At 49.4% G+C, this 58,458-nt stretch overlaps 1 protein-coding gene across 17 annotated transcripts; it reads left to right on the forward strand.

The window, feature by feature from the left end:
- Positions 1-11,047: 11,047 nt before the first annotated feature.
- On the forward strand, positions 11,048-57,870 carry Tnk2 (tyrosine kinase non receptor 2). 17 transcript variants are annotated; one of them, XM_070029966.1, is made up of 17 exons: positions 11,048-12,067; positions 27,734-27,866; positions 36,533-36,713; positions 37,888-37,958; positions 39,964-40,185; positions 41,213-41,365; positions 41,967-42,244; positions 44,134-44,260; positions 44,642-44,788; positions 44,886-44,980; positions 49,693-49,887; positions 52,344-52,435; positions 53,039-53,083; positions 53,801-55,149; positions 55,242-55,337; positions 55,464-55,591; positions 57,102-57,870. In XM_070029966.1, the coding sequence occupies exons 3-17, from the start codon at positions 36,551-36,553 to the stop codon at positions 57,106-57,108; spliced, it is 3,168 nt and encodes a 1,055-aa protein (XP_069886067.1). In that variant the 5' UTR covers positions 11,048-12,067; positions 27,734-27,866; positions 36,533-36,550; the 3' UTR covers positions 57,109-57,870. The 17 variants fall into 17 exon arrangements, with proteins under 17 accessions (XP_069886067.1, XP_069886065.1, XP_069886059.1 ...); XM_070029964.1 differs by lacking the exon at positions 27,734-27,866 and having other exon boundaries at positions 11,049-12,067; XM_070029958.1 differs by lacking the exons at positions 11,048-12,067; positions 27,734-27,866 and adding an exon at positions 29,655-29,737.
- Positions 57,871-58,458: the final 588 nt, after the last annotated feature.

The raw sequence follows: 58,458 nt of genomic DNA on the forward strand, positions 1-58,458 counted from the left end.
TCCAATAAACCACTAGAAAACCAAAAGTGGTGCTATGGCTCAAGTCATTGAGAGCTAGACTTGAGCTAAGGGGCAGGGCCCAGGCCCAGAGTTCAAGCCCTATGACCCACCCCCCAAAAAAAGTTAAAACCAGTAAGAGACTACATATTCCTGTTAAGACAGAATGATCCATGAAGAGAAAATGACAACATAACTGCAGCAAATAAGTGTTCCCACATTCATTAGACAAACACTTGTGGACTTAAAGCACTGATAGAGCCAGCACAATAATAGTAAGAAACTTCAATACCTCATCCTAGCCAGTTAAACATGTCATCTAAAGAAAAGAAATCTTTTTTTTAATTTTTATTTTTTGTGAACATACTGTACCAGAGGGGTTACAATTACATGGGCAAGATAATGCATACATTTCTTATCAAGCATTGCAGCCTCCTCCTTTGTTTACCCTTCACATCCCTTCCCAGCCTCCCCTCCCCCCCCGCCCCGTACCATATACCAAATGGAAATACCATACACACCCATTCCCCAAAAGCCTTTCTCTTAAGAACATATTTCCTCCTTCAAACCCAGATTCAACCTGTTTTATGTTGGTTTTTTGTTTTTGTTTTTTTGGTCCAGTCGTGGGCATGAACTCTGGGCCTGGGTGCTGTCCCTTAGCTCTTCAGCTCAAGGCTAGCCCTCTACCACTTGAGCCACAGCACCACTTCCGGCTTTTTTTTTTCTGCTTATGTGGTGCTGAGGAATCGAACCCAGGGCCTCAGGCATGCAGGGCAAGTGCTCTACCACTGAGCCACCTTCCCAGCCCTCAACCTGTTTTAAAGGGACCTTTATAATCCTTTCTTTTGCATCCCACTAACATGGAGAGGCTGCTGATAAGACATAGTCTGTGTTTACCTGGCAGACATGAGTAGTGCCCAGTTCTTGGTCTAATGACCTCCTTTGAAGATGATACTGAGGGAATTTCTTAGGTTCCAGAATCTTGCATTTTTATTAGGGACAAACCCATTTTCACAGAAACTAGAGGTTAACATCCCTGCTGATAATGTCATCTGTTTCCTCTTCTACCAACTTTCTACCTCCCAAACACCTTCAAGAAAAAATTTGAGCCCACGTAAGTCTATTTTTTACCTCTATTTATAGATTTTTGGCTCTTCTGAACCTAATTTCCTACTCTTGTTTCTAGATGAATCAACCCTTTATGGGATTGCTGTGATTTGCAGAACACCTAGGGAGAACTTGAGAGCAGTAAGATCTTGAGTAAGGGAATGATGTGATGAAATACGTGTTTTAGAAGATTAACAAGGATTTAATAAGGCACAGAGTCAACAAGGCCATCTAAACTCTTACAGTGATGACTTCTCTGATGCATGCATTTTGTCTAGTCTAGTCCCTAAAATCTCCCACCAAGCCAAAGTGGTAAAGGAGAGAAGACTATATTTTAGTTTTTTTTCATCATCATGGCAGTCAGCTGACATTGGAACCCAGGACAGCCACCGGGACAGGAAGATCTATCCATGTGAACCTAATTACCTCAGAAGTAAGGGGGGGTGGGGTTTGCAGTGAGTGGGAATGAGCTGACCAGGCTGGAGATGGTGGTCCAAAAAGAAACAGGAATAGGCTTGCCTGGGATGGATATCATTGGAACAAAAGTTCAGGCATGTAGGGATTATACAGTGTCTATACTATAAACTGGAAAGGTTGAATCAAGAAGGAAAGGGGCTCTTGCCTCTAATCCTAGTTATTCAGGAGGCTGAGATCTGAGGATTATGGATCAAAACCAGCCCGGGCAGGAAAGTCCATGAGATTTTTTTTTTTTTTGGGTCCAGTCGTGGGGCCTGAACTCTGGGCCTGGGCGCTGTCCCTCAGCTCTTCAGCTCAAGGCTAGTGCTCTTACCACTTGAGCCACAGCACCACTTCCCGCTTTTTTCTTTTTGCTTATGTGGTGCTGAGGAATCGAATCCAGGGCCTCAGGTATGCAAGGCAAGCGCTCTAGACCACTGAGCCAACCAACTTCCTAGCCCGTCCATGAGATTCTTATCTCCAGTTAACCACCAGAAAACCGGAAGTGGCACTGTGGCTCAAGAGTGCTTACCTTGAGCTGAAGAGCTCAGGGATAGAGCCCCACAACCGACCAAAAAAACAAAACAAAAAAAAAAGGAAAGAGGGAAAAGTAATGAGAGTGAAACATTACCTTACCACTTAGAGATAAGCCCTGACTACGCCTTATTTCTACAGAGAAAAAGGACTAAGTGAAGAATAAAAGAAGCCAGTTGCTTTAAGTCAAGAAATCATGGGACTGGGAATGTGGCTTAGTGATAGAGAGTGCTGTCTAGCATGCATGAAGCCCTGGACTCCATTCCTCAGTATCACATAAACAAAAGCTGGAAGTGGCACTGTGGCTCAAGTAGTAGAGTGCTAGCTTTGAGCAAAAGAAGTTCAGTAACAGGGCTGGGAAGGTGGCTCAGTGGTAGAGCGCTTCTCTTGCATGCATGAGGCCCTGGGTTCGATTCCTCAGCACCACATAAGCAAAAAGAAAAACGCCAGAAGTGGCGCTGTGGCTCAAGTGGTAGAGTGCTAGCCTTGAGCTGAAGGACAGTGCCCAGGCCCAGAGTTCAGGCCCCACGACCTCCCCGCCCCCCCAAAAGGAAGTTCAGTAACAGTACTCAGGCCCTGAGGCCCTGATTTGAAGCCTCAGGACTGGCCAAAAAAAAAAAAAGAAGTAAAAAGAAATCTCAATTTTCTTCCTTAAAGATTTTGTTTGGTGTGTGTGTGTGTGTGTGTGTGTGTGTGTGTGTGTGTGTGTGTGTGTGTGTGTGTGTGTGTGTGTGTGTGTGTGTGTGTGTGTGTGTGTGTGTGTCCCTGTGTGTGTGTGTGTGTGTGTGTGTGTGTGTGTGTGTGTGTGTGTGTGTGTGTGTGTGTCCCAGTACAGCTTGTTGTTTGGGGTGTGTGTGTGTGTCCCAGTACAGCTTGTTGTTTGGTGTGGGGGGGGGGTGTGGGTGTGTGTGGGTGTGTGTGTCCCAGTACAGCTTGATGCAGGGCATAGGCATTGTCCCTTAATGTTTTTTTTCTTAAAGCTGGTACTCTACCACTTGAACCACAGCTCTAGTTCTGGCTTTTTGCCAGTTAATTGAACATAAGAATCTCACAACTTTCCTTCCCCAGGCTGGCTTTGAACAGTGATCCATAGATCTCAGCCTCCAGAGTAGCTAGGATTACAGGAGTGCCACTGGCACCTAGCTTGAAGTTTCTTGATTATGTGGATTGAGTTATATCTTAGAAGACCATACCCAGAAGTAATACCCAGAAAATCCTGAGTCTGTACCCTCTGGTTCATTTGTTGGTTACCAACCCTAACTCTTAAGTATCCACCAGAGGGCGCCAAAACCCAAGACACCGTAACCCTTGGCTTCCAGACAAGCCCTTGGTGACCTCAGAGTTTGTAAGCTCTTGGCTTATTTGGCTCTTAACTACTCCAGTTGGGCAGAATGGGCAGGCATGTGGGAGCAATTGGCAACACACAGCTCCTCCCATGCCCTAGTAAGGTTTTGAAAACTGAATTGCCTGGAGGCAGGAAGTGGCCAGCTTAGCAGCTGGAGGCGGGGGACCTCTGACAAGTTAGGGTGAGGGCACAGTCTGTTCTTGGCCCTGGGGAGGGCATGGCCTGGTTTGGCACCTAAGGATTCCTTCAGAAATCCTTCCCTTCACCTCCACTAAGAGGCTAATAACTCTTTCCTGACCAATGGTTTGCCTTTGTCCAATTGGATCACTGGCTCCAATACCAGTCCTGAACCCTCACCTCACTTTCCCAGGACCTCAGCTCAGGCACTGAGAGTACACTAGGGAACAACGACCAAAATATCTGGACTCTCCCCCTCCAGGCCCAAGTCTACATTTAGACAAGATTATCCATTTCTGGCTGCATGCAGGAATTTCCTGGGGAGCTTTTAAAAAGCCATAGACACTGAATCCTATCCCAGAGGTTCCAAATTAGTTACAATGTTGGGACCCAGACATTAGTACAGCATTATTCAAAGCTTTCTATATAATTCTGAGCAGCAGTATTGAGAATTTCTGAGTCTAAGGCCTTATTATTTAAAAGAGTGGTTATAGACCAGAATGTAGAAGTTTGCTAGAATGCCAGACCGGAGAATCCTTACACTAGTTAGTAGATGGCTCTTCACTTGCATTCACCTCTCCTGCCTTATTTGTAGCTTGCATGACTTTCTTCCTCCTCCTCTTCCTCTTCCTCCTCCTAGTCCTCCTCTTCCTCCTCCTCCTTCTCTTCTTCTTTGGGTTTGGGGGGGGGATGTTAGTACTGGGGATTGAACTCAGGGTCTTATGCCCTTACTTGGCTTTTTCACTCAAGGCTAGCCCTTTTATCACTTGAGCCATAGCTCCGTTTCTGCCTGTATGCAGGTTAGTTGGAGATAATGACAGATTTTTCTGCCAAGGCTGGCTTTGAACTGTGATACTCAGATCTCAACCTCCTGAGTAGCTAGGATTATAGGCTAGAGTCACCAGCATGAAAAGGTCATATGACTTTTCATATTGTTACATTGGCTTTCCTACATTTTTTTTTAACTAGAAAACTTTTACAGGAAGAGATCTTACATAAAGACATAGACCACATATATGTATATGTAATGTAACAAAAATGCCATAAAACAATACCTTTAGTGCCTGCAATGCACTCTTTCATTCCACAGATATTCTTGGCATCTGCTTTGTGCTGGGCATTGTTCCAGTTGCCTGTGCCTAGAACAAATTTTGGTGTTATGAACTTTTATATTGGGAGTGGGAGGGGGAAGGAAAGGTATAAGAATGTTAAAAAAAATAGGCAATGAATCTGAAAGGCATGCTAGAAGATTAATAACATTTCTTTTATTCATCTTGAGGGTTGGTTATATTCTGGATCCTGATATGGGAGCTGAATGTATTCATTTCGTAGAGTTGAAAGCCCTTTTTTTCTCTGGATATATTTTTGTATTTCAGTAACAAGTGAAAAGGGAAGGGAGGAAGGAAACAAGGGAAGGAGGGAAGGAAGGAAAAAGGAAGGGAGGGAGGAAGGGAGGAAGGAAGGAAGGAAGGAATGAAGGAAGGAAGAATGGATAGTGGCTCAAGCTATTTGAGAGATGGAGATTGAGGGATCATGATTCAAAACCAGCCTGAGGAGGGAATAAAGATGTTGGCAAGACTCCATCTCAACCAATGGCTGTGTACTATGGGATATGAGCCTATTATCCCAGCTACAAGGGAAATGAAATGGCTGGGTGCTATGGCATATGATTGTTGTCCCTTGTAACACAGGGAAAAGTAGGAGGATGACAGACCAGGCCACCCTGGAATAAAGTGAGACCCTACCTCAAAAGTAACCAATGCTAATGTAAGAAGGGGCTGGTAGTGAAGCTCAAGTAAGTAGAATCCTTGCCTAGAAAGTGCCAGGCCTTTAAATTCAATCTCTTAATACTTTTTTTTAAAAGTCTATTCTAGTATTTTATTCTATTGTCTTCTTTTCATGAGGATTGTGGTAGTGGTAATAAGAGCCATCAAAAACCCATTAGAAGCCAGGTGCTGGTGGCTCATGCCTGTAATCATAGCTACTCAGGATGCTTAGATCTGAGGGTCATGGTTTAAAGCCAGCCCAGGCAGATAAATCTGTAAGACTCTTATCTCCAATTAGCCAAAAAAAAGTCAGAACTTTTATCAGGTGTGACTCAAATGGAAGAGCAACAGCTTTGAGCAGAAAATGCCAAGTGAGACTATGATGCATGGGTATTTAACCCTTAGTACCGGCACCAAAACAAATAAACAAAAATCTATTTAGATCCAACTCACCTCCACCAATCAATTGCAACAGTAGTTTAAAAAGTATTTTGCTCTATTTAAAAAGATAAAGCAGGAAGAAGAAAAAAAATTCTTCAGCTCAATCCTTCCATAGTATCCTCTGTTTCCTGGCTAAGCATCTGCTCAATGATGTGAGCCAGGTTACCCATCACGCAAGCAGTACCTGCCTTGCCTTCTTGCTTACCTAGCAGGGCAATCATCTTTCCATGGAGCTTCTTCACCAAAGCCTCTCTCTTTGCTTAGAACTAGGATTAACAAGTCCTCTTATTTGTTTTTGTTCCAGATTGGACTTGAACTTGCTATCTGAGCTTTTTGGCAGGCACCCTATTCACCTGAGCCATGCTGCCAACCCCTGAGGGTTGTTTTGGGTTCTGGGTTTTTGTTTTCTGTTCTTTTTTTCCACAAGTCCTCTTTTGTAGCCTGTCTTCTGTGGCAGCTCTCCTAAAGGTCCAGATCCCAGAAGAGGAACATTACTGGGTTAGCCATTATAGCCACTTCTGAAATCTGGAGCCTCCTGCTTCTGTCTGAGGCTCATTTTCCCCATGACGCAAAGCAATCTCTCTTGGTGTCAGTACATAACAATGTGGAGATAGAGACAGCCTAGAGACATCAGCTGGTGCAGCCCCAGTGTGCGATAATACCATGGAGCTGGTGAAAGAAAGGGCAGGATGGAGGAAGAGAAAGGAAAAGGACCTCCCACTTCTCTTGAGTCTGAAGCTCCTGATAACCTTGCATCTCAGGTTTGTAAATGGAATGGATCTGATTGTTGTGGGAGACAAGGAGAAGGAAGACATGGGGGGCAGGGTAGGGATAGAAGACTAGGCTCCTCTAAGACAGAATCATCTAGCAGGACTTTCTGGGATGGAGCTGTTTTTGGCCCCTTGCTTTGTTTGATTTGATATTTGCTCTCAATCAATTGTTTGCATCTCCTGACCATTAACATCTAGTCGGTCCTGATGCTTCCTGTAGCAGAGCTCCTAGGTTGGCCTTGTTTCATTTGCATTTAGTGTTTCAGGAGACAGACTATGAAGTCAGAAAATTGAATTCTATTTCTAGCTTTACTGCCTGTGGGATCCTGACAGAGTTATTAAATCATCTGGCAAGAATGGAGAAAGTTTTTTTTAAAGGGTCATTTAGTTAAGGGGGCATACAAAATGATCAATACAGGTAGACAGCTGTGGGCAGCCAAGCATGTGCATCGCAGCATAGGTATTTTCTGTCCTATCAAGTACCAAGTGATTTTGAGAGCCTTATAATGGCTGAGAGGCAGATGTTCTCAAACCCTGATCCTAACTTGAGGACCTTCTACAAATAGCTAGTGGACCAGATGCCCCCATTCCTGACCAGAGACTCAGTTCTATCTCCATCAGACGGGATGGTAATATGCACCTCATTGCTCTGCAGGCTGGATAAGAATATATGTAGCCGGGCGCTGGTGGCTCACGCCTGTAATCCTAGCTACTCAGGAGGCTGAGATCTGAGGATCGCAGTTCAAAGCCAGCCCGGGCAGGAGAGACCGTGAGACTCCTATCTCCAATAAACCACCAGAAAACCGGAAGTGGCGCTGTAGCTCAAGTGGTAGAGCGCTCGCCTTGAGCTGAAGAGCTGAGGGACAGCGCCCAGGCCCAGAGTTCAAGCCCCACGGCCGACAAAAAAAAAAAAAAAAAAAAGAATATATGTAATGTTCATGGACAGTAGTCAAGGGATGAGGCTCTGTCATTTTAGCAATTATCATTATTGAGGTTCACAAAGTAAGGGAGGTTGGGGAGAGACTTCCTAATTCCTTCCCCTAAACCTGATGAACTCCTACTTTCTTCTTTTTTTTTTTTTTTTGTCAGCCGTGGGGTTTGAACTCTGGGCCTGGGCGCTGTCCCTCAGCTCTTCAGCTCAAGGCGAGCGCTCTACCACTTGAGCTACAGCGCCACTTCTGGTTTTCTGGTGGTTTATTGGAGATAGGAGTCTCACGGTCTCTCCTGCCCGGGCTGGCTTTGAACCACGATCCTCAGATCTCAGCCTCCTGAGTAGCTAGGATTACAGGCGTGAGCCACCACCGCCCGGCTCTTCTTTTTGTTTTTTGTTTTTGTTTTTGCTTTGGTAGGTCATGGGGCTTGAACTCTGGGCTTGGCGCTATATCCCTCAGCTCTTCAGCTCAAGGCAAGCACTCTAACGCTTGAGCCACAGCGCCACTTCTGGTTTTCTAGTGGTTTAATGGAAATAAGAGTCTCACGGACTTTCCTTGCCCGGGCTGGCTTTGAACCATGATCCTCAGATCTCAGCCTCCTGAGTAGGATTACAGGTGTGAGCTACCTGCACCCAGCTGAACTCCTACTTTCTTTTGTGAGGCTCAGGAACAAGAGGGAAGAACCTCACTGAGGTAGGATGTCTTCTTATCCTTGGGCCCTCAGGGAAAGCTACCACATTTAGTATTATCAAATGATTCAGTAGCAAGCTGCCCTGCTCACCTCACAGGAAAGGCAACATGACCCAATTCACCCAGACTAGGTACTGGGAACTCATCTCCTATTTGTCTCACTGCCCTTTGGCCTTGGCCTGTAGTCTTCGTGCTGGACAATGGAAGTGCAGAGCTATCTGGAGCCATAGTATTTACACAAAAAGTTACCGGTCCAAAGTCTGTCTGCTCCTAGATTGAAAGTCAGTATTCAGGAGACAAGGTGGGAAAGAAAATCAAGTTTATTCAAGGACTAACACTTTCAAAAGATAAAGGGAGTTATTATTCCCTTAAAAAAGGTCAATGTGGGGAATTCAAGTATGCAAAGTGTTTGTGGGGGGGGGGGCGGGCGCTTGAACTTAGCTTTTCCCCCTCAAGGCTGATGATGCTATACCTTCACTTTCAGGAGTTTTGTTTTGTTTTGTTTTTTCCTGGTAAATTGGAGATAAGAGGCAAGGATTTTTCTGCCCAAGCTGGCTTTGAACAGCAAGCCTCAGATTTCAGCCTCCTGAAAAGCTAGGCATGAGTCACCAGTGTTTGGTTTCAAAAGGGCTTCTGTGAGGAGGGAAAGACAGTACAATGGGGAAGCAGGCAAGAAGACATATTGCTTTTTTCTCTCTGGCTACAATACCTGAATGAAACTGACTTTGAGTACCTAGGGCTAGTTCCTCTAATTCTTTTCTTTTTTTTCCCCTTTTCTCAACTGAAATTGGAACTCAGGGCCTGGAGTTTGGTTAGTTTTCTGGGCCTGGTTGCTCTGCTGGTGCTCTTCTGCTTGAGGGTGCATTTTGCTGGTAATTTTGGCGATAGAATCTTTGCAGACTTTTTTTGCATGGGTTGGCTTTGAACTAACTACTCCCCTGGGTAGTTAGGATTATAGGCAAGAGTTTCCAGCACCAGGCTTCATTCCTCTCATTATTTAGATAAACATTACTTTTTTGCAAGTTAAAAACCTCACAGCAGCATACAAGTTTTGTGGTAGTCATCAAACAGGACTAGAATAAAAAGGAGCTGTATACATTCTGAGGCTGAGAGTTATGAGATTGTTTTTGTGGGGTCTGTGTATGTATACATACATGCATGTGTTTGTGCCAGTCCTGGGGTTTGAACTCTCAGGGCCTGAGCACTGTTCCTGAGCTTATTTGTTTCAGGATAGTGCTCTACTACTTGAGGCACAGCTCCACTTCTGGCTCTTCAGGCAGTTAATTGGAAATAAGAGTATCATTGATGGCCAGGCGCTGGTGGCTCATGCCTATAATCCTAGCTACTCAGGAGGTTGAGATCTGAGGATTGTGGTTCAAAGCCAGCCCAGCAGGAAAGACCATGAGACTCTGGTCTCCAATAAACCACTCAGAAAACCGGAAATAGTGCTGTGGCTCCAGTGGTAGAGTGCTAGCCTTGAGCTGAAGAGCTGAGGGACAGCATCCGGGCCCAGAGTTCAAGCCCCACGATCGACAAAAACAAAAAACAAAACAAAACAAGTATCATTGATTTTCCCTCCTGGACAAGCTAACTGCCATCCTCAGAACTCAGCCTGCCTCCTGAATAACTAAGATTATGCTTGCCCCACTGCCTGGGCTTTCTGTGTGTGTGTGTGTGTGTGTGTGTGTGTGTGTGTGTGTGTGCGCGCGCGCGTGCATGTGTGTGTATGTGTATGTTTAATCTAAAGATAACATCTAAAAGCCAGCAGGACAAGAAAGTCCGTGAGATTCTTAACTTCGGATTAACCAGCAAAAAACCACAAGTGGAGTTGTGTTTCAAGTGATAATCGTCTCAATCTTGAGTGGCCCAGTATGGCTCTAAGCCCTATTGCCCAGACTGCTGCCCCTTGAGCTAGGAACTGCATGCTGCACTGTCACCAGGATTCCCAGCTCTTCAGTTTTCTCCTCCATGTCTGTTCAAGAAGGAGAAAGACTCACTATGCTTGGGGCGGTTTCTGCCTAAGTCCCCAGTGAAAAGTGTGGCAAGCTAGACAAACTCCCTTGTTTGGGAACTCTCCCTTCGCTCAAGGGAAAAAGTGCTGATGGAGGCATGGGTTCCTAGGCTTCGGACTGCAATGGGGATTACATATAGAGTTCCCAGGGAAACTCACTGGATAACATACTGGAAATCTTCTATTTACTTTCCTCATTTTAGAGCAGAAGCAACCGAAGCTAGCTGGAAGTGTTTTTTGTTTTGTTTTGTTTTTTAATTCTCAGCAATCGAATTGCTACTTAGAACGGAAGACTCATTTCCAACGCTCCCCATTGCTCCCGTCATTTCGGATGAACCGCTGCTCAACTTTCTGGTTCATTTCTGCGGCTTTTGCCTGAGGGGCGGGGCCCAGGGCGGTGGGCAGCCCCTGGAGAGCTTTCATGGGCTCGGGCCCTTTAAGAGGGCGGGGCGACGCAGCAGAGCCACACCCCCTTGGGCGGCGCAGGCGCGCGCGGGTTCGGGGAATCCGGCAGAGAGGGCGGGCGCTCGCGGGCTGGCGGCCGGCGCGCGGGGCCGCAGCACCTGCGGGGGCCGGCGCGGCGGAGCGCCCGGCGGCCGACGTCGGCGGCCGGAGGCGAGGGAAGCGGAGGGGGCCCGGGGGGGAGGGGGGGAGGCGGGGACCCCACGCCCCCTTCCCCTGGGGCGGAGGCGGAAGGAGCCGGGCGGGGGCCGGTGTGAGCGGGCGCCGCGGACAGCACCATCTGGAGGGGCGGGAGTGCGCGGCCTCTGGGGGGCGGGCGAGGGCGCTGGGCCGTGGGCGCGGGGGGCCCCCGGCGGGGGACGCGGGAGGAGCGCGGCGGGCTGAGCCCCGCGCTGCCGGAGCAGCAGCCGCAGCGCGTCGGGGTTCTCAGCTGGGGCCCGCAGCAGCTTCGCGGGCTGAAGCTCGGCGTGGAGGAGCAGGGCGGCGTGGGCCCGGCCGTGCAGGAGGAGGGCGGCGTGGGTCTGGGGGTGGAGGAGCGCGGCGGCCGCGGCCACGAGGCCAGCCTGGGGGTGGTGTGGGGGCCGCCGGACGGCGCGGACTGGAGGAGCCCGCCGCGGTGGACGGGCTCGGCCGGGTGGCCCGTGGCGCAGGAGGAGGGGCTGGGGCCCCGCGGGCAGCACCAGGAGAAGGGGGGAGGCAGCCCCGCAGTGCAGGAGCGGGGCGAGGCCCGCGCCGGGGTGCAGGAGCGGGGGGAGGAGGGGACTCCTCCGCGCGGGCTGCTGCGGCATCCCGAGCCGCTGCCGGAGTCCCGAGACGGCTCGTGCGCGCGCGGGGAGGGGCTCGAAAGTTCCGGGGAGCGGAGTTGGGAGAGTTGCGGCCACCCGGGACGGGAGGCGGTGGTCCTGGGAGCGCCCCCGGCGCGGCGAAACCGGCTCGAGCTGGTGGGGAGGGCTCGGCCCGTGGGGCCCCAGGGGCCTGACGGGGAGGGACGCCTGGGGGTGCAGGAAGCAAATTGGCTGCCTGGAGTGCAGGAAGGACAAGTGGTGCGGGCTGTCCAGGAAACGTTCCTGAACGCCAAGGGGTCTCCCGGGATCGAGGGACCCCCCGAGAGGCCCAGGACCATCAGGCGCCGGCGGAGGAGGAGGTGGTAACCCACCAGCTGCGGGCCTGCGCCCCCCTCCCCCCCCAGGATCCCTCCTGGGTTAGGGTGACACAGGATGTAGGGGCTGGTGGTATGGGGAGCCGTGGCGCGCTGCGAATCTGACAGCTTCGGAAAGCCGCTGCCGGAGGGCTGGCAGTGCCCTGCAGGATCCTCTTCTAGCACCGTTTGGGTGCCACCGAAGCTGTGTCTTGTCTGCCAGGGGCTGCTGAAGCGACAGGTAAGGAAGCTCAGTTTTAGCATTGATCTAGACTCGGTGTGTCTTCAAGTACGGGGGAGATGATGGGCTCTGAGCGGCCCCTGAGCTCTTCCAGGTTGACCAACTCGTGGCGCAGGACGCCTCCCTGCCGCCGCAGTATTGCATGTGGCGGCTGAGTGATGGAGAATTGTCTCCTTCAAGTCTAGACTGGAGTGAGACCGTCTGGGTGGCTGCCAGGGCTGAGCAGAGGGAAGAGAGGGGCAGCCCCAGGGCTGAAGTTGCTGGGGAAGTAGTCAGCCCCCCATCTGCCTACTGGTAGAGACAGCAGTGGCTCCACACCACAACTGGCAATGAACACTATTGCCTCAAGTTCACCAAAGGGAAGTGTTGCATTATCTGGGCCTTATCTTGTAACCCTTTTGGTCACATGAGCCAAGATGTGAGTGTGGCTGCCAGTGGCTTGGGCACGAGCCCGACCTGCTCCTGCCACGAGGTTTTGTCACGGTTGATTTATCTGAGGGCTCAGAGCCAAGGATGGGCAGAGGAGCAGAAAGCAGCCGGTAAGGCCTTTGGTTTCTTTAAGTAGGGACTTTGAGACCCCCAACCTGCACTGCTGCATCCTGGATGGCCTCTGTGGCCTCACTGTGGAGGTTGGCAAAGGGGCAGCTGTGTATATTAGGAGTTCTGTACCCAACAAGCTTTCTGGCCTAGCCTCTGGGTGGGACTTAAAAGGGGCTTTGTCGTGAACTCTCTTCAGACTGGGTACTAAACTTCTCTACCTGGCCCAGGGGGCTTGGTTGACAGTTTACAGGCTTCATCTTCCCAGGGTTGTTCATCTCTGTCTGGCACTGTCAGTACTCTTGCTGCTCTAGCCTTCTTCTGATAGGGATGGATGGATACAGAGTGGCCATCTGTATCCATCTTTATCTGTAGCCTTAGCTGGGACTTATCTCTGAATTGGGTCAGATAGTCCCTATACCCCTGCCCTGAACCACACTGGGTGGAGATAGCACTCTCCTGTGGGGGCAGAGGGAGTGGCTGTGGTGGCTGGGACTGCTGGAGGAGCCGGTTAGCCTGCTCTGTAGTGCAAACCTAACTTAAACCCGTCTGTCAGCTTCATCTCGTGCCTGATACCTGCCTCCCAAACACTCTAGTGTACCGGAAGTTCAGTTGCTGTGTCCGCGGTGCCTGACTTTGTTGGTATGACCAGAAGAGCTTTTTGTTCTGGCTGTGACTTCATTTGAGAGGATTGCTTGTTCAAAAGCATAACTCTCAAGCACCCATCTTCACCAACTAAATTTGTTTTGCCTTTTGTTTTTGGTATGTTTTACTCAGGAATAATGACATGGTAGGTTGAGGATGCTTAAAATATACAGTTTAATGACTTTAACATACAAGTGTGTGTGTATGTGTGAAACCACCAGTTCTGATAGGAAACATACTCTTTCCAAATCTCTCTGTCTGTCTGTCTGTCTGTCTGTCTGTCTGTCTGTCTGTCTGTCTGTCTGTCTGTCTGTCTGTCTGTCTCTCTGCCAGTCCTGGAGCTTAAAATCAGGGCCTTGACGTTGGGCACTATCCCTGATTTTTTTTTTGCTCAAGACTAGCACTCTGGGGCTGGGAAGGTGGCTCAGTGGTAGAGCGCTTGCCTTGCATGCATGAGGCCCTGGGTTTGATTCCTCAGCACCACATAAGCAAAAAGAAAAAAGCCGGAAGTGGTGCTGTGGCTCAAGTGGTATAGCACTAGCCTTGAGCTAAAGAGCTGAGGGATAGCACCCAGGCCCAGAGTTCAGGCCCCACAACCACCCCCCCCCAAAAAAAAAAAAAAACTAGCACTCTACCACTTGAGCCACAGCTCTACTTCTGACTTTTTTGATGCTTAATTGGACATAAGAGTCTCATGGACTTGTGCCTAGGCTAGCTTCAAGATACATTCTCAGCCGGGCGCTGGTGGCTCACGCCTGTAATCCTAGCTACTCAGGAGGCTGAGATCTGAGGATCACGGTTCAAAGCCAGCCCCGGCAGGAGAGACCGTGAGACTCCTATCTCCAATAAACCACCAGAAAACCGGAAGTGGCGCTGTAGCTCAAGTGGTAGAGCGCTCGCCTTGAGCTGAAGAGCTGAGGGACAGCGCCCAGGCCCAGAGTTCAAGCCCCACGACCGACCAAAAAAAAAAAAAAAAAGATACATTCTTAGATCTTAGCCATCTAAGCAGGTAGGATTACAGGAGTGAGACACTAGCACCTGGTTTCCAAAAGTTTTCTTGTACTTTTTAGGAATTTCCTTCATTGCTCCCACTATACCCTTCCTCAGGTAACAGGCAGTGTTGCTTTCTGTCACTATATCTGTGTTGGCAGTACCTACCATTTTGTATAACTGAAAATCAAAGCTGGGCAACAGATGGTTATTGCTGTAATCGTAGCTACTCAGGAGGCTTAAGTCTGGGAATTGAGGTTTCAATCCAGCACAGGAAAGAAAGTCTTGAGATTCTTATTTCCAGTTATCCACGTTAAAAAAAAAAAAAGCCAGAAATGGAGCTGTGACTCAAATGGTAGAGCCTAGCCTTGAGCAAAAGAGCTAAAGGGCAGTGCACAGATCCTGAGTTCAAGCCCCAGGACCAGCACAAGAAAAATGAAAAGAAAGAAGGAAAATAATATGCCATTTTGGAGTCTGGCTTCTTTCATTTAGTTCACTTATTTTGGGGTTCATCCTTGTTGCATTTGCTTAGTCTTTTTTTTTTTTTTTTGGTCAGTCATGGGGCTTGAACTCTGGGCCTGGGCGCTGTCCCTCAGCTCTTCAGCTCAAGGCGAGCGCTCTACCACTTGAGCTACAGCGCCACTTCTGGTTTTCTGGTGGTTTATTAGAGATAGGAGTCTCCCGGTCTCTCCTGCCCAGGCCGGCTTTGAACCGAGATCCTCAGATCTCAGCCTCCTGAGTAGCTAGGATTACAGGCGTGAGCCACTAGCGCCCGGCTCTGCCTTAGTCTTTATACCCATTTTCTTCTACCCATTTTCTTTTTGATGGATTTTGTTGTTGTTTGTTTGCAGTCTGGGCTTGAACTCAAGGCCTGAACACTGTCCCTGAGCTTCTTTTGCCTAAGGCTAGCATTCTACCACTTGAGCCACAGTGCCACTTCTGGCTTTTTCTGCTTCTTTTCTTTTCTTTTTTTTTATTTTGATCGATCATGGGGCCTGAACTCTGGGCCTGGGTGCTGTCCCTCAGCTCTTCAGCTCAAGGCTAGCACTCTACCACTTGAGCCACAGCGCCAGTTCTGACTTTTTCTGGTTATGTGGTACTGAGGAATCGAACCCAGGGCCTCATGTGTGCAAGGCAAGCACTCTACCACTGAGCCACCTTCCCAGCCCTGGCTTTTTCTGTTTCTGTGGTACTGAGGAATCAGCATGCAAGCATTCTCCACTAAGACACATTCCCAACCTTGATGGATTATTCTAAGGTTATTGGTTTTTTTTCTATGCTGGGAATAGCAGTATAGGGCCTTATGCTTGCTAGGCAAACAGAACATTTAACTTTTAAGAACCTTTCAGAGCCAGGCATAGCAGTGTCACATTTGGTAATCCCATCTACCTACGAGGTAGAGATAGGGAAATCAAGGTCTTAGGCTGGCCAACCAAAATTTTGAAACCCTATCTGAAAGACAAACTGTAAGCAAAAGGATTGGAAGTGTGACTCAAGTATTAAAGCCCTTGACTAACAAGTTCAATCCTCAGTAAGTACTGAAAACCAAAGAAACTTCAAGTCTGACTACATCTTTTCCCATTAATAGATATAATTTTTATGCTTTTTTTTTTTTTTTTGGTTGGTTGTGGGGCTTGAACTCTGGGCTTGGGCGCTGTCCCTGCACTCTTCAGCTCAAGGCGAGTGCTCTACCACTTGAGCCACAGTGCCATTTCCAGTTTTCTAGTGGTTTATTGGAGATAAGAGTCTCATGGACTTTCCTGCCCAGGCTGGCTTTGAACCGTGATCCTCAGATCTCAGCCTCCTGAGTAGCTAGCATTACAGGAGTGAGCCACTGGCGCCCGGCTTTTATGCTTTTTTTGAGCCAAGCAAATATAAATTTAATTTAAAAACTTAAAAAATACGAAGAGCTAGGGCACTTGTGTGGCATACACCTGCTACCTAGAGGCTGGGAACAGGAAGATCACAGATTAGCCAGGGAAGAAGAAGAGCTTGTGAGACCCGAACCTGTAGCTGGATACAGTGGTGTGTACTGTCACTCCAAGCTATGTGGAGGCTGAGAATTGGGAGGATTGCCATTCCAGGCCAGCCTGGAGTTGGAGACTTTGTCTCCTTGGAGGGAAGCTGGATGAGATAGCTGCCCCCGGGAAAGGCAAGAAGCATAAACAAATTGTAGTCTAAGCTATCCAAGGTAAGAAAACAGGCCCTGCTTGAAAATAATGAAAAATAGATCAATCTGGGAGGTATGGCTCAAGTGGTATATCTCCTGCCTGGCTAGCACAAGGATCTGAGTTCAAACCTTAGTACTGTCAAAAAGAAGCAAGAAAGAAAAAAGAAACAAAGAAAGAAAGAGAAAAAAAAGAAAGGGGAAAAAAGAAGCCAAATATGGTGGCAGTTGCCTTATAATCTAGCTGCTTAGGAGTCTGAGACATGATTGCTCAGCTCAAGCCGAAGAGCTGGAAGCCAACCTGTATAACATAGTAAGTTAAGAAAAAGGAAAACAAGAAAGGAAGAAGAAAAGAAAACTGCCAGACTATTTTTCAAAGAGGTAGGACAATTTTATGTACCTACTAACACTCTGTGTAGGTAGTCTCTAAAATTTTAGCTATTCTAGTATGTCTGTGGTGGCATCTGATTATAGTTTTAATTTGCATTCCCTTAATGATGTTGTTGTAACAACTAACGTTGTTGAGCATCTTTTCATGTGCTTATTTGCCATCTGTGCATCTTTGATGATATATTTACTCATGTTGTTTGCCCATTTCTAATTGTGTGGGGATTTTTCATGTTGGCTTCATGAGGTCTTTACATGTTGAATAGATGTTCTTTATCAATATAGGATTGTTAAATCATTTGTCCCATTCTGTGACATGCATTTTAATACTCTCCCTCCATCTTCCTCCTCTCCTTCTCCCCTCCTCCCTTTTGGTGATCCTGTGTTTTGAGCTCCAGGTCTCCCCCTTGCTTGGCAGGCACTCTGCCATCTGGGCTGTTTTCAATCCTTTTGGCTTTTGGTTATTTTTCAGATGAGGTCTCTTTTTTGCCCACAGCTGGCCTCTAGCCTCAACCTTCTGTTTCACAGGAACCATGGGCAGGCATCCTCTAATCTGACTTGCTTTTTGTTGAGCTGGGATCTTGTCTACTTTTTGTCCTGGATAGCTTTGAACTGTAGTCCTCTTCATCTCCACCTTCCTAATTTATTTTCTTTTTTGCTGGTCCTAGGGCTTGAACTCTGGGCCTAGGTGTTGTCCTGAGCTTTTTCTCAAAGCTAGTGCTCTATACTTGAGCCACAACACCACTTCCAGCCTTTTCTGAGTAGTTTATTGGAGATAAGAGTCTCAGGGACTTTTCCTACCCAGGCTGGCTTCCAACTGCAATCCTCAGATCCCAGCCTCCTGAATAGCTAGGATTATAGGTATGATTATAGGTACCTGGCCCTAGTTTTTCATGCTCTCTGTCTAAATAAATAAATTGTGGCTATTTATTATTATTATTATTATTATTTTCAGTCGTGGGCCTTGAACTCTAGACTTGGGAGCTGTCCTTCAGCTCTTAAACATAAGGCGAGTGCTCTACTTCCTACTATTTTATTTACTTGTGTTAGGGGTCGAACCTGGGGCTTGCACATGCTAGTAAAATACTCTACAATTGATCTACATCCTTACCTTTCTGGTGTATTTGAGGACAGTTTTAAAAGTATTGTTCTCCAGCTTATTAATTTGTTTTTATGGATTGTGTTTTCAGTGTTCTGTCTGAAAAGTCTTTGCCTAGTCCAAGCTTACAGTGTTTTTCTGTTTTCTTATAGCAGTTTTATAGTTTTAGATTTTGCATTTAAATGTCAGATTCATTTGGGGATAGCTTTTGTATGTGTGCAGGGTATGAGTCTACATTGTGTGTCTCCACATGGAGCTGTTAATGGTCCTAGAATGATTTGTTGAAAAGGCTTGTCTCTATTGAATTGCTTTTAAGTCTTTCAAAAATCAGTTTTCTAACTGGGAGAGAGTGAGGGAAGGGGCAACATTGTTCCAAAAGAAATGTACTCTTTACCTGACATATAACTATAACCTCTCTGTACATATAATAACAATAAAAATTAATTGTCTATGTATGGACCCAATTCTAGATTTTTTCATTTTATTGATCAGTTTGTATCCCCAAATCACTATCTTCATTCCTCTGGGTTTATAGTAAAACCCATAGGGTTTGTGAAATCAGAGTAAGATAGCTTTGTTTTTCTTAGCTGTTCTAGGTTATTTGTACTTCCATATGCTTTTTAAATTCATTTGTCTATTTCTGCAAAGAAGCTTGCTGGTATTTGGATTGGAATTGTGATCAGTCTTGATAGAACTGACAGCATCATTGAGCTTCTGCCCCATGAACATGTTTCTGTATTTACTTAGGTTTGAATTTCTCTCAGTATTGCTTTGTTCTTTTCATTGAATAGACTTTTGCATTTTCTGTCAGACAAATCCATAAATATTACTTATTTCATGCTGATTTGTATTGTTTTTAAATGCATTTTATCTTTAAAAGCTACTCTGTGATAAAATATATGTAATAACTTAAAATTTGCCATTTTAGCTGTTTTTTTTTTTGGTGGTATTGGGATTTGAACTCAAGGTGTCTTGCAACTGCTAGACAAATGTTCTGTCTTGTGAGTCACATTTCTAGCCCTTTTTTCTTTTGTTATTTTTCAGATAGAGTCTCATGCTTTTTTCCCTGGGTGGGCCTTGACTGTGATCCTTTCTACCTATGTTTCTTACATAGCTGGGGTGACATGTGAAGGCCATGTCAGCCTTTTTTGCTTTTGCAGGAGCTGATCTCAAACTGCAATCCTCCTGATCTCTAACTGTTGAGTAGCTGGAATTACAGTCATGAGCGTCATGAGCCACGGTGCTCAGCCATTTTAACCAATTTTAAGTGTGTAGTTTAATGTATAGGGTACTGAGCTATACCTTCTCCCCCCCCCCCCCCCCCTACCTTTTTTGCCTGTTCTGGGCCCGGAACTCAGGTATCATTTCTTCCAATACTCCTTCCAACTCTGTCCTCTTCTAAGAAACTTCCTGTGTTGTTTATAAGAAATCACTCCAGGGTTCATAGGCACTTTGTTCATGCTTCAATATCTTCACCCCTGCTTTGTTTGGGATTGTTTTGATTATAGTACCCTAAGTTGTACCTAGTTTTTCTTATGCACTTATTGTCTACTCTGATTTTACTTAAGTTTGCTTTGAGTCTTTAAATATTTCCTTCTCAACTTTTTTTTTTCCAGTCATGGGGTTTGAACTCAGGGCCTGGGTGCTATCCCTGAGCTCTTTTGCTCAAAGCTAGCACTCTACAACTTTGAGCCACAAGCTCCACTTCTGGTTTTCTGGTAATTAACTGGAGATAAGAGTCTCACCAACTTTCCTGTAGGTTGGCTTTGAACTATGATCCTTAGAACTCAGCCTCCTGAGTAGGTAGGATTATAAGCATGAGCTACCAGTGCTGGTTCCTTCTCAACTTTTTGAACATAAAGAATATAATTATAATAACTGTTTTAATCAAACCTAGGGCCCAGGGGCTGGGAAGGTGGCTCAGTGGTAGAGCGCTTGCCTTGCATGCATGAGGCCCTGGGTTCGATTCCTCAGTACCACATAAGCAAAAAAAAAAAAAAAAGCCAGAAGTGGCGCTGTGGCTCAAGTGGTAGAGCACTAGCCTTGAGCTGAAGAGCTGAGGGACAGCGCCCAGGCCCAGAGTTCAGGCCCCACTACCGGACCCCCCAAAAAAAAAACACCCAGGGCCTGGCACATGGAAAGCAAGTACTCTACCACTGAGCTATACTCCCAGCTCATGTCCACCAATTCAGACATCTAGTTAATTCTGGGCTAGTTTTGATTGATTACTTCATCTCCTTGTTGTTGTGAGTCAGTTTCCTGCTATTTTGCCTGTCTGGTAATTTTGATTGGATGCCAGACAATGTGAATTTTGTCTTCATGATTGCTCCATATTTTTGAATTCATATAAATACATTTGTTTTGATTTGGAAGACTATTTTGGGTCATGTTTTTAAGATGTTTCAGGTGAGATCAGAGCATACTTGGTCTAAGGTTAATAATTTCTCATTGCTGAGGCAAGAAGACCTTTTTGTGTATTCTACCCAGTGCCTACCTTTTCCATTTGGCTGTAAGAACAGTGCTTTTCCTTGGCCTTGGTTCTTCATGTTTATGTAGTATCTGTTCCACTGGTCTTATGGTGGGGGGGTGGAGACAGAAGTCTGCTCCTTCCCTCCATGCTCTGTTCTGTAAATTCTAACCACTTGAATCTCCTAAGTTTTTTTATTTTGTATTTTTTCAGGTAGAAAAGAGTTTATTGTGGGGGGAGGGGTGCAAACTGAGGGCCCGAACAAGGTAGAGGCACCTCGAGACAGGGGGGAAGGAAGAAGAGAAAAAGAAAACCTCTCCTGGGTTTTTAATCTCATTTGACTGTCCTGGATCTCCTGCTTCTCTTCCCTGTGCTATAGCTAGTAAACTCTCCTTGGTGGGGTAACTGTCCATTATGAAAGCATGTGCATTTTATCTGTTTTTGTGTTTCAGCCAGAGTCAATTTAATCCCTGTGATTCCATTGTAGCCAATATGACAAGGATTTTACTTTGCATTTTCCATTTCCACTCTCCTATCTGTCATCCCTTTACTCTAGATATATCTTTCCTTCATTCTATTATTAGGAGGTGGCAAACTGTGGTACTTTTCCTTTCCCATACAACTTTCGTTCTTTGAGGTTTTTATTTATTTTTTTATTAGTCTTTTTTTTCTTCTTCTCTTTCCTTCCTCCCTCCTTTCCTCTCTCCCTCCCTTCCATGTTTTTGTGGTTCTTAGGGTCAAACCTAGAGTCTTTTGTGTGTGTGTGTGTGTGTGTATATATATATAGTGTGTGTGTGTATGTATATATATATATATAAACATATTTTTTGTATATATATATTCTGTATATATATACACATATATATATATACACACATATATATATTTGTATATATATATATTGTGTATATATATATATATATATATATATATATATATATATATATTCTACCACCAGGCTCTCTTTTCATCCTTGCTTAATTTTCTATGTACCTTTTGATTAGTCAGAGCCCTCAGGAGCTATCTAAATTTCCAGACTGTTGATTCCTTTAGGTATTCTGTCATCAAATTCATCTTGCTCAAGTCAGAATCTTCTGCTCTATATCACCAATGCTTCTATCATCCATGGTGTCTTTTGAGATCTTCCTTTACCCTGGACATTATCCTTCACTGCTCTTCTTTGTTAGGTCTCCTGTTTTCTGGGTTTCCAGTCTTCTTCTTTGTTGGTTTATTTTCAAATTTTGGCATAGCACATTCTCTGTAGTTTCCTGAAGAGGAATGTGTATGGGTGTAGGTTTGAGTCCTTGCGAGATATAGATAAATATAGAGATCTAGGTTAGAAAAGGTTTTCTGAAAAATTTGGAGGCATATTCTGTTGCCTTTTAGGCCTGGGAGTTCACATTTGTGTCTCATTGTGACAAAATACTTGAGAAAATCATGTTTTCAGTCCATGGCTGGTGAGTTCTGTGGTGAGGCAGAGCATTTTATGGTGGAAGGACATGGACCCTAGTGGCTGGGAAGCAGAGAGACAGAGAGAAGGAGAGAGAGACAGACAGAGTAGACAGAGAGGGGTACCTTCAAGAGCATTCCCCCAGCAGCCCACTTACTCCAGCTAGGCTCCACCTCTAGTTTCCACCACTTTCCCAATAATGCCATCCATTTATGATTCCATCAAAGGGTTAATCCATTGATTAGGTCAGAGCCTTAATGATCCAGTTACCTTTCAATAGCACACCAACTGGGAACCAATTCTTCAAGGTATGCGCTTTTTCCTTTTCCGGAGACACTTTAAACCTTGTAGTTCCAATTCCTTTGTGTTTGTAATGAGCCTTTGATTCCATTTTATCCCATTAAAAAAAATCCACATCTCACTAATCTAGATCTTCCAAGGAAGAGGCTTTATTTACTAAAACTTTGGAGTTCTACTTGAAAAAATTGGAAAGGAAAAAATTGTTACATTAAATCTCTTTGGATATTGACACACACACACACACACACACACACACACACACACACACACACACACACACACACACACACACACACACACACAAAAATATATATATATAGTGATTGTGGTTGTTTTGGTGCCAGTCCTGGGCTTGAACTCAGAGCCTAGGCACTATCCCTGAGCTTTTGTGTTCAAGGCCAATGCTCTACCACTTGAGCCACAGCCCCATGTCTGGCTTTTTTGGTAGTTAATTGGAAATAAGTCTCACAGCATTTCTTGCTTGGGCTGACTTCAAATTCCTGTTCTCTTATCTCAGCCTCCTGAGTAGTTAGCATTATAGGCTTGAGCCACTGGGACCCAGCTTGGTATGATTTTTCTTAAAAATCCATAAAATGTGGATAGAGCTGAGCGCTGGTGGCTCATGCCTGTAATTCTAGCTACTCAGGAGACTGAGGTCTGAGGATCGTGGTTCAAAGCCAGCCCAGGCAGGAAAGTCCATGAATTTCTTATCTCCAATAAACCCCCAGTTTAAGTGGTAGAGGGCTTGCCTTGAGCTGAAGAGTACAGGGACAGCACCTAGGCCCAGAGTTCCAGCCCCACAAAAAAAAAAAGTCTCACAGACTTTTCCTGCTCTGGCTGGCTTTGGACTGCAATCCTCAGATCTCAGCCTCTTGAGTATTAGCTAGGATTATAGGTGTGAGCCATCAGTACCTGGCTTCTTTACTTTTCATATTGTGTTTCATGGACTAGAGTAGCAGTATCACCTAGAAATGCAGACTGTGGGAGCTGAGCGCCAGTGGCTCATGCCTGTAATCCTAGCTACTCAGGAAGCTGAGATCTGAGGATCATGGTTCAAAGCCAGCCCGGGCAGGGCAGGAAAGTCTGTGAGACTCTTATCTCCAATAAACCACTAGAAAACCAGAAGTGGTGCTGTGTCTCAAGAGGTTGAGTGCTCGCCTTGAGCTGAAGAGCGCAGGGACAGTGCCCAGGCACAGAGTTCAATCCCCATGACCAAAAAAAAAAAAAAAAAAGAAATGCAGACTGTGGGGTCAGCACTTGCATTTGTCATTTGTATGTACATGAACGTTTGAAGAACAATTTATCTCATGTGTTCATGGAGCAAGTATATGTGAGTATTTGCTGTGGCCAGATTGTGCTAGGTAGAGTGGCAAGTGGGTCAGTTTACTTTTGTCTACTGCCTTGTTTGTAACTGTTTGTTTCCCCTCATACAGGAAGTGTGTGTGTGTGTGGGGGGGGAGAGAAACCTGTTCTTATTTTGTGTATATAACATTGTATATCTCTGAGGATATTATCGAGAATTTTCCATCTGAAATTTTTTTCTGCAGTGTTTTGTCTCATTTGATATTCTTTTCTTTTTGGCCAGTCCTGGGGCTTGAACTCTGGGCCTGAGCGCTCCCTCAGCTCTTCAGCTCAAGGCTAGACCTCTACCACTTGAGCTATAGCACCACTTCCGGTTTTCTGGTGATAAGAGTTTCACGGACTTTCCTGCCTGGGCTGGCTTTGAACCGTGATCCTCAGATCTCACATTCCTGAGTAGCTAGGATTACAGGTGTGAGCCACCAGCGCCCGTCTCTCTTTTGATATTTTGTATGTTTTACCTTTTCTCTCCTGTTAGAGGTTTCCTTGGATGTTTGGGAATTTTTGTTGTCTGCTTCTGATCAAGGGAAGGACTTAGAGGGACTACTTTGCTGGTGGCCTTGTTGACTAAGCTTTGTATGGTGACCCAGATGGGCCATTATTGGGAACCTTGAATGTTGGTATATTTATATCTTCCTTAGCCTGGTCAGAGTCTCTAGAGAAGACATTGCTTGTCTACTACCAGAAGATGGAGGCTTTTAGTCAAGAGCTTATACATAGTGTTCTCATGAGGATCTCTCGACTATGATTTGTCTTCCTGTATCCCAGGGTGAACACCTGGGAGTGACTGACGGCGGGAGGGGGGGGGGGAAGACCAGGAGGTTTGGCTTGCTCCCTCCCTTTGGCAGCTTTACCTCCTGGGCACTCCAGCTGAGCATGTCAGGTGCATGTGACAGCACTGGCTTCTTTCTGTCTCTGTACCTTGTATGCTATGTCTCCAAGTAAAGTGGGGTTTCCTTTCTAGGCCATGGACTTCAGCAGTTCTTGACCTTCTGGGAGCCATTCCTTCATAATGCCTTGGACCGGATAAGCCCTTCCCCTTTCATACTCAGTGGTTCTTCACTGGTCACATGGGCAGGCAGGGTCCAGTGGGCTTTAGGTGCACATCTAGAAGCCTCTGACATTTCTCTCACTCCCAGGCTCTCTGTACTGGCTCTTCCACTTCTAGCTTTTTAGTGAGAACAGAGTCTCAAGGACTTAGCTGCCCAGGCTGGCTTGCATACTCCCAGCTCTTGTGAGGTTGATGGTAGACATTGTCCAAAGAGTATGAGCAATGCACAATGTAGAGTAAATATTCTGCAGTGCACAGCTCTGGTGAATCCTCACCACTACTCTTTTCCCCACCCAACCTCCCGGGCCTGACAATAGGCCTCTTCAGCTTGTGGCTCTTGCTGAGGGAATGGGGGCTGGGTAAGGCCTGAGCTGAGTGAGCAGTGGACACTAGGCAGAGTAACAGCTGGGTGGCCTCTGCCCAACCCTGGAAGAGCTGGCAGAAGCTGGCTGCAGAGACCCTGACTACATCTTTTCACCTTTTATTCTCCTTTCTCTAGAGCCATTGCCTGGCTCTGGTGCCATGACAGTGCCTGGGCAGCATGATAAGTGAGAGGCAGCTCTCTGCAAGTTGTCATCCTAGTCCTGGCACCTGGTCTGCATGGTATAAAAGGCACAAGACCCCAGAAACCTACAGGAATTAACTCTCTGTCACATGCTAAGTGGTTTGTGTGTATGGAGGGGAGGGCAAGAGTGGTCTGGGAGCCTGTTAGAGTGCTCAGTATCCTGTATGCTGAAGTCAGGATTGAGATGCTTCTTTCGCTGGTGGAAAATGGGTCTGCCTCATAATCCCTTCTATACTAATTTGATACAGGTGAGGACTTTACCGTTAGGTTCTTTCCTAGGTCTCTGAAAATTCTGTCTCCTCCTTCACTGGAGTTAGAGAAGATGGGTTATAGAAGACACACATGTTTAGTGTGTCTGCCCCTGCTTCCTTGCCCTCACTGTCATGAATCTTCTCTCCCATCAACCCTTTTGGTGTTCTGTGCCTTCCTCCAACAGTCCGATAAGAAAGCTCCTTTGTGGAGGTGGGTTCCAAACTCTCTCTCTCTTCCCAAGGAAGAGCCTGAATTGTCCTTGGATCTGAAACAGCTTTGTGGCAGCAAAGTAGCTTAATGAGTCTGAGACAAGAGTGCTATAATGAGATTGACAGTCCTTTCCCTTATGAAGGTACTGGCTTTTCTGGATTCGAACTAATGGAGAGCTACAGACCTGGAGCAGAAAGAGGGCAGTCAGACGGCAGTAACTCAGGATAAAAGAAGCTGGCCACCATCCTGGGAATGTGGCTAAGGGGTAGAGTGCTTGCCTAGCATGCGTGTTACTCTGGGTTCAATTCCTCAGTACCACATACAGAGAAGGCTGGAAGTAGTGCTGTGGCTCAAGTGGTCAAGTGCTAAACTTGAGCAAAAGAAGCTCAGGGACAGTGTCCAGGCCTTGCGTTCAAGTCCCAGGACTAGCCAAAAAAAAAAAGAAGAGCCTGGCACCCGTGGCTCATGCCTGTAATCCCAGCTACTAAGGAGGCTGAGATCTGAGGATTGAGGTGCAAAGCCAGCCCTGGCAAGGAAAGTCCGTGAGACTCTTATCTCCAATAAACCACCAGAAAACCAAAAGTGGCGCTGTGGCTTAAGTGATAGAGCGCTAGCCTTGAGCTGAAGAGCTGAGGGACAGCGCCCAAGACCAGAGTTCAAGCCCCATGACCGACAAAAAGAAGAAGAAGAAGGAGAAGAAGGAGAAGAAGAAGAAGAAAGAAGAAGAAAGAAGAAGAAGGCTACCTTTCTCTACTGTCTGTTACAAAGGCTGGAGTCTGTTCAACAAATTCCAACCAAGTCCCTTGCCAGATTCTAGTTGCTTGCAATATATAAACCCCATTAGAGTTGTGTACAAATGACTTCCTCTGAAAAATTATGTATGAATTAGCTGGGGGATAAAGGAGCAGTGACCCTTCAAGAATTGGAAATAATAGATAATTTAAAAATGCTTATGATTGCTTTCTACATGTGCCATGTGTTTATACTACACTTGTTTATAAGTATTCCTTTACTAGAACATCATTGGAGGTTGGTAGCTTTTCTGTTTCCATTTGGAGATAGGAAAAGGTAACTTATAGAAAAGGTGGTATTTGATTAGGGTATTGGAGAGTGAATAGGAGTTTGCCTTGTAGGCGAAGAGCCTATCACAAGAATACCTGAGAGACATTAAAATTAAAGAACAGGATATGTCTAGAGAAAGTCAAGCATTTGACATGATTGGGACAGAAACATCTGAAAGGAATGGTAAGAGGTGGAGGATGGAGAAATAGGCCAGTGGTGGATCCTGAGGATGTTACGTGCCAGCAGGGGTTTGGTTCAGGAGTTACTGAAGGACTCAAGCAGGGGAGGGACCTCAAGAACGTTCAGCTGACAATAACAACAGGCACATGCCTGGTGCTGAGCTGAGTGAGCTAGTCATTATCTGGCTTTTCATAATAGCTCCGTGAAGGAGATTCTGCTTATCCCCACTTAACAGATGAGGAAATTGAGGCTTAGGTGATTTACCCAGATATTGCCTAACTAGAAAGTGAGGACACCCCTTCAGCCATGTCTGTCTGATTCCTGATCCTGATCCTGATAGTATAGTATGGGTGGGAGGAGGGCTGAGGTGGTTGAAGCAAGTGATTTGTTGGCAGGCCCAATGGAGTTAAAGGAAGGAGCAAGCCATGGGTAGGTGGGCCTGTGGCTTCTGGCCCCAGTTGGCTTGTGATGTTTGCAGTCTGATGCAGGAGCACAAGTTAGCAGAGTTTAGGAGATAGAGATGTGCTCCATTTGAGTATCGCCTAGTAAAGTAGCCCTGTAAATTTCTATAATGTGAGTCAAGAGCTGTTGGAGCTCAGGAATGGGGACAGCGCAGGGTGGCAGTAGGAGGCCTGAAAGGAGGGGTGGGGGTAGCCCCCAGGAAGTGGAACATCCTGTGAGAAGGAAGAGTGAGGTCAAAAGTCTTAAGAAATACTAACAGTTAAAGGGGCTTCAGGGCCGGCTTGGGCCTGTAAGCCCATAACTCAGCCATACACAGCTCAGCCTTTCCTGTCCTCTGGACCTAGGCTAGCAGGCTCCTTTGAGCATAGAGAGGGGGGAGGGGAGATGGGAGGGAGAAGCCAACTTATGTCCTGGAGATGGAGAGGGTGTGGACAGTGGTAATGTGTCTGAATCACACCCTTCTTTTCATTGGACCCTGGCCAGCCTCCTCAGACCCGTGTGATGTCAGAGCAGGCTGACCTGAAGGTGCCAGGTTGCCTGGTACAGTTCCTTTTGGGATGAGAGTCTGCGGGGAACCAGCCTGGGCTTGATCCAGAAGTTTTCACCCTGCATAGAGGTGAGTTGAAGAGGCAAGATAATTCACTGGTTGGGGGAAGGAGCTGTAAATCCTCCTCTGTTCCCCAATAAATTTATTCCTCCAGGGCCTAGAGAAGTGGGAAGCAGAAGTATAGGGAGGATCAGCTTGTAGCTGGAGTTAGCATCTATTCTCAAGAATACGGTAGATTATTTTGGAAAAAAAATCCTCTTGGCCGGAAATTGCATGTCATATCTGTTCCTCAGTGTGGATTTGTCACTTCACTGATGTTATGGGAGAGGCTAAAGAGGGGGGTGAGTAGTGGAGGTAGGCTGTCCCCAACCACTCCTCCTTCCCTTTTAGCTACATGGTGTGGACAGTCAAAGGGACAAGTGAATACCAAAGGGGGTACATGTAGGTGATTTCCCCAAATCCCAAAGGTAGTTTGGGCCCTGGGGATGTCACACAGAAGTGTTGGGAGATAGGATGTCTGGGAGCACAAGGCAGGGAGAAAACAGGAAGGAGGAATGTTTTGGATCAGTCGGATACTTCATCCAATCAGGGCAAGGAGGAGTGGGCCTGGCATTTTCAGCCTTGTTTTTTGCTAACTCCCGCTGACTTTGGAATTCTTGCATCTGCTCCCAATGATTTTTGCCATTGCCATGATAAGGTGCCAAGGAGCTTTTGCTTGGAATAGAACCAACTATCCTGGACTCCCTTCCCTACCCTAATGTCCCAAACTTGCCCAATGAGAACTACTCAGAGAGCTCCTGGAATCTGTGCTTGGCTTTAAGGCCTAGAAGGGAGAGGGTATTTCGGCATCTCTCTCCTCTGCCCTGGCTCAGGGACAAGGAAGGTACCTGGAGCTCAGCCCTAACTAAACACATCGTAGGATGGAGTCAGTGAATGCTTCAGATGCCATCAGAATGAGAGGTTGTGCATGGCACCTTGGAGCCCTGGGGGCTGGAGGGAGAGGAGGAGCCTCTGGAGTTGCACTCTGGAGGAGCTGGCTGGCTGTAAGCTCACCTCCGGCTGGGGGAGGCCCACCTGTGTGGGCACGTGTTGAAGCAGAGCATGGGCGCTAGTCATTCTGAAATCACAGAGGCCAGCCCCTGCACACTGGCCTGCCTCACTTCCAGGCTCCTGTTGTGCTGTCTGGTGGGGAAGGAGAGATGAAGGCCTACTGAGAGGTGAGGGTGCTAGGGTGGGACTGGGGTGGGCCAATGGGCAGACTAGCCAGTGAGGGAGGCGTGGCTTCCGCCACTGCTTGGGGAGTGGTGCTGGCTGCTGGGCAGGTGGGTCCCTGACATTCTTGGAGCAAAGGAGTAGACACACCGGAGGAGCGAGCAGGTGGAGGAAGAGGATTCAAGCCCGGAGATTGTGAGGTCGCTCAAGTAGAGTGGGGTCAGAGGGTTGGGGGTTTTGTTTTATTTTTGGTGGCTTTTTAGATGAGTATAGAGGCGTTTGGATCCCAGAGGACCTAACTGGAGGCGGCCGCGGGCTACGAGCAGCAGTGGACCCGTGGCCAGCAAGGTGGAGCTGCTCTGAGGGTCACCGCCTGCTGGCCGGCCGGGGTGGGGGGCGCTGCCGGGAGGCCAGTGCGGTCTGGGAGGAGGTTGGGGGAGGGGATCTCAGAGGCCTGATCATTGCTGGTAGCCATGGAGGGTCTGAGGCCGTGGGTGCATGGATTGGAGCAGCCTCGCTGTCCTCCCGGAGGATGCTCAGAGCCTCCCCCCCCCCCCCCCCGCACCGGGGACGCAGGGCAGTGACGCCGGTGCCGCCCGCCGAAGGGGCGGGGGCTGCGGGCGAGCACTGCTTCCCTCCGGTGCTCCCGACCCTGTGCGGGGACTTAAGGCTGCATGGGGGAGAGACCTGCTTACCAGCGCCTGGCTAGGGGCGAGGAGGGACAGCAGGTAATAAGGACAAATAGAGGATAGCCAGCCACCTGGGGCCCAGGTCTCATCCTGTGCCCGCGAGCTAGGGGCTCCGCCCCGCCCTGCCTTCGGCAGCAGCCTCCTAGGAGTCAGGGGTGACTGTGCTTCTGGGCCCCGGAAATGATCTTGAGGCCAGGCGGGATGATGTGTTTGTGGGGGCAGATTATTAATATTAGGTTCTCCGGGACTCACTAATAAGCTGACCTTAGGGCTTTCTGCATCTCTCCCCAGGAGCCTAGGAAATACCACTTAGGGTTTAGGTTGTCTTGTAGGGGAACTGAATCTTTGTATCTTGGTCATTTCCATTTACTGGCCTATGGAATGTATATACCAAGCAAAACGTTCCCTTTTGCTTTGGAAAATATGGTCACATTTGCTTTCTTTCCCGTTGGAGATCAAGCACTTCCTCAGCTAGTCAGCAGATGGCAGTAGCTGATAGGAGAAAAGGAAGGTACTGGGGAGTTTTGAGGCAGAAAGGTCAGGTCTGTGAGAAAGGGGTTCAGAAACTGACCTGGCTCTACCCTTACCCCTACCTCCTCAAGTATAGGTGGCTTCTCCTCACAACCTCTCAGCTGAATTTTTGGGTAAACTGCTAAACTTGTTTTTGTTAGGCATAAAAGTCAAGGTCAGACAGAGTTCTTGAGGATTCCGGTCATGTCTTTCTGGGTAGCTAGAATTTTTAGTCAGTCCATTTCTAATCAGGCTCATCTTACAATGTAAGGAATATGCCTGCTAAAGTTCTTTCTTTTCTTTTCTTTTTTTTGGCTAAAGTTATTTTTTTTGGCTAAAGGTCCCTGGTTCTGTTTTGGGAGGTGCCTAATGGAGGGAAGGAAATCAGGATTCTTCTTTGATTTGATCTATGTAGCTTCAGAATGGCCTTGTCTATTAGCTTTGACTTGACCCTTAGACTAAAGGGAGCCTGTACTTTGCTGTCTCTACAAGCTTGTGTGGTAGATGTTGATAATGGAGAAAAGGGACTGATTGCTCAGTGTACCCCCACATTCCCACCCCAAGTCAGACTAAGAAATGTCTGTCCTTTCAGGTAAGGAGGTCAAGAGCTGTAAGAGACTTGGAAAGAGAGCCTAGGGTACTGACTCCCCAAAACTCAGTACTCACCCACAAGCCATCTGAGGTTCTGTACTGGTAGCCATCTACATAGGGACAAGAGAGCAGTGTGTAAGAAACAGGGGCTCCTTGGGCATGGCCAAAGGGAGGGCTTAGGGAGCAGGAGAAGACTTCCTGCAGCTGTCAGGTGTGTCTGGGGGCTACATAAGGGGGTGTAAGAGCAGCTGGTATCCTTTGAGGAGGGGCAGAGGGACCATTTGTTAGCTCTAGGAATGTGGGGGCCCATGGGGACTTGATGGAGCGTCTCCAGCCCCCTTAAGCGGAGTCTGTTATCTGGGAGGAGGTGCTATAAAAAAGATATCCTGCGGCTGAGATCTTACAGCTTTGGGGGGGGGGGCTCCCAGCAGAGGTCTTGGGCATACTTGGTTTTTGTTGTTGTTGTTTTGTTTTTAAGAAAGCCTTGAAGAAAAAAAAAAAAAGAAAGCCTTGGACTTTTGCCAGCTAATCTGGGGAGAAGGCACCCTGGATTTTGTGGGCAGTACACAAGCAATTCCAGGGGAGAAGGTGGAGAATCTCATCCCCCCATCCCGGCTCTTGGCTGGACTGCCCCATTCTGGCAGGCCGCCGACTTCCTATTTCCGTCGGGCACCAGGGTAACAGGGCCACATTAGGGTCTGAGCCAGGAGACGCCCAGCCAAGGCTGGGACTTGGGGTGGGGGAAGGCCCTTGAAGGATCTGTCTGCAGGGTCCAGGAAATACTCTGGTGTCCAAGTCCCAATTCAGGCTGTATTCTAGCCACCATAGCCCCAGACAAGCTCATATAGGGACCTGTAGCCCCTTTGGCTGCTTGCTGTTGGATTCATAGCCCCAACCCTAAAATCCCAGGAGTTGTCTGCAACTGTTGAGAGCAGCAGTAGAAGCCACAGACAGGAGGCTTTGTGTATGGGAAAGCAGGGGGGCCAGTAAGGGTGACTGGGAGGAAGAGTCCCCCCCATTTCTGCCGTCCTCTTGGCAGTGATTCAGAAAGGTCCTTTTTCATCCAGTGTCAGAGCTGCTCAGCTGGGGAGGGAGGGACAGAGGGAAGAAGGGAGGGCGGGCCAGCGAGCAGTCCAGTCGGGTGGGGGAGCCCAGGAGTAGGGCTAGAGTTGTGACCACTGCACTGGAGAGAAGACAGAAACAGGACGGAAGACTGACGCTGTAGCCAGCTGTGAAAACCTAGCCAGCCTTGCCACAGAGCAAAGGAGACCACCCATTCTTCTGCCCTATTCCACACCAGTGTGGGATTTGGAGACTCCTGGGACAGCCCCCAAGCTAACTGGCCTTCGGGCAGAGCAGAAAACTCGGGAGCTGAGGCTCTTGCTTGTCACTTAGTAGGCCATAGCCACAGTGACCTGCTCAGAGGTTTGGTTCTGTGGAGATGCCGGTAGCACGTCGGTTCCCTGGCTTAGAGCTCTCCTTCCCTCTCCTGGCCAGACTGCGGCGACGTTTGTACACAGTGAGTGTGGAGTGGGGGACTGGGTCAGCCCCTCAGCCCCCATATTTTAGTGAGGGGCCGAGCTGGACTGGGGATGGCTGAGAAACTCTTCCCTTGAGGGCTTGACTGAGTAGTGTGGGCTGACTGGCCTTTCCTTTCCAGCTGCTTTATTCATTCTTGACCATGTGTGTTAGGAAGGTGTATGCAGGAGCTGCAGGAGCCAGGTTATGTGTGTGTGTGTCCACACTAGCCACAGAGTCACATGGTCGAACACAGGTACTCACACCATGCTGTGCTGGGGTTCAGGCACATGCTGAATTGGCGACTGACTGAGTGAGCTGGTGGAGGCTGCAGCAATGCTGTGTACTTTGTGGACAAAGAAACTGGAGCTGGAGGAGAGGTGGTCTGTCTGGGGCCTCCCTGGCTTAGCAGTTCAGGCAGGACTGGAACCCTGACTCCTTTCTCCTCACCAGGAGACCAGTGTTCTTCCCAGTCTTCCCACACATACCCTGAGCAGTGTGTTTTGTTAGCTTGTGTGCTGTGCTTTCTAAGTAGCTCCAGGGGAGGGGCCTCTGGGTTTTCCTAGCCTTGACCATCCAGGGCCTACATAGCTTTAAGCTGCTTTCTAGAGCCCACAGGAGGACAAAAGTGGCACCTGAAACCCAGGGATTTGGGGGGTGGGGTTGAGGAGAAGACCCGTAGACTGCTTGAGCCCATCTGGAAGTGGAGCCCTATGTAGCTAGTGGGGTCACTGTCCCAGGGGCAAGGCAGAAATGGAGGGAATGCTGGCTGGCTCCTCCTGGCCGGGCTGAGGGGAGGAGCTGACCCATGGCCAGTGGTTTTCATAGTGTACCTTTGGGTTTTATTCTGAAAAGCAGTGGCCCCCCCTTCTTTGCCTCAATTTTTTTTTTTTAGGTTAAGTAAGGGAATGCAGGGAATATTTAGAACTGGCATAGAGTAACTACAGTTTTGAAGTATTCTATTTTCTCTGCTGTTTCACAAGTAAAATTAATAGGAATGTCCACATTAACTGTGTATAGTCAAAAAGCCATTGCAATGCCAACTGGAGAAATAAAAGAGGTTGTAGTGTGTTAGGACATTGGATACCATATGAAAGTAGTGAGATGCTAAAGCCTCAGATGCTAATGGCACCATCTTCAAGGGATGTTTTCAGATAAGGGTGGATTGCCTTCATTGGCAATCATCCAAATAATAGACTTGTGCTGTGTTCTAAAACAAAGTCTAGTTTCTCTCCAATGTATATACATAGTTCTTTTCCAGGAAAATTCAGTTTATATTGAAACTACAAAAATATTTTGTTGTTCATATGTGAAATGGAAATTGAATCTAGGTTTGGATGATTACAAACAAGTTTGTCACCTACATTAAGTTGGGTTGTATTTGGGATATTGGTTGAGACTGTCCTGTGGATTGCAGGATAGCTCATGTTGTTTTCCTCCAGTCACCCATTCAGTGTGATTAATGCTCCCTCATACATTGCAACAACCAAAACTTCCATAGTGGGATATGCAGCCCTTATGTAACCCAAATGAAGTTGGGCAGCAGGCCCAACTGCCTGGCCTAGCGCTTGGGGGCAAATGGAGGGCTTCTTGTTCCCATTTGTCACTCTCTGTATTGCCTTGAGCTGACTGTAAACTCTGAGCTCCTGGCACTGTGTTGGCCACCACTGGGAACATGTGCTGTGCCTGTGCTGTTGGTGCCCATTCCTTTTAGTACATCTTAAACTGTGTTGAGAGTTGAGGATGAGGCCATATTTAGGTGGAGAAGGAGTCACTTGGCCCATAACCTAATAGCTGGCTTTTCCCCAACATCGGTCTTCCTCATTGGAAATAAAGTCAGGGTCAGAAGTGTCTGACCAAGCCCTCAGATGTGAGATGTCTAACTTGGATGGGGATAGGTTTGATGTCTGATAGGTTTGTCTGCTTAGCTTTGAAAGTACTACTAGACCCATGAGCGTGTTGGCTAGAGGTCATTCACTGATACCCATTGGCTGATTGTGGTCTACAGATGTGTTTTGTTTTGCCAGCACAGTGTGTGTGTGTGTGTGTGTGTGTGTGTGTGTGTGTGTGTGTGTGTGTGTGTGTGTGTGTGTGTGTGTGTGTGTGTGTGTGTGTGTCCTTTTAAAAACTAGCATTAAACTATGTGCTGGTGGGTCATACCTGCAATCCTAGCTACTCAGGATGCTAAGACCTGAGGATTGAGGTTCAAAGTGAGTACAGGCAGGCAATCTGAGAGAGAATTATTGTAGAGACAGAAGATCAGCAGAAAGGTAGAAGTGAAGGTGTGGCTCAAGTGGTAGAGCTCCAGCTATTAGCAAAAAAGAGTCAAAAGAAAGCTCAAGACCCTGATTTGAAGTCCTAGTACTGGCACAAAAAAACAAAAAAACCCAAAACAAAACAAACAAAAAGAATTAGTTAGACAAGGGGGTTTTATTTTCACAAGTCCTTGCTGCATTCAGAGTGTCTTGATCAAAGTCACCCCCTCTGTGTATTTCAAACTGGAATTTGTTGATAGCAGGAGAAAGATGAAAATGAGAGCAGGGTACTATGGGTAATGTGTACTATTTGTGGGGTTAAAAACAAAGTCTCAAAGGGCACATAAATGACATTATTAACAGCTGGCTCCAGAGATGTTATACAGAAGGAGGAATAAGAGTTCTATGTACCTTTTGAATATTTTAACATATATGTATATCATTTAAAAAATTAATGGCAAAGCCGGGCGCTGGTGGCTCACGCCTATAATCCTAGCTACTCAGGAGGCTGAGATCTGAGGATCGCGGTTCAAAGCCAGCCCGGGCAGGAGAGACCGTGAGACTCCTATCTCCAATAAACCACCAGAAAACCGGAAGTGGCGCTATAGCTCAAGTGGTAGAGCGCTCGCCTTGAGCTGAAGAGCTGAGGGACAGCGCCCAGGCCCAGAGTTCAAGCCCCACGACCGACAAAAAAAAAAAAAAAAAAAAAAAAAAATTAATGGCAAAACTTTACATGAATTTAGATGTTTGGTATAGAAAAAATAGCAAGCACTGATAACACTGAGCCATAATCTCTGTGACAACTATCAACAAGTGAGGTACCCATTGATAGTGGGGTTTGAAGCCAGCTTGGGTCCACGCCCCTCCCTCCCTCCTTTATACTTGTAGCCCTGAAGGTACCTGGGTGGTAATAGCATGGCCTTTTGAGTAGGAAAGGCTCTTGTGATTTCAGGCACTGGGAGGAGCTTGACTTTGGTCTTTCTGTGAGGTCTCTATGATGTGAGGAACCCTGTCTTAGATGGGTTTCCAAGACACCAACCACCCCCTCCACCACCAGGTTTCTATTTAAAAGTTAGGAAGTAAGAGCATGTACATTTTCTAGAGAGATAATTGATAGTTTTAAATTCAATTTGGGGGCGGGAGGGCACATGTGTATGTGTGTGCGTGTGTGTGTGCGTGTGTGTGTGTGTGTGTGTGTGTGTGTTGATTCTAGAGCTTGAACTCAAGGCCTCAACAGGGCACGTGTGTGTGTGTGTGTGTGTGTGTATGTGTGTGTGTGTGTGTATTCTAGAGCTTGAACTCAAGGCCTCAACAGGGCACGTGTGTGTGTGTGTGTGTGTGTGTGTGTGTGTGTGTGTGTGTGTGTGTGTGTGTGTGTGTGTGTGTGTGTATTATAGAGCTTGAACTCAAGGCCTCAACACTATCCCTGAGCTGCTTTTTCTCAAGGCTAGCCCTCTACCACTTGAGCCTCAGGGCCACTTCCAGCTTTTTTGGTAGTTTATTGGAGATAAGAGTCACATGAATTTTCCCGCCCAGGCTGGCTTCGAACTGCAATCTTCAGATCTTAGCCTCCTGAGTAGCTGGTATTACAGGTGTGAACCACCGGTACCTGGCCTAAATTCAGTTTTTAAAGGGCTTGTGACTCCTGGAGACTTTAAGAGCAGATGAGAAACGCAAGCATGAGGTTAATATCAGATCATTCAATTGTAGATCACAGATTTGGGAGTAAGAACCTGACTCCTGATTATTCTGGCACCAAGGCTAGATCTCAACCGCCCTAAGTCTACCCTTTTTGCTGGTATAAGAATAGGGGGAAATGGACACAGTTGTTTTTGGGGACCAAGCAGCATTTTGAGTCCTTTCAGGAAGCTGTTAGGGTAGGTATGGGTGAGCTGAGGGCCAGCTCACCCTGCCACCTCCCTGTATCCCTTGGTCCCTCAGCCTCTCTTCCTCCCTACAGAGGCTGGGAAGCAGCAGCATGCAGCCAGAGGAGGGCACAGGCTGGCTGCTGGAGCTTCTGTCTGAAGTGCAACTACAGCAGTACTTCCTGCGGCTCCGCGATGACCTCAATGTTACTCGCCTATCCCATTTTGAGTATGTCAAGAATGAGGACCTGGAAAAGATCGGCATGGGCCGGCCTGGTAGGTGGGACATGGGCTTTGCTTGTCTTTTTGCCTCTGACCGTTTACTTCGTATGCTCAGGTGACCCAACACATAGAAGAATCCCGTCCTGGGCCTGTGATACTCTGGGGTAGCAGCCTGAGTATCCTAGAGCCCCTGAGTGAGTCAGGAAGACACAGTGGATGCTGCTAATGGGCATATTGCGAACAGTTCATATTTGTAAAGGTGAATTGGAATTTGAGGAGAATGGAGTCTATTTTAAAGCTCTGGCTACCTACCCATTTTGCTTGATCAGAAATTATAGGATGTATTTTCTCTGTCTCCTCACATTTATAAGTGTGGAATTAAACCTGTTCTGTTAATCACTCTGAATACCATTGGAGTCAGTGCCAGAGATTTACAGAAGACAAAACTCTCAGATGATTTGCTAAAGCATGCACATTTGTTATTGTTGTTGGTGGTGGTCATGGGACTTGAACTCAGGGCCTAACCCTTGAGTATCTTTTGCTCAAGGCTATAACTCTCTACCACTTTGAGCCACAGAGCAACTTCTAGTTTTTGAATGGTTAATTGGAGATAAGAGTCTCACAGATAGTTTTCTACTACCTAGGCTAGATTCGAACCATGATCCTCAGATCTCAGCCTCTTGAGTAACTAGGATTTCAGGTGTAAGTCACTGGTACCCATCTTATATGCACATTCTATTCTCAGTTGGACTCACTTCTCTATATTTATCCTAAAAGTAGTGACTGTCATCCAGAAGCAGTTACTAACATCATTAACATTAAATGTTCTTTATAAGACATTAGAAACTTACAATATATTCAATTTGAAATAGCAACATAGTCATTATGGGCCAAATTAAACACTACTTTTGCTATTTTTGACCTGGATAATTAGTGCCTTATGCTAGTAACATAAGACCTTTTTATGGAAAAAAAAATTCAAATTGAGACAATTCTATCTGTTTAATTTTTCTGGAGAGTTGGGAGTAGTTGACCACTGTTGTTGAACTGTTGCCTATGCACTTGCATCCATTTGCGTGGAAGTGGAATGCAATGACTGTCTGGTTGAATGAAGCTCAGTGAAGATGGTTGAGATAGATTTAGTTAGTGTCATTGCGCTGGGTGGCCAACAGCTTCTTTGAGGTGCTGTGAACTGCCTGACCGCACTAAATTCCCTTCCTTCTTGCAGGCCAGCGGCGGCTGTGGGAGGCTGTGAAGAGGAGGAAGGCTATGTACAAACGCAAGTCATGGATGAGCAAGGTAGGGGGAAGAGTGTGTGTGTGTGTGTGTGTGTGTGTGTGTGTGTGTGTGTGTGTGTGTGTGTGTGTGTGTGTGTGTGTGTGTGTGTGTGTGTGTGTGTGTGTGTGTGTGTGTGTGTGTGTGTGTGTGTGCGCGCGCGCACGTGCACACTGACAGGCTTCCTGCTGTCCTAGGAACCTTCCCCCATTCCCCAACAGGTATAATCTCACAATGTTCCTTTGCACTTTGTATAGACTTCCCTCCTCCAGTGTCTTATCAGTCAGGGCACTTGTGGAGCTGCGCTGCCCAGCTAAGTGTCTGTCTGCCAGAGACAGACACGTGAGCAAGCCTGTGTGCAATAAGGTCTTTACAGCTCCTCTTGGCATACAGGGAGCTGGGGCTCGTTGACAAGGGCGCCTTCCTTTGAGTGTTGGGCCAGTGTCCAGGGTTAGGTGGTGGTGGAGACTGTCTGGACACCTTTGACTTGCTTCCTCCCTTCCCCCATTCTCTTTAGTGTAGGTTTCTCTGGTCATTGGGCCTAGCTTTCTTCCTCAGAGCCTGCCCCCATCACCTTGTCCAAATTTGGGTCTGTGGTGTAGAGTCCCTGATCTGACTCAGTGGAACTTTGCCCATTGTCTGGAAGACAATGGGAGAGGAAGTGAGCCAGCCAGGGCCTCCCTCCCCACTTCTGGCCTCGGGTGGGGTGGAGGGTGAGCAGGGCAGCACAGCTGGACTGGGATTGGGCAGTAGAGATTTCCTGGATTCAGTCTGGCAAGGGGGCTGTCTCTTGGGATCCTATGGCCTTTTCTGGGGACACAGTGCTGGCCTCTAGCCCAGGTTCTAGGGAAGGATGAGTGTGTTGAGGCTGTGAAGTCAGGCGAGAGGAACAGTGTGTGAGTGGGATCTTCCACCGGCTCACAGTGGGTCTCTGAATGGCCAGTGACCCTCTCTAAACTAGTCATTTCTTCAGTAAAGGGTGCTAGAGCTCACCTTGCAGGGTTGTTGAAATAATGGCTGTGAAAGGCCTTGTGAGGTAAATATTGCTTGCAAACACGAGGCATTCCAGTTACTTGTGAGAAGGAAGGAGAAGAAGCCAAGAAGCGGTTCTTAGGCTGAGATGCCCCCTTGCGCATGTAGATAAGGCTCAGCCAGCTTCTAGGGAGACTTTGGAGGTGGGGGTAGGGATCTAGTCTGCAGCTGGAGCTTTGGTGCCCTGGTAGAGGTGAGCAGACCACTGCTATGGTCAGTTCTGCAGTTCCTGGTTCCCTTCTTCCTACCCCTTGACTTTTGGTCCCCTCCTTCATCAGCCCAGGCCTTAGAAACTCCTCCAGTCTTCCTTCTTTCTCAGGCCTCAGCCCTAGGCGCCTCTCCAGAAACCCAGCTGTCTTTCCAGGCCCTTCTCCAGCAAGGGCTAACTTCATTGTACCACATAGACACACAGACACACACACACACACTCACTCTTCAACCTCAGACTAAAATTATCCTCTCCCCTGGGCAGGATGAAGGGCAGCCGACTCCCTGGGGAGGGTAGAGACAGACAGCGCCAAATGGTTAAAACCAGAGAAGGGGCCAGGGCTAAAAATGGACAGGAAGGTGTTTGTGGAGGGCCCCTCAGTCTCCTACTCCACCTTTGTGGGTTAGGGGCAGGAGTCTGGGCTGGATAGCGGGTTTAGGAAGGGGAGAGTGGAATGGAGGATGGGAAGGAGACTCCAGTCCGGGGGTGGGGAAGTGGTTCCTAGAGGGTTTTGCCTGGGTTTGTCCCTGTCGCTGAATATGAGGGTACTGCAGGCACAGGCTGTTTCTGGCACCAACATGAGGCTGTACTGAGGCTGTGGTTCCTGGTTGGGGTAAGCTCTGGAAGAAGTGTGAGCTGCTCACCAGGCTTTTGTCTGGCACTTTGGCAAAGTCAGGATAACATGAGCCCAGCTGCAGACCACGAGGTAGACCCAGTAGGGTGTGACTGCACTGAGGGATTGGTTCTGGAGCCCTGAGTTCCATCTGGCCCCTGGCTGCCTTCAAACAGGTGTTCAGTGGAAAGCGGCTGGAGGCTGAGTTTCCCCCTCATCACTCTCAGAGCACTTTCCAGAAGCCTTTGCCCACCACTGGTGGCCCAGCAGGTGAGGGGGCCCTGCAGAGCCTCACCTGCCTCATTGGGGAAAAGGACCTGCGCCTCCTGGAGAAGCTAGGAGATGGCTCATTTGGTGTGGTGCGCAGGGGTGAGTGGGATGCCCCTGCGGGGAAAACGGTAAGCTCTGCGGCTTGGGGCAGCCACCGGGGAGGCGGGGGAGACCCTGAGAGTGCTAGAGGCTCGTCTGCCCTCTGTCTGGGGGCAGGGTTGCAGAATTGCTCACCCTCATCCATGCTCAGCTTTGCACTTTGTTTTATTTTCAAGTAAAAAATAATTCATTTAGTATAAAAATCTGGATACTGCTGGGCGCTGGTGGCTCACGCCTATAATCCTAGCTACTCAGGAGGCTGAGATCTGAGGATCACGGTTCAAAGCCAGCCCAGGCAGGAAAGACTGTGAGACTCTTATCTCCAATAAACCACCAGAAAACCGGAAGTGACGCTGTAGCTCAAGTGGTAGAGCGCTCGCCTTGAGCTGAAGAGCTGAGGGACAGCACCCAGGCCCAGAGTTCAAGCCCCACGACCGACAAAAAAAAAAAAAAAAAATCTGGATACTATTTGGAAAGTACCTATAATCCTACTACTTGGGTAAAGCAGAGTGAGCACTTTGTGTTTTTGTTGTTGTTTTTGTTGTTTGGTTGTTGTTGTTTGTTTGTTTTTTGAACTCAGGGCCTGGACATTGTACCTGAGCTTTTTTTGCTCAAGGCTAGTGCTCTACCACTTGAGCCATAGCTCCACTTAACGTTTTGTGATTAATTATAGTTAAGAGTCTCACAGACTTTCCTGTCCAGGCTGGCTTTGAACCATGTCTTAGATCTCGGACTCCTGAGTAGCCAGGGATATAGGCATGAGCCATCAGCGCCCAGCTAGAAATAACATTTTTTAATCGTAATCTTATCCTTTTCCTGTGGTGTATTACATTTTTTAAAAAAACTTCCTTTGGGGGTGACATATATAACTTAAGGGGCACAACTAAGTGACTTCATATGCTTCATAGACCTGGGTCAGCCCTATCTAGATTGTAAGGCCTGCAGCCTCAAACTCCCTGGGTAAGGATGTTAGAGCCAAATTGGAAGGAGGAGCCCGTAGGCTCAGTGTTGGGGGCCAGGCAAGTCCTAACCCCTAGCAAATCCCACTCCTGGCAGGTGAGTGTGGCTGTGAAGTGCCTGAAGCCTGATGTGCTGAGCCAGCCGGAGGCCATGGACGACTTCATCCGGGAGGTCAATGCCATGCATTCCCTTGACCACAGAAATCTTATTCGTCTCTATGGGGTGGTACTCACACCACCCATGAAGATGGTGAGTGCGATGGGTAGGAAGGGATAGAGAGGCAGGGAGCAACCTGAAGGTATACCCTTCCTCCTGCCTGTGCTGTGGTTACTCTCTCCGAGCTGATGAAGTCAGGGGCCCTCCAAGTCCTGCTGTGCTCCCTAACTGATATGACAATCCCCTGGGTAAATTTTTTTTTTGGGGGGGTCCGGTCATGGGGCCTGAACTCTGGGCCTGGGCACTGTCCCTCAGCTCTTCAACTCAAGGCTAGCACTCTACCACTTGATCCACAGCACCACTTCTAGCTTTTTTCTTTTTTCTTATGTGGTGCTGAGGAATCGAACCCAGGGCCTCATGCATGCAAGGCAAGCGCTCTACACTGAGCCACCTTCCCAGCCCTCCTGGGTAAATTTTTAAAAATTCTCGCTCGAGCCTTTTGGGATGCTCCTCTCTGATCCTTAGCGTCCCACATTGCCTCGGCAGCCTTAGGCCTCTTGGAGGTTCCCAGAGAATAGCTCAGGAAATGAATTAGGTATGGCTGTGGCAGACTGTCAGGAAGGGACAGGAACCCTTTATAAGGGGCTCAGAGTGGTAGGACTCATGTCAACTCCTGCCTTCTCTATGGTCTCAGGTGACAGAGCTGGCACCTCTGGGATCCTTGTTGGACCGGCTACGTAAGCACCAGGGTCACTTCCTCCTGGGGACTCTGAGTCGTTACGCTGTGCAGGTGGCTGAAGGCATGGGCTACCTGGAGTCTAAGCGCTTTATTCACCGTGACTTGGCTGCTCGAAACCTGCTGTTGGCTACACGTGACTTGGTCAAGATTGGAGACTTCGGCCTGATGCGAGCTCTACCCCAGAATGATGATCACTATGTCATGCAGGAACATCGCAAGGTGCCCTTTGCCTGGTGAGAGGCAGCTATTGCAGGTCCATAGAGCCTATGGATGTTTCAGGCCCATCTGGTTCTTGTAGACCTAGGCTCTACGTTTCTGGTGTCTCCTGTACTCTCTACAGCTCTTACCTCTGCCTGGGCCTGTCCTTACCTGTTTTGGGCCTGGGATACCTTTTTTTTTTTTTTTTTGGGTCCGATTGTGGGGCCTGAACTTGGCCTGGGCGCTGTCCCTCAGCTCAAGGCTAATGCTCTACCACTTGAGCCACTTCCGGCTTTTTGCTTATGTGGTGCTGAGGAATCGAACCCAGGGCCTCATGCATGCAAGGCAAGTGCTCTACCACTGAGCCACCTTCCCAGCCCCATGGGATACCTTTCTTGTACGTTGATTTGTCCCCTTTTCCATCTAGGAAATCTCAAAGGAGGTTACTAGAAGATACATGCATAAATAGAGACTCCAAAGGAAGTCCCCGCCTCAGTGAGGCTTCAAGTCTTCCTGGACATTCTGCTCAGAACTTGGTTTCTGGAATTGAAACCCCTTTGTTCAACTACTTAATAAAAATGAATAAATCAAATAACGAAAAAGAAAAGAAAATCTTACTTAGGGAGGAAAAATCTTCCCGGAGGACTCAATACTAAGTTTCTAAAATATCAGGAGGGTAGCAAGGCAAGACTGATCCGTCAGTGTTTTCTAGGTAAAGTTAGTGACAGGCAGGGCTCACATACTGGCCCCTGTATGAGTATATTCTGTAATGCGATTATTGTGGCCACTGGTGTCAGATACATCTTTATCTATGATATATGTGCACCCTAACTGGTAACTATGTCCTGAGTGACCATATGGCCTGATTATACCTGTTGTCCTAGAGTAGTTAATAGTGTGTATTTTGTATTCAACCATCCTGGTTTGGGTCACTTTTCTTTTTTTGAGATTTTTTGTCACTATAAAGGTAATATATAGAGCACTTTTTTTGGGGGAGGGGTCTGGTCGTGGGGCCTGAACTCTGGGCCTGGGCGCTGTCCCTCAGCTCTTCAACTCAAGGCTAGCACTCTACCACTTGAGCCACAGCGCCACTTCCAGCTTTTTTCTTTTTGTTTATGTGGTGCTGAGGAATCAAACCCAGGGCCTCATGCATGCAAGGCAAGCACTCTACCACTGAGCCACTTTCCCAGCCCCAGCACTTTTCTTTTTATTATAGCCTATTAAAACAACCCTATGGAGTGCACAGGTTATTGTTCCCATTTCAAAAATGTGGAGAATGTGGCTTAGGGATCTTGAGTGACTGGCCTGAGCCAGTCCCTTTTGAGTGGCATGATAGATCCTTTGATTGCATTCAGGATGCTCACTCTTCACTCTGCATTCAACCCACCTTTGGGGAGACCTTTCTAGTTAATTACTGTAGTAACATTTCTTCGTTCACTCAGGTGGAAAAAACACAGCAAGTATGAGTGGATTTTGGGGAAAACTAGTGAGACCATTTCCTTGTATTTTGGTTCTTCCTCAGGCCCTGTCTGAAATTCCCACCCACACCTTCCTGCTGAAATGACCCAAATCCTGGGATCTTCCCCAAATCTGGAATTGTCATCCTCATACTAGATAGAGAACAGTCTATCTCTTCTGTCCTGAAGCCTTCTGATCTTCCTCTTCCTGCTCTTTGGCTGAGAAACTCCTCCTTTCTCTTCCCATCCCGGCTGCATAAGGGACCTGAGTGTAGATGATATTCTGCAAGGCTGTACACCATGTAGTCAAGAAGTCTTGCCCCTTTTGCTCCTCACCATGGCCCTCAATAATGCCTGGCAAACAGGGCAACAGTAAATGCTTGTTGAATGGATTAGTTTATATCCACTGGGGGCTAAAGCAGGTGGGAAGTCCTTGAGAGGCCTTCTCTGACTCTTGCTTCTGCTAGGTGTGCCCCTGAAAGCCTGAAGACACGGACTTTTTCCCATGCCAGCGATACCTGGATGTTTGGAGTCACATTGTGGGAGATGTTCACCTATGGCCAGGAGCCCTGGATTGGCCTCAATGGTAGTCAGGTGAGCAGGCTGGGGATGTATTGCCTGTTGGTGAGTAGGGGTAATTCCATCCCTGCTTCCCAGGCGGGCCTTGTGTGAGCTTACTTTCATTTGGTGGACTCCCATCTCCCACATTCCCAAGGTCTTCATGACCTGTGGAAAGCTGAGTAAAGATAGGTCACCTGGTGAGTCAGGGGTCCTGACTCGTGTTGCCCTTTCCAATTGTTATCTACCTGTTCTGAGGCCCCACATGTGACAAATAAGAGTCTAAAGAGCTAAGAGTGAGACCCTCCCCAAGAGAAGATCTTTTCTTTGGAGGACAAGCATGCAGCCAGCTGCCCAGTTATAAGATGGCCAGAGAGAAGGTAAGAGCTGAATGGTAACTGCACCTCTCCACGGCAGATTCTGCATAAGATTGATAAAGAGGGAGAGCGCCTGCCTCGGCCCGAAGACTGCCCTCAGGATATCTACAATGTCATGGTCCAGTGCTGGGCTCACAAGCCAGAGGACAGACCCACGTTTGTGGCCCTTCGGGATTTCTTGCTGGAGGTGAGAGGCATGTCTACCCCCAGGAGCTGGTAAGGTCTAAGCAAGGGGCCGCCTGAGGCTTAGTCCTGGAAGGTCAGTGACCTGTCTTTGCCCTCAGGCCCAGCCCACCGACATGCGTGCCCTTCAGGACTTTGAGGAACCAGACAAGCTGCACATCCAGATGAATGATGTCATCACCGTCATTGAAGGAAGGTAGGGCCCTGCTCTGTACTGGGGTCCCTGAAACAGAGATCTCTTCTACCTGTAAGATTCTCACAGCAGCCCACAAGCTGCCATGGGAGGGACCAGTGTCATCAGAGTGAGGAGTGACAGGCCTTGGTCAGGCTCCTGAGAGCCTGGAGTCAAGACCCGCTGCTGTCCAGATGGGATTTTCCCTGCCTAACATACCTGTTACCTTCTCCTACTGGGCTTCAGCCTTGCCTGTGTGGATAGAGCCAGGCTGCCATTGTGAAGAGTAGGTAGAAGCCCAGCCTAGCTCTGGAGCTGCAGAAACACCAGAATTCCTGAGCATTCCTCTTCTCATCCTCTCTGCCCCCCAAATCTCCAGTATATGAACTCTTGACTACCTGTTGGATACCTTTGAGAACCCCAAAACATCCCACTCAGGTCCATCTTTTTGTCAGAGTTCCATCTTTCCTGCTGAGCTTCACACCTTCCTTCTAGGGCTTCCCAGTCTTGAGCTTCCCACTTTCCTCCTTGCTTCTCAGTCCCTCCTAGTAAGGACTTCTCTCTCTCTCTGACTTGCTTAGAAATGCATGTCTTAGCACAAAACAGCACCTCCCAAGTCAGGTTCCCGCAATGCAGTCATAGTTCCTACCTTAAGCCCTGCCCTCTGCTGGCTCTGCTTCCTATCTCTAGTGCCCAGGGTAGTGGAGGAACTGGTTGGGGCAGGACAGCTGGGGATGCCTTTGGGGCAAGGGGTGAGTGTTACGACCAGGAAGAAAAGTGAGGCAGAGGGAATTCCCTGTACTCCCCTCCTCTGACTCAGAACCAGGCTGTGATACCTGTGAGGATATTCAGTTATACCTTGTGCCCCCTGGGTGCTAGTGAGTGGGGCTAGCCTCTGAGTCACTGGTGGAGTGGGCCCTGGAAGCTGCATGTGTAGAACTCAACAGCAACTACTGTGGTGCTTGCCTGTGTGTCTCAGACAAGGGCTTCCTCACATTGGGCCCAAATGACAAGGGACAGGAATAGCATTCTAGCAGGTTGCAGAGGGTGGGTGTGCTTGGGAATTTGGTGGTGGTAGAGGGAGGGAGTTAGAGACAACAATGAACAGCCTGTGTGAGTTTGGAGTGGAAAGGCTAGGAACGGGGCTGGAGACATGGTGCAGAGCTCTGGGGGAAGTCTGGACGGAGGCAGGTTAAGGGAGGCATCTCCTCCAGAGGTCCCCAGCAGATAGATCCTTATGCTGGAAGTCTGGATCTGTAGCCATTCCTGCCTCTGGGCCAGATTGCCTCAGACCTAACCAGCTCTCTTATGGCTCCTATGGCCTTAGGTCTTTACCAGCTCCCATCTCCTACTCTCAAGGGAGCCTGTGTTCCTTTGGGGTGTCTCGGGAGCTTCTCTCTCTCCCCCTCTCCCTCTCCCTCTCCCTCTCCCTCTCCCTCTCCCTCTCCCTCTCCCTCTCCCTCTCCCTCTCCCTCTCCCTCCCTCTCTCTCTCTCTCTCTCTCTCTCTCTCTCTCTCTCTCTCTCTCTCTCTCTCTCTCTCTCTCTCTCTCTCTCTCTCTCTCTGTGTATGTGTCTAGCATTCTGGGTCCTGGAGGTGCCAGGGGAACAGTTCTTCCTGGGAGGCAGTTGTGGGTGTGCCTTGTCCCACCCTTCCACCATGGGCACTCGTTAGCCCCAGGCTGCTGCTTCTGCCACTGGCTGTTGCTCCAGTGGTTCAGCTCACAGGACTCCTCCTCCACTGTGTCTGCCCTCTGTCCCTGGAGCTGCTCAGAAGGTGGGAGGTAAGGGGAAGGAGGCCGCAACAGCCGGTGAGGCTTCAGGAGTGGGCCTGTGTGTCGGTGGTACTAGAGCTTTCCTCTGCCTTCTCAGTCCCTGGATAGCTCTGTTTGTTTGCCTCAGTCTGTCTCCATGTCTCCAGGAGATCAGGCTCTATTCTTGCATGTTTGGGTCTGAGTTTATCCATGTGGGTCTCTTTTCTCTGGCTCTTGGCTTTCTCCTTATCTGTGCTCTTTTCTTGATTCCTTCTTGCTGAAGCTGTCTTTGGTATGTTTCCTAGACTAGAGCCTGGGCATCCACTTGTCTTCAACTCTGACCGATTCTGTAGGTTCAGTGCTGCTCATAGAACCAGGCAGTGTATTTATGAACTGAGCTGAGGATGTCCTGTCCACATTCAGAAGGACAAGTGACAATCTTTCCTGAAGGGCCTTCTTCGGAGGAGGTGCGGCTAGCTACCTTTTTGTGTTGTTTTTGTAGAAGTGGTATTGGGGGCCAGAGTTTTAGATCCATTTGCAAGTGCTTGGGCTTGCTGGGCCCTGGAACCTCTGCTCTCTGTTGCAGCTAGAGAAGAAGGAATCAGGTATCTGGGTTGTCCCTCCAGCCAGGGGCCCCAGGACACAGAGATGGGGCTTGGTGTGTGTGTGTGGGTTCTTCGCCAGATGTTTAGGTAGCATCATTATTCAGTCATTTTTGGACGACATTAGTGAGGGCAGGAACAAAGTGTAGCCTTAGGAGCAATTCTCAGCCCAGGCAGCCTTTTCTGTTCTCTTTATTCCAGAGCCGTTGCCAGGAGGCCTAAGAACAGTAGAAAGTAGGAAGTTCGCACTGGAATTTCTGGGCCCTCTTCTGACTCCCCCTGGGCCTCCTTGTTCTGGCTGTCTACTTTTGTCACTGCATCCAGTGACTGATGTCACTGCTTTTGCCATGGAGACTCTGGTCTGTTCATGGCAAGGAGACAGCATGGCTAGAGCAGGAGCAGGCCTGTGGAAGGCCCTCTGCATTGTGGGCATCTCAGCCCCACTGAGCACATGTGGGCAGGAAGGCGGAGCATTGGTCATCTTGGAACGTTTGCTTGAGTCTTACCTGGGGAAACTGCTGTTTTAGTGGGTCTGGGTCTACTCCTATGCTCTAGTAGCTGCATGATTTGAAGCGGCTGGGGTTCTGCCTGGGACGTGCCTGTTATAAGGGCAGGTGTCTTTTACTCTCAGAAGTAGTCCCAAGGAGGCATCTGTGCGAGGAACTGAACTATTGTTGGGAAGAGGAAAGGGTATGCCACTCTTCAGAGGAGTGATGGGAGCCACTGAGCAGCCGGTGGTGTTGAAGGAGAGCAGCAGCATGGTCCATTGTGCCAGGAGGACATTACTGCCCCACAGCTTTCATGGACCTTTTCTCTTCCTTCTTGGAATAGCTCTGCTATTTTTAGATAGATCTTGTCCCATCTCAGGGTGTTGCACTCTCTTCTTCCTTCCTTTCCTGCCCTTCCCTCCCTGAAGGCAGGGAGTAATGACAGGGTGTCTATGTCTGGTGGTGGGCTGGGTCTGTTTACCAGGAGGCTACTATGGGAACCCTGCCCTGTCCTTCGTGTCCCCAAAGGCTGCTTGCTCACGGGGTTTGACTGTGGGTCTGTAGGATGGTCTGCCACCCCAGCTAGGCCTTAACACCTTCTCAAGTGGCTCAGACATGGTCTCTTCCTCCATCCCTGTCAGGCACTCTGACTGGCTGTGTTTTGGAGGAGGCTCTTTGTATGTTTCTGGATGTGGTACAGATAAAGTGAGGAAGAGGAGGTGGTGTTGAGGGCATGCACAGCGGCATGAGACTGTCACCATTTGTGCCTTAGCCCTCCAATCGTCTCCCCCATTGTCAGGCAAAGCCTTATAGCCTGTCAGAACCCTGGGACATATGGAGTATTCAGGAGAAAGTTCTGTCCTTCTTGCTCTGGTCTTTGCCTGTTGCCTGGGCCTAGATCATAGGTTAGACTGTGTCAGCACAGGGTTTTTGTCTGCGGGCAGAGTCAGGACTGAAAGACCCACAGTCCAGACAGACTAGGAGCTCTGAGTTCCCTTCTGCACTCCTCATTGTAATGCAAGAGTACGACTGATCCCAAGGAAATGGCAGGGTAGCAATGGCCGTGGTTCTGCAGTCCTGTTCTATGGAGCACTGGGAGGGCACCTCCACAACTTGAAGGCCCACATGCAGGAGTGGACCGAAACGGGAAGGTTTGGCCCCAAGCCTAGTACTAAAGTCCATGGTACTTCCTTTACCTCCTGCATCTCTTACTACTCCTGGAACCTGGTTGAAGAGTAAATCTGGGGGCTGGGAAGGTGGCTCAGTGGTAGAGCGCTTGCCTTGCATGCCTGAGGCCCTGGGTTCGATTCCTCAGCACCACATAAGCAAAAAGAAAAAAGCTGGAAGTGGTGCTATGGCTCAAGTGGTAGAGCGCTAGCCTTGAGCTGAAGAGCTGATGGACAGCGCCCAGGCCCAGAGTTCAGGCCCCACGACCGGACCACCCCCCCCCCCAAAAAAAAAAAAAGAGTAAATCTGGTAGTCAGAAGAGGCCCAGCTCCAGGCCTGCCAGCAGAAGAGACAGGCAAGATGGTATTGAAAGAAGGGCACTGATTCTGTAGAGGTAATGACTAGTTAGAACCCCGAGTCTGCTGCAATCATTCTGACAAGACATGTCACTTGTTGGGACGTGTTTCCTTATTTGTAAGCTATAGAGAAAGTTGCCTGACCCATCTGGGGAGCTTAGGAGAAGACTGTGAGCAAACAGCCAGGCCCTGTTCAGGGAGTGGCAGGTCATGGAGGTACAGATGGGGGTTGGAGGCTACTGACTGCCCCAGGCCTTATCCTTCACACTCCCTTTCTGCCACAGTGACCAAGGTGATCTTGGTCTGAGAAGGGTCTCACTCCCAGGGACTCTCCTAGACCTGGTGTTCATTATGTTCTCTCTGTCAAATAGAGCTGAGAACTATTGGTGGCGTGGGCAGAACACACGGACACTGTGTGTAGGGCCCTTCCCTCGCAACGTGGTGACCTCTGTGGCTGGCCTGTCAGCCCAAGACATCAGCCAGCCCCTACAGAACAGCTTTATCCATACGGGACATGGCGACAGCGACCCCCGCCACTGCTGGGGCTTCCCCGACAGGATTGACGAGTGAGTACCCAGAGGCACTGACCTAACCGAACCCTTCCAGGGCTTCCAGAACCGCACACAAGTTCTTGCAGCTCCTCAACCTCATCTCTGTCTCCCCCCTGGAATCCATTTTTCACCAGTGTGTCCACCGAGTAGGTTAAATTTCTCAGTACACTTGAATTAGAAAGTGCTGCTCAAACCGCGCACTGGTGGCTCATCTCAGGAGGCTGAGATCTGAGGATTGCACTTTGAAGCTAGAAAGTCCATGAGATTCTTATCTCCAGTTAATCACCAGAAACCGGAAATGGAGCTGTGGCTCAAAGTGGGTAAAGTGGTAGCTTTGAGCAGAAAAGTTCAGGCATAGTGCCCAGGCCCTATGACGGACAAAAGTGCTGCTCTAATTAGGGGATACAAACAGTACTTCTGAAGGGCTGGTCCCAAGTCTTTCCCAAGGCTAATGTGCAAGGGGTGGTTAGGATGGGTCTGGTGGTTTTTCCAAGTGGGAGTCGGACCTCACTGTGGCAGCTCCTAACCCCAATTTTGCTGATAGTGCAAAGCCATCAGGCAGAAGACATCTTGGGTCCCTTCTGTGGGTGGGTACTTGCGGTCCCCCTGCAGAGAGCACCACTGTGCCATACCTTGAAGCTCATACATACTCAGCCCTGTCCTTCAGCCACGCACACGTGCACAACTCTCCATGTGGCCACTTCCCTCTCCCTGCAGTCTGCCAACTCTGGGGCTTACAGTTTGTCCTCTGAAATCCTTTTCCTGTGTGGCACTTCATTCATACACAAGATGGAATTGGTTTTTCTGTACTATTACATTGTTCATTCTTTTCACTGCGGTATCTGCCTTACTTAGTACTCTGGTGTAGCACTGGAGGCTGTGCTGGGTTAATAATTCTCAGAAGCCAGCACTGCAAACAGGCTTTGCAGAGAGGAGCGGCAGAATGTGGTGATGCTTTTGCTCTGGCTTAGGTCTGTGGGTGTATGAGGCATGAATAAGCAAAGTCACTTGCTGCATTTTCTCTCCCTTTTGCCCTCACCATGTTCCTCTAGCTCTGCATATATTCATTTCTCTTAACATTTTTCTGTTCCAGAAGCCCACATACTAGAATAGGATGTGGAGGCAGAATAGGGCGGAGGTGTAGAGGCCAGGGAGCAGATCCTAAACTGGGAGCTGGTTGTCACCGCCAGGCCGCTTTGGGAATGAGGCAGTCTGGGCTGTGCTCACTGAGCCTCCAGCATCCTCTTTTCCCTCCCTGTGCTTCCTCTGCCACAGCATGAGGCTGAGGGACTCTGACCCATAGCTTTTCACTGTAGGAAAGATGGGTCAGAAGGTTCCAAGATGGTCTCTCATTCTCTTTTGGTGAAAAGCCACCAGGGCTCCAGCCATCACCACTCCTGGCACACTGGGAAGATGACTTGCAGCTCAGGAGGAAGGCTTCGTCAGTGGTCCCAGAGTTCCACAGATGTGAGCTCCACAGATGTGGAGTCAAGAAGGCTCACATCCATATGCAGCCCAAGCAGGAGGAGCTTGCTTCCCAGACCAGGGGAGCCCTTGTGAACAGGCTATACACAAGTGGCACAGTCCCTTACTACCCCACATTCCTCAGCAGAGCTCCCTCTGCTTGGGAAGGCCTCGCAGTTCCTTTTAAGTAAAAGGTTGGTCACTGGAGGGCATGTGGTGAACCAGGCACTTTCTAGATGCCCCACCTGCCCTAAGGAAGCCCCCTGGGGAGCTCTCCTGCCAGATCCCTACCTTCTGTGCCCCATACACCAAAACAGCAGGCTGTTGGAAGGTTTGGCCTGGGTCCCTTGCCTCCCACAGACCAGGTGAAGGCCCGTGAAAGCTGGAGCAAGAGAATGCAGGCCCCTCCAGGAGGCTGGCGCCCTCTGCCCTACTCCTGGCATGCTGTGGCCAGCCCAGCCCCATTCTTCCGGGCTTTAATCAGCCCCAGTGACTAAGCCCCAGATACTAACAGTTGGCACAGGGGCTGGAGTGAGTGGGGAGCAGGGCAGGCGTCCCAGCTATCCTCACCTCCTGCAGTTCAACAGAGAGTGCCTCCTGCCTCCTCCTAGAGGCCAGAGCCTGGATGCCTCTGTCCCTGGCCTCTTAGCCGAGTCTGCAGGGCTGAGGAGAGTGGGCTAGCAAGTGGGTGTCTAGCATGGGTTGGGCTGTTGTGGGGTGGTCAGGGATAAGCTTTGTGCTTGCCGTGTAGTTGGAGACCCCCTGAAATCCTAGGCTTTTCAGCTTGGGGTCAGGTGTCCTTTCCCTGCACTTGCTTGTGATGGCCTGGTTACCGTTCAGACATGCAGAGGAATTGCATCTAGAGGCAAGGAGTCAGAAGCATGGCGCTGTCCCCTGCACACACTCGGGATTTCACTTTCTGCCTCACACCCAGGATAGCTGAGCACTTGTGCCAGATGTTTCCTCACTGCTCTGCTCCACCTTCTGACTTGGCTCTGTCCCCACAGGCTGTATCTGGGGAACCCCATGGACCCTCCTGACCTGCTAAGCGTGGAGCTGAGCGCCTCCCGAGCCTCCCAGCATCTAGGAAGAGTGAAAAGTAAGAGCCTTCCCACCCTTGGGTGTCTCTGGTTCATTGGCTACCCAGGATGGGGCAATGTCTTCTTGGGCCACCCTGAGGTTACTTTTCTGCTCTGGGGACAGCTGGGTCAGGGCAGCAGGTGGGACAGCTGTGTCCCTGGCTCCAGCTGGGCCTGGGGTGGGAGCAGAGGCAGCTGTATCCGCCGAGGAGGGCATCCTCGGGTTGGTCCTGCATGGTCCCAGCCCACCTCAGCTTCCTCCTCCCTCCTTACTCACCATCATGCTCAGATCCTGGCTTTCCTCACTTCCCCCTAATCCTGCTCTTCTCCCCTGAGCCAAAACCACCCCACAGGCTGTATCTCAGCCAGCAGCCTCGTCCATCTCTGAGATCCTGTGCCTCTCATTCTGGAACACAGTTGTCCCCATCCTGCTGCCCCATTGCCTCTCATTTGCAGTCTGAGTTTTACATTTGCTCACTCCTGTTCACCTCTCTCTCCCCCCTTCTCCTTCCCTCTCCCTCTTTCCAAACTGCTGTCATCTGCCTGGCTCTGTCTCCCTCCCTGGTCCTGTATCTTGTTCTGTTACTCTCTTCTCCTCCCCGTCCGCATGGCCTTTCTTGCAGGGGAGCCTCCACCTCGCCCACCTCAGCCTGCCATCTTCACTCAGAGTAAGTGGGGTTGCTCAGGACGCCTTGGCCCCTGCTCCCGCCCTCTCTTTCCTCTATATTCTCTTCTCCTGCAAGGTACAGAGCCCCACTGCTGACTGGGTGGGAGGGGAAGCCGGTGTGTGCTGTGAGCTTTTGCTGCTGACCTGGCCCGGCATGCCTGCCTCCCCGCTCCACACCCTCAGAAGCCCGGGCTTCTGGAACAGGTTTTATGGCCCTGATGCCCACCTGAACCTTGATGTGCTGGGGCCAAGCCCTGCCTCACACCCTTTTGGGTCTGCAGAGGCTGAGTCTTTGGCTGCAGTTGGTCAGTAGTTCAGTCCTCTCTGAGGATTGCTCCTACTTCCCATGCCTGCACTAATGGTGCGCCATGATGGAGGGGAGGTGAAGGCTTACTAATGGCCCAGGAGCAAGGGTTGGGGTCTTGTGTTGATGGAAGGAGCATCAGAGACAGGCAGGAGTGGGAGGTGGGGACTTTGCCTGCTTACACTGAGGACTCAGGGTAGGCAGTAGGTTCTGGCCTCCTGTATAATCGAAGTCGGCTGTGCACTGACCTTTTTGGCAGCTTCAGACTGACCTGTGGGGGCTTTGGCAGTAGAGGGTTAGAGGGAGTTGTTTACTTTCTTTCCCATACCCTGCTTTGCTTTGTCCCCCATTTCTGCCTGACCCTGCCTCCCTGGGGCCTCCTTTTTTTTTTTTTTTTTTTTTTTTTAATCACAGAACCTACCTATGATCCTGTGAGTGAAGACCAAGACCCGCTGTCCAGCGACTTCAAGAGGCTGGGCTTGCGGAAGCCAGGTCTGCCCCGAGGGCTGTGGCTAGCAAAGCCCTCTGCCCGCGTGTCTGGCACCAAGGCAGGTCGAAGTAGCGGGAGCGAGGTGACACTCATTGACTTTGGCGAGGAGCCTGTGGTCCCCGTGCCACGGCCCTGTGCGCCCTCCCTGGCACAGCTGGCCATGGATGCCTGCTCCCTGCTGGACAAGACACCACCTCAGAGCCCCACGCGAGCATTACCACGACCTCTGCACCCCACACCTGTGGTGGATTGGGATGCACGCCCACTGCCTCCGCCCCCTGCTTATGATGACGTGGCTCAAGACGAGGATGACTTCGAGGTCTGCTCCATCAACAGCACCCTGGTGGGCGCAGGGCTCCCTGCTGGGCCCAGCCAGGGCGAGACCAATTACGCCTTTGTGCCCGAGCAGGCACCGCTGCCCCCTGCCCTGGAGGACAACCTGTTCCTCCCACCCCAGGGTGGGGGCAAGCCACCCAACTCAGCCCAGACCGCAGAGATTTTCCAGGCCCTACAGCAGGAGTGTATGCGACAGCTGCAGGTCCCCACTGGCTCCCTGGCCCCCTCACCCAGCCCGGGGTCTGATGACAAGCCGCAGGTGCCCCCCCGGGTGCCCATCCCCCCTCGGCCCACGCGGCCACGTGTGGAGCTCTCTCCAGCCCCCATGGGTGAGGAAGAGACAGGTCGGTGGTCTGGGCCCGCCTCTCCTCCCCGGGTACCGCCCCGGGAGCCCCTGTCCCCTCAAGGCTCCAGGACCCCCAGCCCCCTAGTGCTGCCTGGCAGCTCCCCGCTGCCACTCCGCCTCTCAAGCTCGCCCGGGAAAACAATGCCTACCACCCAGAGCTTTGCCTCAGACCCCAAGTACGCCGCACCCCAGGTGATCCAGGCTCCCGGCCCACGGGCTGGCCCCTGCATCTTGCCCATTGTCCGAGATGGCAAGAAGGTCAGCAACACCCACTACTATCTGCTGCCTGAGCGCCCTCCCTACCTGGAGCGCTACCAGCGTTTTCTGCGTGAGGCCCAGAGCCCTGAAGAGCCAGCTGCCCTGCCTGTGCCCCTGTTGCTTCCCCCACCCAACACCCCAGCCCCTGCTGCCCCCACTGCCACCGTTAGGCCAATGCCCCAGGCTTCCCCAGACCCCAAGGCCAACTTCTCCACCAACAACAGCAACCCAGGGGCCCGACCACCAGCCCTGAGGGCCACTGCTCGGCTGCCACAGAGGGGCTGCCCTGGGGATGGGCCAGAGGCTGGACGGCCAGCAGACAAGGTCCAGATGGTGAGTGCCAGGCCTGCCTGGAGGTGAGGGGCAGGGGCCCAAGGGACCCAGAGGAACGGGCCCAAGTGGTGCTGATGGGTGGGTGTGCCCAGCTACAGGCCATGGTGCATGGGGTGACCACAGAGGAGTGCCAGGCGGCCCTGCAGAGCCACGGCTGGAGCGTGCAGAGGGCTGCCCAGTATCTGAAGGTACCACCTCCTGGCATTCAGGGGCCCTGAGAATTGATCTGCTGTTCCCAGTCCCACTCCCTGGCTCTGACTCTTCTGCCCTGGCCCGTGCCCTTGGGTCCTATGGCATCATCTTCTGCCCCTCAGGTGGAGCAGCTCTTTGGGCTAGGTCTACGGCCACGGGTGGAGTGCCACAAAGTGCTGGAAATGTTTGACTGGAACCTGGAGCAAGCTGGCTGCCACCTTCTGGGTTCCTGTGGTCCTGCCCACCACAAGTGAGTGAACGCCACACTGTCCCAGGAGGGGGCGGCCCTAGCAATGCCACAGTAGGAAAGCCCAGCATGTGTGTGGCCAGGGAGACCCAAGTGGAAAGAGTCTTTCCTAAGTGAACTCATTTAGCCCTTTTTAGTCATTTGGTTTTCTAATAAGCTAACCAGTAAGAGGGAATTGGCTTCCGGGTGGGAAGGACCACTTCCCCAACTCCTCCACAGTGTCTGGAACAGCACTGCAGGCCTGAGGACTTACTAAACACTTCTCTTTTCTGTTTCTTTTTTTTTCCTTTTTTTTCTGGTCGGCTGTGGGGCTTGAACTCTGGGCCTGAGCGCTGTCCCTCAGCTCTTCAACTCAAGGCTAGCGCTCTACCACTTGAGCCACCACGCCACTTCTGGTTTCCTGGTGGTTTGTTGGAGAGAAATGTCTTACGGACTTTTCCTGTCCAGACTGGCTTTGAACAGCGATCCTCAGATCACAGCCTCCTGAGTAGCTAGGATTATAGGCGTGAGCCACCAGCACCCAGCTAGTTATTTTTTTTTTATTTCTATTGAAAGTAAGAATTAAAGTGCAAATGTCTGTTAAAAGTACTGTCTACCCCCTAAAAATCCATTACTTCTTTCCTATGAAACTTTGTATTATGGCAAAGCTCGTGTCTGTGATCTTGGCTGCTTGGGAGGTGTGGGACAGAGGTCAGGAGGATCAAGGGCAGCCCAGGCAAAATGTTATTGAGATCTCATCTCAGTCCATAAGCTGTGTGGGCATGGTGGTACATGCCTATGATCCTGACTAATGATGAGGCTATAAGTAGGAAGGCCTTGCCCTGAGGCCAAGCCCAGGCAAAATAACTAAAGCAAAAATGGGGTGGGAGTGTGGCTCAAATGGCAGAGTACCTGCTTAATAAGCATAGACCCTGAGTTCAAACCCCCAGTGTGTGTGCGTGTGCACACTGTGTGTATATGTGACCTCCTCGTTAGTATCATGAGGTGGATGGCACACAGCACTCTTGGGGATCATATGTTCTCCCGGACATAAGTCCAGAGAAACAGGCTTCATCATCCCTGTAGTACACAATAGTGTTGTACTCTTTAATTAACTCAGTAAAAGTAAAAGAAAAAGGACCTGGGCTGGGAAGGTGGCTCAGTGGTAGAGCGCTTGCCTTGCATGCATGAGGCCCTGGGTTCGATTCCTCAGCACCACATAAGCAAAAAGAAAGAAGCCGGAAATGGCGCTGTGGCTCAAGTGGTAGAGCGCTCGCCTTGAGCTGAAGAGCTGAGGGACAGCGCCCAGGCCCAGAGTTCAGTCCCCACGACCGGACCCAAAAAAAAAAAAAAAAAAGGGCCTTTCATGATAACTTACCGTTGCACAGTAAGTTCTAAAATCACTGTCTGGAATTACCAGTTTCCAACCCATTTGCATGGCACCTAGACGACGGTGCTTCCCGCCACACTGGATGTTCCACAGCCCAGTTAACCAGCCCACAATGATGGCTGTACCTTTTGGTTATTCTTACAGGCGCTGAGAGGTGTCTGGAGAGCGAAGGTCTGTCCTGAAGGAATCACTTGAGCCTGTCCATGTGACAAGGGTGGGGAGACGCCTCCCACTTGGGCCTGGAGGACCTGCCACTGCCTGCTGCTCCCGATAGACAGTGAGGCCATGGCGGCTGGGGGCTGGAGCCCCGCCGTGCCGTCTCACTCCCCAGCGCTGTCCCTGCACACCTGGTTCCACCCTCAGTGTCCCAGCAGCTGGTGGGGAGAGCCCTGTAAAGCACACTGAGAGCCGGGTCTGGCTGCTCTGTAGCTGGAGTGCCCCCCGCCCCAGGCCCGCTCAGGGGCGTCAGACTGACCAGGAGCCAGGCTCGATCCGGACCAGGAGGATGTGTTGGCCACACAGAATGGTGGGCCAGCACCCAGTGGGCCCTTCGCAGGGCTGGGCCCCTTTCTAGGAAATGTATGGCAGGCAGTTGGGGTGACTTGTGGCCTTGCCGTGGACATGTTAGGGGGCTTGGCTGTTCTTGCTCTTGCTCCTGGAAATAGCCTGAGGTGGCTCGGGAAGCAGAGAGTGGGTGCCAGACTGTTTTCTGGCAGGGACCAGGGCCCAGGGCCCTAGGGTTGGAAGGAGACCAAGGAGGCAGCTGCCCTGGAAGGATACCAGTGCTTCCTGTTAGACCCCAACTCTTCTTTTGTGCCATTCCATGTTTTCCCACCAGCCCATCGCCAAAGTTGCCCCCGCTATGGATATCTGCTTCTTCCAGAGAAATAAAGTTAGTTTCTATTTTATGTAACTTACTCCTGCCTGTCTGCTTCTTTGCCTTGTTGGTCAGCTGCTTGAGGCCCCAAAGCTCCCAAGCCACTGCTGCATGTCCAGGGCAGGTCTCGTAATGCCGCCTCTAGGCAGCAGGCAGAAGTGCAAGCTGGGAGCCCCTGTGCTTCTCCGGCCTGGCTTGGTCTAGTCACTGTGGTAGACACAGCCATGGTTTTGCTCCACTGACTTCTATGAGGCAGGATGTACCGCAGGACAGTGTGTAGCCGCTCAGTTAGCTGGAGCCAAGCCACAAACCTTAATAACAAGGAAGGCTTCAGTATGTGGAAGCATTCTAATTCTGCTCTTCTGAATAATGTATTCACAGGGTTCAAAACTCAGAACTGAGCGTAGTGCCCCACCCCAGCCACACACTTCCCTCCCCAGAGGCTGCTTCATCCCCATTTCCTTGTTTTTTTGTTTTTAACTTGGGGTGTTTTGAAGAGTTCTGTGGTAATACTGGGAAAGTCCCCCCTCTTCTTGCTTTTTTTTTTTTTTTAAGGGTTATATGGGTGCCTGGGTTACTCTTAATTCTCTTGCCCAGACTTTTTCTGATTAGGGGATGTTTTGT

This window comes from Dipodomys merriami, unplaced genomic scaffold, assembly GCF_024711535.1.
Source record: "Dipodomys merriami isolate MVZ:Mamm:240054 unplaced genomic scaffold, mDipMer1.0.p SCAF_2, whole genome shotgun sequence".
Classification (NCBI taxonomy): Eukaryota; Metazoa; Chordata; class Mammalia; order Rodentia; family Heteromyidae; genus Dipodomys; species Dipodomys merriami.

Coding starts and splice junctions, on each gene's coding strand:
- Tnk2 (XM_070029955.1), top strand. CDS start 32,241: ATGCCGGTAGCACGTCGGTTCCCTGGCTTAGAGCTCTCCTTCCCTCTC. Junction 36,714..37,887: donor GATCGGCATGGGCCGGCCTG/GTAGGTGGGACA, acceptor TCCTTCTTGCAG/GCCAGCGGCGGCTGTGGGAG. Junction 53,084..53,800: donor GCCTGCCATCTTCACTCAGA/GTAAGTGGGGTT, acceptor TTTTAATCACAG/AACCTACCTATGATCCTGTG.